The following is a 72,089-nucleotide window of genomic DNA, read 5'->3' as shown; positions in this document are numbered from 1 at the left end:
AGCAACGAATCTATATCCTATCCAATTTTGGTATTATATATTGAAGAATATACGAAGAGAATTGAACGACAAGATAGATCAATCACCTGAATATACGAAACAGTAAACAACAAGATGGATCAGTCTATTGTTCCAAGTAAGAAAAGCGTCGGAACCACATTTTAAACTGAAATACCCAATCATCAATAACAAGTTTAAATTGACGATGGAACAATTTAATGCATTTTATGTAACTTCATGTAAGAATAGATCGAAACAATGCGGCGAGAAAAAAAAGAGAGTTAATAAGCTAATTATATCTTCATATCTTAAATAAAAAATTAAAAAGTGAAAGATTAAAAGGCCTCATAAACGTATCGCAGGCTTAATTAATAAGTTATTGACTATAAATATTGATCTCGCAAAAAGAAATGACGGTTTTCATAAAAGAACGTAATTTTTCATTAAAAAAATGGTTTTTTTTAAATTAAATAATACGATATTTTCTCTGATATTTCTTCGAGATACGGATTGCGAGTCTCCAGCATTTGCCGAACGTGATAATTTCGTGTCACAATGCACGCGGCTTTTTGTGGGACGCGAGTATTGTATTCCCATTGTGTAACTAGGCGGATTTGATCCACATTTTTTTCTCGTTCTCCGAGCAGGAGGTAGAGGAAAGAGTGACGGAGATCCACTGAAAATCTACGCTTTAATGTCGATCGGTGCCGGGTGCGAGAGAAAGAAAAGGAAGCCAATATACTCGTGGAAAATGAAACACAATGCCTGCAAGCTGATACCAACGCACGGGATTGACCTAATAGCCAATGGAGTTTTCTATTGACCGTCGACACCCCCTCTATTTCTTCGTCGAGCGATTAGCTCAATTAAAAACCCCCGTGAAAAATTCGACAGTTCTGTCACATTCGCGTCAGATGCTTAAACTGCAGCGACTTGTCGCTATTTTATTATGTTGCTCTAATAGCGACATATACCATGGATGTAGAAATTTACTAGTTTATTACAAATGTAGGAAAAATATTAAAAAATTATGTATTACAGTTATATTACAATTATATTAAAATATATATTATAAAATATAAGTTATATAAAATATATTAAATATAAATATAACAAATATATTATTAAAATAAATAAAATAATAATTAAAAAATAATAATAAATAAAATAATAATTAAAATAAATAAAATAATTATTAAAATAATATTAAAATTATATTAAAATTATTAATTATATTAAAATATTCTTATTATATTAAAATAAAATAAATTCAAATTTTTATTTAAATTTCTTTATTTAAATTTTGATTTAAAAATCGATTATATGTAAATAGTACGACATCGACTATAGAATAAATATTTTCACAAAAAGTAATGCATTCTTTACGCTCGTCTGCCTAATTATCTAGCAGACGAACTAATCGTCAGGACGACATAAGGATACCGAGAAGCTAACGGATTCGCCGTAGAATTTCGGCATTATTTCCACCTTTTCGTAAACTCACGCTCGTGCAATTTCGAGGGACCCGGGACTATAGGTCTGAATAGGGATGACACGGTTAGGGGTAACGGGCTACCCCTAAAAATCCAACTAACCCTCTGCCTCGCAGCCGCGCGTGCACGGGATACCCGCTGTTTTATTTCTCGCTTTTTTTTCCTTCAATCTAACACGCCGCTTTTTTTTCTGTACCGCGCCGCCGACACACATGTGCGCCGACGAATGCCGCCGATTTCGCCGATCAGGGTAATGAGTCGAGCAAAAATTGCCACTACAAAACGCGCGCTGGCGTGACTCGTGATTTTGTGATCGGCGTAAATTCGGCCTCCCATATGATAATTTGTTTTCTCTTTTTCTCGAAAGATACCTTCTGAATTTTTTAAATACGTATGTAAGCTTTAATAATTGTCAATTTTTATCAATAAAGAAAGAGTAAGATTGTGTTGACCATTATTTTATTTTTATTAATTTTATTTTAGAATGTTTGTTTTTTCATCTATCACAAATTTATATTATTTAATATTATTGTTTTTAAATATAATTAATTAATATTTTAAGAAATTGTTATTTAATATAAATATAATTAATAATTTATAATTTATATTTAATTAATAATTTATATTATAAATATAATTAATAATTTTAAAAAATTTATGGAATTAGAATTTATTTTTTACATTGCTTGAAAATAAAATATATTTTAGCTTGTTATAATTTTGTAAAATGTTTTAAATTATTAATTAAATATTTAGTAAACCAAATACATATTTATTTTAATTATATTATACATATATTAATAAATTAAAGAGATTTATTTGATATAAATATAAATATATTTACTAAATATTTAGTTAATAAAATAAATATATTAATTAATAAAATAAAATTAATAAATTTGAAATATTCTATAAAATTATAGTGGACTAAAATATTACTTATTATTGTTACTCCACTTTTCAGATTTTAATTCGCATATTAAAATACGATATAACTTCCAATTTAATAATAAAATGTTTCATAACAAAAAAATAATTCGCTTTTATAAACTTGTCGATTTTAGAAGAAGTACGTCAGCCTGAATCACCTATGAATCACATTCGGGTTACATTACGTAAAACGACTTACCGGGCATGAATCAGCAACAAAATCATCCGAGCAAGGAATCGACTAGGATCATGAGATGAAGATCGTGGTAAGATCCTTCTCTCGTCTTTTCTTCTCCTCTCTGAGATCTCGAATTTACACGGCGGCGTGCACGATCGATTCTCTCCGTCGTGCAACGCTCGAACGAATCCGTACAACACTCACCGATGGAACAAATTACTATAGATATTACACGCCGCAGATCACTCGGACTTTTCTTACGGAATCTTCTTCGTTTCCTTTTTTCCCCGACAACGATGACGACGATTGCGGGCAATGACGTCCGTTAGGAACCGCAGAAGAACCGGAGCAGCGCGCGAAACGAAACGAGAAGTTTCATCGACTTTACGCCTCGGTCACTTTACCTCCGGTGCTTTCTCGGCGACCATTGTTCGAAAGGTCAGTGATGCCTCTTCTTTGATTTTTTGTCTTTCTGTGTGTGTGTGAGAGAGAGAGACTAAAGTTAAAATTCCTAATATATTCCATATGATGAGGAATGTCACGAGAAACAAAAGAGAAGTTGCTGCTTAAAGTTGATTTTCACGTAGATTTTGTACGAAAAATTTTATAAAAAATGTAAAATATTATTTTATTATATATATATTTATTATACTTTATTATATTTATTATATATTTATTAATGTGATTTTTTACTTTTAATTATGATTATATTTGTAAATATTTTAATATAATTCTTATTATATTAATATAATTTTATTTGTATTTATTAATATTAATATTATTTAATTATATTTATTTATATTAATATCAATATTAATAATAATATTATTTTTATTTTTAGTAATAGTAATATTATTTTTATTTATATTTAATATTACACTGTTTATAAATATTTGAATATAATCAATTTTGTTATAATATTTTTGTTATATAATTGTTATAAATATTTATCACACTGTGTACGAAATCGGATACATAAAATCACGTAACGCGAAAGAACACGTGGCTTTACCGGTAACATACTGAAGCTCGACGAGGATCGAGTTCGTCGTCCTGTATGTGATCGGGGTTGGGTTATTATTATTTAAAACAACCCTTCGAGCGATCGTGCAGGGGGTAAAAACTTCGAATCAGGGGCTGTAGACTGGAGAAAGGGGGAACTCTAAAAAGTTGGAAGGGTGAACGGTTTCAGGTCCAGGTGTCGGCAGCCTCCGGGGGGTTAAAAAAGGGGGTACGCGAAAGGGAGTTCTTCTTTCTTTTTCTTTTTTATTCTTCTATTCTGCGGTAAAGGGGAATCTAGAACTAGACATACGAAGTTTAAGGGATTTATTGGATTTAAAACGCGAATAAAATCCGAAATTGTTATATATAAATTGTTATATATAAATTGTTGCAGGAATATAACTAAAGTAAGAAAAAGATATCTCAGAAATATATATATTATTTATGAATATAATTTTTTCGAATGTATATATTTGTTTTTAAAGTTATGTTTTAAGAAAAAAATAATATAAACATTTCTATTTAAATGTATAATCTCTTGTAATTACAAATGCAATTTTTTTGTATTATGTTACAACAGATCTTTCCTATAAATATTAATATTAAAGCGATATATAATGTTGCATAAATTAGATCGCTCTAAAATCAGGCGTTTACAAGTGAACATTTCTTGCTCTTTTGTTCCCTCGAAATAATGATTCTCAACGGTAAGTTGGATAGATCTGATATAAACGGTCCGATTTATTTAAAGAGAAAGAATATTTTGTTTTAAAATACGTTAAGTACATGAGAAGCCTTCAAGCGTCCCAAAAATTAAAAAATAGATATAAAGTTAGTTGATAAATGCAACCTCGGTGCATTGAAGAGAAGAAATAGTAGAAGTAGACAATATTTAACTTCGCGAAACTGTTATAACATATATCCATCTGGTGTCAAAAAGCGGTACTTTTGACTTTCTTTCTCTTTCTTTTTTTTCTTGAACTATATACATATATTTTTCTTAACTTTCAACATTATATATGGAGCGTATTAGTATTGATTTAATAAATATTATTGAAAGAACAATTTTTAAATAAAAATTGTGAATAAAAAAAGAATATACTTGATTTATTGGCACATTAAACGAACTTCGTATTGTTATATCCTTTCTCTCTCTCTTGCCAATATACAATAGATTAAAACTATAAAGTTGATTGTATACAAAATCAATAATATAAAAATACCACTTGACAAAAGAGAGTTATTATGGAAACAAAAAGCATTAGAAGAATAATTGATAAATGGACGTATTGCGATGCTATTAAATTAAAGTCTTTAATTAAAATTTTCTTGGTTATATATATTTATATTATATTAATGTGAATCAAAACTGGTATTATAATGTTATAAATGTTATGAAATATACATAAACATACAGTATATATATATATATATATATATGTATATATATATATATATATATATATATATATATATATACACATACATATAATATGCTATTATATATATATATTTCTTTTTTTTTGAATACTTTTTTTTGAATGAATGCAAGTAATTAATGCCATAAGAAATTGTAACTGATTCATGGATACTGATGACAATTATTATTTGATTATTAATTACATAATACAAAATACAATTTTTTATGTATATATAATTTTTACGTAAAAAATATCTACACAAGATATATATCTTTAATTTCTCGCATCAAAAATTACATCAATAATTTATTTATTAAAATACTTCAATTATCGATTTATTTATATAAAGCAAGAATATTGTATTTAATTTTCATTACAGTATTGTAGTAGTGAAGTTGTTTTTATAATGGCTTTCCTTTTTTGTAATGATTATAAGAATTTGCTACTTTTATTGTCAACAGATTATAATTTTACTTTTATAATGGTTGCAGAAATTTTCCATTCCTATTGTAGGCACAAAAGAAAATACTGCTCAAAATTTAAAATCTAATCGATTCTTTCTGTTACTTCTGCTAAATACGTTATAAATAAATTATTTTTTCAAATATGTTTTTGTTCTCGCAATAAATTTTATTTAAAAAAAAGTAATGTATGAATATTTTTATATTATGTATAAACTGAACGATGATTATGTATTATATTTAAAGAAATGTGTAAAATTGTAATTGGGGGAAACTATTCTGATGCTTAGCCATCTATTAATAACTATTTAGAATTCAGATAGTCTATATAATTTTAAAGCTGCTAAAATCAATCGAGTTTTAAGATTTTTTCTCCCATTCCATTTTTTAAAATAAAACTACATAATTTTTATACATTATATTAATCTTTGAGAGAGAGACAGACTACCACGCGCTTGATTATTAAATTATATAGAAGAGTGATAGTCTTTATGCATTAGGCATTAGAATGCTTTAATTCATATTATAATGTAACACATCACATATATTTATAAATACATATCATTCATATACATATGTAAAAAATCAATTTAAATGTCCTTACAAAAATAAATGTAAAAAGATAAGTAATATTAACCAAAATTAAAACATTAAAAAGAATGCATATAAATTACTTATATAAATGGATTAAAAAAACGTTAAAGAATATTAAGTTCCAGAGAAAAATATCAAACAGGTATATTTTAACAGGTAGTCGTTTATACATGTCGTCTAACAGGAAAAAAATTTCATTTTAGATATCCATAAAAGTAAACCTTCTTTCAAAAAGAAGACGTTACAAAAAATGATGCGTTATGGATAAAGTTGTTAAACATGTCTAAATCGATTACATAGCGCAAACATATAGTAAATATATACAATCTTGAATGCGAGAACATATTGTAGTACTTGTCCATCTAGTGGCGGAAATCAAAGTTTTTGCCTAATTTGTTTCCCACAAGAGGTACAGAATATTTCCGTAATATATATCATTAAATCGGGTTGCTTACTGTCAGGGGCATGCTCTCTCCTCTCTCTCTCTTTACTGAACTCGCAGAATAATATCAAAATGTAAGTTCAGCAAGAAATAAGGAAAGAATAATCTGCTTTTATCACTCTATTATAGTGAACAGTTATGAAATTTAATAATATAAATAAAGTATTTATTTAATAATATAGTTTATAATGAAGGGGGTCTACATATCCGATTGCCAACTGCGCGCACAACATTTTGTCAAGATTCCAGATTGCCTATATGTATTGCTGCATACACGAAAAAAATGAAGATACGAAAGTACGATTACATACATGACATTATTGCACACATACACATTGCACACATCATATTATATAAGTCAAATACATAAAATGTATTCAAACTTATATGCAATAAATAAGTTTGGATATTTTTTATATATTTAATATGAGTATTTTGTTTTCTTTTTACAGTTGTTTGTATTTCAAAGATTATTTCATAAATTTAATTCTTTTCTGATTTTCATTTATTAAGCAAGTTATATGTTTTTATTATTTTTACTCATATATGTACGTTCTATTAATATCTAAAAGTAAATACTTATATTTGAAGTACATAAAGGACATTGTTTATATATTTAGCATTGAAGTTGTTCAAGCTTGATATATATTTATATAATAATTATATGTAGAAAATAACAGAGAAATTGATGAATAAAGCTGATGAATAAATGAAACATTTATCTATTAATTATATTGTAATTTATAAACGCAAAGGAACAATCAATTTTCTACAAAAACATTGAACGCGATCGGACCGGTGGCTAAGCAGGCCTATGATATAGGGATATATAATTGTGAAAGTCTTCGCGAACCCGATAATCAGTAAGAATAGATTAGATTAATAAATAGACACATTAATATTACTGTAATTAATATTTATAATTTATATTTGTTAACATTGAATTTAAACATTTAGACCAGGGTGGCAAAAAACTTGTTTTTTTTATTTTAAACAAAAAACATTGTTTTTTTTGTTTAGAACAATGTTTTTTGTTTTGTTGTGTTTTTTAAGTAAAATAAAAAAAACATGTTTTAAACAAAAAAAGCATGTTTTAAACAAGCAAAAAATACTTAATAGCTTTAATCTGTGTAAATATTTAAATTTTTCGCTAGCGTTAAACTATAAATAACGTTGCCAAAATTGACAACGCTATTAAAAATATGAATAATAAAATAAAAATAAAAATAAAATAAAAAATAATAAGATGGGTATTATTTTAGCAGAATATTTATTTTTGGATATTAAATAACAATCAATACAATAAAGATTACTTAGAAGATATTGACTGACTTTACATTTTACATTTTAGCATTTTAAATTAATAGTACATAACTCATAGCAGGTCAGTAGTTTTAAAAAAAAGTTCTAGTTAATAATATTTAATATATAATACTTTGGTTCCTTTCCTATTCTTATTAAGTAATCTCATGCTTAATTTTCAACATAAATTATAAATAAAAGAAAAATAAAAAACTTCAATTCTTTTTTTTAAAAGAAGACTTTTTTTTTAAAAGAAGACTTTTTTTAGAACTACTGACCTGCTATGAGTTATGTATACTATTAATTTAAAATGCTAAAATGTAAAATGTAAAGTCAGTCAATATATTTTCTAAGCAATCTTTATTGTATTGATTGTTATTTAATATCCAAAAATAAATATTCTGCTAAAATAAGACCCATCTTATTATTTTTATTTTATTATTTATATTTTTATATCTATATGTTACATAAATATAGATAAAAAACTAAAAACACTAAAACAAAAACTTTTTTGCAACATACACATTTTTGTTTTTGATTTTTTTTACAATTTTTTTCCAAATAATCATATGTTTTATTTGCGATATTTTAAACGGTTCTAAACAGTAGTTTAAAACAGTTTAAAACAGTATCCACTGTTTTAAACAAGTTTTAATCATACAGTTTTAAACACATTGTTTAAAACATGCCAACTTTGATTTAGACGGAAAATTTCAAATTCTTTAAATTTGTAAGAAAATTTTATACGATTGATTAATAGCATCCTCCTCTTTATTCCAATTTAGATACGTTACCTGCGTTACATACTAACGCGCATGCGCGAAAAACCCGGCCTATATCGTCATACACAACGGATATTTGGATCATAGACATAGTAATATGAAATCTAGCATAAGGCGCCAGGTTTGAAGCATGAGTAGAAAAAGACGGAAAGTAGATGCCATCTACCTTTCTTTTTCTATTGAGGAGAGTTTGGGGATAAGAAAAAGTGAGAGAAAAGCTGATTGCCCCTATTTCTTACCTCCACTTTGTCCTCGTTAGAGAGAGAAAAATAGACGGCATCTACTTTCCATTCTTTTCTACCTGAGCTTCAATGCTTACAAGAGAGCACACGCTCGGTTTAATACCATGTCTTTGCCATGGATAGTTACTTTATTTTAACACAAGACTCACACATCTTATTTTATTTTAGATTTTTCTAAGTAAAGCTTCCTTTGAAAAAAGGTCCCAAAAAATGTATGAAATGGATTTAAAATGTTTAATGAATCTAAATTTAATATACCGCAAAGATATAGCAAAAATATACAATATTGAATACGAAAAACGGCTGTAGTATTTGACCATCTAGTGGCAGAAAATAAAATTACTTTTTGATGCATTATTTCCTACACAAGCTGTGTGCTCATATTAAACATAATTTAAATCCTTAAAGATTTAAAAACTTGGAGAAACAAAGTTTTCGAGAAACTTACATAATTAATTTTTCTCTATATTGAAAAGTTAAAATCTGCATAGAAACATATGAATATTAGTAGAATAAACAATCATTATCGAAAGATATTGTTAAATATGTAATATTATTTGTTATGAAATTATTTGATATAACGCAAACATTAAAATAAATTTAAAAAGCGTTTAAGATCTGTCAATTTTTGTCTATAAAAATGATTACTTTTGCAGCAAAATGCTAGTTTTATTATTAGTAAAAAACATTTACATTAAGTGTCGATCTATTTACTTTATTTTAATGCCTTTTTTATTATTAAATTAATCTTTGAATTATAATATAACATTATATAATTAAAATTGCAAATTGTTTATGTAAGAAATAATTACATGGACACTCGTGATGTTGAATATTGCTTGTAAAGAAAGAATTGCTTGTAAAAATTTATAAAAAAAATTTAATTGCAAGAAACTATTAATTATTCAGAAATTGATTAATTTTCAAAAATAACGTCAATTTTAATGTTATTTAAAGTTTATATTTTTAATTGTTCGCAACAGTTAGAGAAAAAAATCATTTATCAAAATATATTTGTGTTCAAAAACATCGTATTAAAAAGGTATAGAATTTTCATATTATATCTATAATCGAATATTATATCTATAATCGATAATATAGACTTCAAGACATCGTCAACAAAAGTCTTACAGACGTGGGATAAAAACTTGCTGTGTGCTATTGTAGGTAACAAAATCTTTGCATGGTCGATAATAAAATAGATTTCGTGCAATAAAATGTCTATTCTGTTATTCTTGAGACAGCTATACATATAAAAAATTTATATATTTTCAATAAGATTTTTAATAAGATAATTCAATTCAATAATGAAAAAAAAATAAATTAAAATATATATGTATAATTCAATTCAATAATTAAAAAAAATAAAGTAAATTTATATATTTTCAACAATTTAATAAAAAAAATTATATATTTTCAATAATAAAATAATAGTTAAATGACCTAAACTATTTGCATGATTTAAATAACTCTTGTAATTGTCTCCAATGCAACTAAAACGGCCGATAATATCACCAACCTTCTATTATCTTCACTGGATCTACTTGCTGATCATGAAAATTTATCCAGAGCTATCGATCCTTGAGTATCTCATCGGTGCAAATTTTATGCATTATTTTAATATATATAAAATGCCGAATTGGTATTTTTAATTTAAAGCACTAACGAAGTGATATGTATGTCTATAATTAATATTACTATCGCATCTTATAAGTTGAGTGACGTGATTTGAATAAAAATCAAATTTATTAAAGAATAAAAATCAAGTTATTAAGGAATAAAAATCAAATTATTTATTAATTTTATAATTTCGATTATCATATGTCTATTGCAATATTTGCACTTATAATAAATGTCATAATGTAAATATGTTAATGTTACAAACTGTCGAATAATTTTTCTTCATAATCCTGTCAAAATTGTTTTTTATAATCCGCTGCACATTTAAATTGTAATATGTATTACAAATGCAAGTATGCAATATTATAAAATAATCACAAAAATATTTCCTTTCATTTATTGTTGCATAAAATATTTCGAAATATTTCATTTATATCTTTTTTTTGAAGCTATTTATTTTAAAAAAAAGGTAGAGAGAAAAAGAAGAGAAATTTGTCTAACGTAAGATGATTCAAACATTTTCTTTGTTTGTTCTCGCATTCAGTGAATGAAAAATCCTAGGATAAAGAACAAAACAAATAGGTAATCGAGATTTGATTTACAAAATCAATACAAAGAAGTAGACAAGAACAAGTAAATTTCTAAGTTTCTCGATGAAAGAGGGAGACAGAAAGAGATCTGTAGCAAGAGATGTGTCGTTGGAATACCTTAATTGAAGTTCTTTATGATTTCTCTCGAATTTCTTTCCTTTTAAAATCCTTTGGTGAATAATAATCATATTCTATTAATTTTGCCGAAATTCAAATGACTTTAAATTCTTTTTATTATAATAAGATTTTTTTTATATTTCAAGATTATAGTTCTCTCTCTCTCTCTCAGAGAATTTTTATTTTTATTTGGATTTTATTCAAAAGATTTAATTATTGAAATGGTTGATTTAATAAATTTAAATTTACTTTTATTAATTTTAATTTTATCATTAATATTAACCGTCCCTTATTCACATTTCGTTTATTTCATTGTATTTATTTTGCTGAACTAAAGGAGATTTTATTTTTCTGAAGTAAATAGATTAATGAATTTTTGTCTGATTATTTTGTTAAAATTAAGAATATTATAATAAGAATATATGATTCATTATATTAAATTAACTAAATATGTATCTTTGTGTGATAATGTGATGTTTGTTAAAAATTAATGTCAAAATAATTACATTTTCAATATTGATTTTTAAATAATGTTGTTAAAAAGTCCTTTAAATATATTTACAATCTTCGAAAATTTTTTAAATCCTAATTACATTAAAACTGCAATCATTTTGCTATCAATTCTCACATGAGAATGTTATATAAAACATCTTAAAAAAAAAGAAGTAATTAAAAACGATCACACTGGCAAATTTTATTAAAGTGAATCACGACGTTTCGACCATGGTTTTGATCCTTTTCGAGTGAACAAAAAAAATTATTTTTTGTAGTTCACTCGAAAAGGTATTAATTTTTTGTTCTCGTATTAATTTTTTGTAGTTCACTCGAAAAGAACCAAAACCATGGTCGAAACGTCGTGATTCACTTTAATAAAATTTGTCAGTGAGGTCGTTTTTAATTACTTCTTTTATTTTATTTACTGGCGACCTTCAAGAGTTTAATGTTATCTTAAAAAAATTCAACTCATAAAACAAAAAAATTCAATTCATAAAACATCTTAAAAATATTCAATTTAACAATAAATTATATAATATCTTAATCTTAATTGAACAAAATAGCTCTAGAAAAATTTATTAACTTATCTTTTTTAAAAAGATAAAAAAATCTCATCTTTGTTATTATATGTATATATGTATATTAAATCTGCATTTCTTCCACAGACTGTCGGAGAGATTCTATGCTTCTTTTTCCCGAAGATCTGTGCATATTTCCGTAACAGCAGGAGGTGCAACCGGAGCGGATACTTGGCATTTGTGATCCCTCTGTGTCTATTGTGTCTTTTAATACTGGATCCTACGCGTAATCCTTGAAAAAGTCGGGCAAAAGCGCAGCGATGCCTTCCCTTCCTATTTCTCTCTCTTTCTTTTCATTCCTCCCTCTCCCTCTCATTCATTTTTTTGTTCACCTTCGCTCAGATACCTGCTAATTTGGTGACATTAGATCACTACTTTCGCTGCTTTGGCAGTTTGACGTTTCTACGAATATCGTGGTCTCGATATCTGTAAAAACGTCAAATTGCTAAATAATTGAATTGTGTTCATTAATATTTATTATTTAATATAGTATATATTAATTAAGTAATTTATTAACACTGGGGAATGTCATGTGATATATAAGCATAGACGCATAAATACATAGACTTTGCGTTTGATTAGAAAGTTGAACAAATTTTAGAAAGAGACAACATGTTTTCGTGGTGTTAGTTTCTCTGTCTATCAATGACAAGAGTGATTGAACTGAAGATGGCGTGTAATTTCCTATGATATCGACTATACTATACTATACTATATACCATATGACATGATGTACCGACTGGATGGCGCTGCCATAGCCTTTGTATTTTCCAATAAAAAAAAATGGAAAAGTTCTTCGATTCAACACTAGGTGGCTAATTGTGAGAATAGTTTCTCTTAGTTGAAATTTACTTTTCTCTCTATATATAACGCATATAAAACATACGACGGTATAAGCAATACTAAATATCCATATTTATCATTTTTTGAAAGTAAACCTTCGTCTAAAAGACGTACATAAATTTATTTCAAAAATTAACTTATTTATAGTTTAATAATTAGCAAGTGTGACAGAAGAATTTGTACCTTGGACAGGATTGTCTCACTGTTTCGATGTGTTTCTTTAATGATAAAACTGGCAAGTGCAAAACGATATCATTAAAGATAATTAAAAAATTTGCTAATACAGTGTCTAATAAGAATTGTATCGCCCATTGGCAGATAGAGCGCAATAAAATGAAAAGAAAAAGTCCTTTACTATTTTGTAATTCGGGCAATAATAATTGAAATATTAATTAAAACGAATTGACCGCGCATTTCGCGGCTAAATCATAAGAAGAGCAAGAAAATTAATGAGACTGTCGTTTAAACTGGCAATTGATACAGCCATCGTGTACAAGCTTAAACTCTCGAAAGCTTCTCTAACAAAACATTATCTTCATCGACTATCTTCTTTTTACACTTTAAACTCTATTATTGTACAATCTATTAATAAATTACTTCTTATGTTTTTTTCTTTCATTTCTAACTTTTCCATCAGCACACAGAAAAAAATAAGTGTCAAATCAAAACTTATATACTTAAATTAACGCGTTCATTGTTTCGTATATACGCAACAATTTATAATCTTCTTAGAAGAATTTAATAATTTTAAATTTCAACAATATTATAGTCTTATTTTAATATTGTAATTGTCACCTCCAAGAATATATAATTATTTAATTCTACTTTAAGAAAATTATAATCTTTGATTTAAAAATGTTATTTTCTATTTAACATTGTTTCTTTTTCATTCGAGAAAATTAAATCTTAAATCATAAGAATATATTTTTCTCGATTGAACTATATAAAATGGCTTCATTCAAGTAAGCAATTATATTTTTCTTAAATTAACGCAATGTAATCTTATTTCAAGATTTCCTCGTTAAAACTAAATATATTTTCAAAACAAGAATGTCCTCTTTTTCTGAACAGTAAAAAATTTTGTGTTAAATTTAACATATTTCACATGTCCCAATTTATCACTCTAATTTTAATGTTAATTTAACAGAAGGCAAGTATATAAATAAATAACACAAGTAATATGTTTAAAAATTAACACAAAGTGTAACACTTAAGCTTTATCTGGAAATAAAATTTATGTTAAATTATCATATTTATAATGTTAAATTTAATGAAAAGAAAATGTTATTCTTACATTTTTATGATAAACAACAGAGGAAATATGTCGATTTAACATATGGAAACTGTTATAGAGAGAAAAATAGCACAATTTACCTGTTCATTTTAACATATAACATATTTTATCAAAAATTTGTGCATTTTCATTAATTGTGTTGTTTTAACTCTTAGAAACGGTGAATATTAACTCAACACAGAAATGTCAAAATAACGCAACGATAATATGTTACATTAACATAAGAGTGTGTTAAAAATTTAACACAAAAATTTTTACACGAGAAAATTTTAACAGAAATACAAAATGTTTTTTATCGTGTATACTATATTATTATAAATATAAACATTTTCTTTACATCTTAGAAGCAATATATTCGATTAAATATATATTTATTTATAGATATTTATCACGTCTTTAACGGTAAAAATCTAAAAAAATCTTTTAAAAACATTATATTTTAAAGATTAATTTATTTATAATATAATAGTTATACGCAGTAACATTTTACACTCAAATATGCTTTTAATGAATCTCACCCTGTGCAACACATTTTTAACAGTAATTTTAGATATTGGGAATTTTACCTGAATTCGAAACCTTCCTTGATCTTCCACTAGATGGCTAAATTTGAGAACAGTTTCTTGTAGTTGAATACGTTTAAGTTGCTTTTATATAGTTTCGCTTTACACAGATATTTCATATAAGCATACTCAATATAGATATTAATCATATTTGAATTTTTTGGAATGTAGTTCCGTACAAGAAACGTTAATCAATTAAAAAATAACCAATTACTATTATAAAATTGTGAACGCTGCAGTTTTAATATCTCACTAATTTTTTGAAGAGATATTGAGATGCGTTCGAGTTTACGTGAACATATTTCCACATGTGTGCGTCGTTGATCTAAACAAAATTTACTTTCTATTCTATCGTTGTAACCGGATAAACTAACACAACTCAGAATACTTGAATTCAAACGATTCAATCGTAAAACCTTACAAACTCTTTTGTACTTCAGTAATGATAAGATAGATTCTTTGAATTTTAAACAGTCGTCAAAATTCCGCAAAATCAGAAAGATAAATTTTGCATTGTTTTTTATTGTAAAAATGTAAAATTTGAAGAATTGAGAAAAAGTTGCTCATATATAAATTTACATAATAATTTTCTCCTAATTCTTTAAATTTTACTACTTCTAAGAAAACTATGTAAAAATTATCCCTAAAAAATTACTCTTTTAAAAAAAAGGTAAAAAAAGGTGCTAAGTCCGCGTAAAAAACAGTATATGTATTTGCAAAATAGTGTATTATTAACTGTAAAAAACTACTGTATTGTATATCCTACAAAAATAATGATATCAAAAAAATTGTGCTAAGTGAAAATAAAAACTTATAAAAATACTTTAACCAAAATAAGTTATACAAAATAGTTGTTTTAATTTTCTACATTATATCCTAGAAAAATAATGATATCCAAAAATTACGCTAATTGAAAATAAAAACTTAAAATATTTTAACTAAAAGAATTGTACAAAATAATTGTTTTAATTTTCTACAAATAATATAAAAGTTAGTATTAAAAAGTTGCGCCAACTGAATAAAAATTTTCACTATAAAATATTCATATTTCTTTTTTATTTTCAATATTAAAAAAAAATGATATTAAATGAATTGTAATATATCTATTATAAAAAATCGTTGAAAATATGAAGACTCATATACATTGCAATAATCATATGCATGTATCCTGAAAAGTTTAATTAAAAAAAAAAAGGAAATGATAATACAAAATACAAAATTAAAAATTATTAAAAAAATTAAAAATTAGAAATTAATAAAAAAAATAAAAATTTATATAAAAATTAAAAATTAATACATATAAAAAAATTTTAGTTAAAAAACTTAGCGCTGCTACGCTGAACAATGAAATTATCGTAATTTTTAGATATCATTATTTTTCTAGGATATAATGTAGAAAATTAAAACAACTATTTTGTATAACTTTTTTTAGTTAAAGAGTATTTTTATAAGTTTTTATTTTCACTTACCGCAATTTTTTTGATATCATTATTTTTGTAGGATATACAATACAGTAGTTTTTTACAGTTAATAATACACTATTTTGCAAATACATATATTGTTTTTTACGCGGACTTAGCACCTTTTTTTACCTTTTTTTTAAAAGGGTAATTTTTTAGTTTGATGAACGAGGGACAGAATCCAACCTTGGCAATGGCATCGACGCATATTCTGTGAAGAAAGCATTCACACATTTTTTAGCCCAACGAATAATTGCTAGAAAACAATATTCGCGGACTAGAAAAATATGTGAAGCGCAAATGGCTGGATTGAAAATCGAACCCAACTCTTTCGCTTTCCGGGCAACTGCTCTAGAACACTGAGGTATCCAGACCTCACACCTAATGCTGCTTTTCAACATAGCGATATGTGACTCCAAAGCGATGTTGATATTTTGCTCGATGGGCGCAATGCCGATTGTCATGGAGAATCCTTGAAAAGATCGCTCGCTGACCAATAACTAACATATAAAATAGCTAACAAATAAATATTATTTTACGCTACATACAAAGGAACTTATATATAGTAAAAATATATCGCAAATTAATCGATTAGAGCGACATTAAATATACGAACAATATGTTTGACTTATATTCTACAAATTTGAGTCCTCTTCATTATCGAGGCATCTCCTAAGAAAATTCTATTATCATAAATATGTCCAAGAATAAACATGAATTTGATAACATTTAAATTTAATATTATAGATTTAATAATATAATTCATATTTTTTTGTATTATTATCTTTTATTTCTTCGTTATTATTAATTTTTTATTTATAAAATTTGCAGATAAAATGTTGTTGTCTTCATAATGGTAGTTACCGTAATGGTATCAATTGTGTGAGTATATTATTGTATGTGGAAAATTAATTTCTTAATTCTTATAAAAAAATGCAAAATTTATTTTAAAATATCATTTTCATTAATATTCTTTTTCTTTTGTTAAAATTTGTCAAAATTTGATGAATAGAAGTACATAATATCTCTAGATCGTATATTCAATTTTTGTTCCAAAATCAGATTTTCTCTCCCCATTATCGGAGGATCTTTCTTTATCTGATACCAAAAATCAAAATAACTGATTTAAAAAACAACATTTTATTCCTCTTCTTTTACTTTTACTTCTTTAACACGAGACTAGTAAATTTTATAGGAAAATTACTCAAAGAAAGAACTAACCACAATACGGTTATAAGATAAGAGCTCATCATGTTCTTTAGAAAAACACTGTACTTCAAAATTATTCATTTCTTCATTTCGCGATTAACCTCTGAACTATACACGAACGTTTCTTTTCAACCTTTATCAAAACAATTTATAATAAATCGATTATTGCGGAAGATATCGCTTGCCATATGTGCATTCAAGTTTATTAAGTATCATTCAAGGACGAGACGATTATGCGCGCCCTCGATAAATATGTGCAAAGCTATTTTCTTATTGTATGTGTGCAATGTGTTCAATATGTGTGAATTAACACTACGTGTGCAATGTGCATATACACAATAATGTCATGTGCGCAATTTTTATGTATGCAATAATTATATGTGTGCAATGAGCATATGTGCAATAAAGTCGTGTGCAATGTACATATGTGTAATAATATAATGTGTGCAATAATGTCATGTGTGCATTGTGTATGTGCGCAATCGTACTTCCGCAATTTTATTTTTTTCATGTGTACAAAAATACATGTTTGGATGTGGCCACTGTTGCTTATCGGGCGATGCCATCCGTTCCAGGATGAATCTCGCTTATGCGATCAAGCATCCACTGTAAAAGTGAAAGGCCCTGTTGTTTGATCAGCACCATCCGTCCAGTCTCGATTTGTTCGCCTTTGCTAAATGCCTATTTTTGCCGCTGCTGCAATTGGTTTAAATACTCGCGGCACCAGCGACTCCAAAAATGTTGGAGTTGCTCGACTTTCTGCCAGCGTATCAATCTATCTTGCTTAATATCGGTGAAGTCGGGATAAGGAAAATCATTCAATGCGCAACCAATCAAAAAATTCCCTGGCATAAGATAAGCTAAATCATTTGTATCAGAACTCAGAGGTGTTAACGGATGCGAATTGAGCACAGCCTCTATTTCGCACAATACTGTTTGCAATTCTTCGAAAGTCAGGTGCGAACCGCCTACAATACGCTGCAAGTAATATTTTGCGGAGTAATATTTCGCCGATTCCCACTGCCCGCCGAAATACGGAATGCTAAGTGGAATAAAGTGCCACGCTATTCGCGACCCACAGCAAAATTGTTTTATTTTTTCTTAACTCTCGGCCGACCTATAAATCTCATAAAATTCTGATAATTTCTATCATGAGCTGGGTAAGCCGATGATTTTTTGGGAGCAAAATAGGATGACGAGCATTGTATGATAACTACGAATTCTCAAGCCTCCCTCCGACGCGAATCAATCTCGATCATCTAAAAAGAGCGACAAATATATTAAAGCGCTAGCGGATGTAAGAAGATTTTTTCTCCTCGGCTGCTCGACTTCACTAGAAAAAATATTCTCCTGTACGAATTTGCAAAGATTATTCAGTGCGGCTGAAATTTCCTCATGCGAAACACGAGTGTCCAGCCTCTCACCTGATTGTCGGCGTGATATGAGAAATCATCTGCAATAAGCAACGATTCGGCATAGCTTCACTTCCTGGAGCACGAGGAAAGAATCCACTACAACGTTATTGTTGGGAATCGGACCATAAAAAATATCGCCTATTTCGATAGACGCCCGCACCTTATCCCATAATTGAGCCAATAATAGCGCGACACAGAGTTCAAGTCGAGGAATCGAAATAGCTCGGAGAGGAGCGACTCTCGTTTGACATAATAAATCGACGTGAAATTCATTGTCGTTGACTTGTCTCCGAATATATAAACAAGCATCGTATGCTCGCTGACTGGCGTCACAAAAACCATATATTTGAAAAGCATGCTTACTCCGACCCTCAATGTATTGCGGGATGCTTAAACTATTTAATTCTCTTATTTTTTTCTAAATGCCGTCCATTTTTCGTGCATATCTAACGGAATGGACTCGTCCCAATGCTGCAAAACTTCTTGCAACAACATTTTCGAAATGACAATAACCGATCCAATTAATCCCAAAGGATCGAATAATACTTTGAAATTTCCGACAGCATTATGCGCTTTGTTATTTCGTGTGAGCCAGCCTTTTGATATCAAAAATCAAAATAATTGATTTAAATAACATCAATTTATTCATCTTCTCTTACTTTTGTCCAAATACGCCTCTGTAGTAAATTTTACGGGAAAATTTCTCAAAGCAGGTATCAATCACAAGACAGTTATAAGACAATTGCTTATATCAAGCACGTTCTTCCAACGGAAGACACTGTACTTCGAAATTATTCATCTATCCGTTTTGCGATTAATTTATGAATTATATGCGAAAATTTCTTTTCAGCGTCTACCAAAATTGCATATAATGAGTCGATTATTGCGGGAAATACCGCTTATCGCAAAACGTTTAAGTTCATTAAGTGTCATTCAAGGACAAGCCGATTATGCATGCTAAGCATACCGCTGCCGCTCCTGTACATTCCCTTATGCCCAGCAGGTACGAGGAATAATCAGGGGGAAGCTGGCCGATAATTAAAAGAGAACAACGAAACCCCGAAACGGAGCCAGCTCCGAAATAAGTGCTACAGGACACCGGTAAAGAAAAGGCGAGCGGCTGCCGGAAAAATCCTCACCAGGCTGAGATTAAGAAGAACCAAGAAAATCGGGACCAAGCAACAAGGAAGCGACAGGCATAAATGCGGCCCTGAAGGCCGCAAGAGCGATAAGAATTCGCGCCGATCCTGAGGGTTGCGAAAGCGCCACGGGTGGCCTAGATAAGAATTAATTGCCGGCACGATTCCGAAGGACCTCCCGCTCGTCACTGTTCGGCGGATCGTTGTACGAGAACGACGGCATATATTGATCAGAGTATCGATTATCCGTGTGGATGCCGAGGGAGCGAAGGACGTCCAGGAGCCACCGGTGAGACAGGCGTCGACCTCCTCCGGCCGTTTATTGTGAATTGTCAGGTAGAATTAACTCGAAAAGAGTAACGCTGGATTGCTGCCGTCGAAGTCTCATTCTTCGAGACTGCTCCGAATTTCGATAACGGCGCAGTAGCACACGACGGCCGGCCGATACACTTTATTCGAGCTACGATAAAATTGAGTGCCCTCTCTCCCGGTTAAAGCGCCGACAGTCAAATTCATTGTATTTCTCGTGCGATTATTGTGCATGCAAAATTTTGTAGAAAGTAGTTAGTCCTACAACGAACTCACACACGAAGGCGATCGCGATAATTAATAGTCGGCACCTGCGTTGCGACATTGACTCGCGTATCCCCGCGACGTGAATCGTTCGACCTTTGTTGTAATTTATGGTTTACGTTTTTGAAATTCTATTCCCGTTAAGTCTTCGCGCATACAGGGTGTCCCAAAAGTCTGGACACAGTCGAATATCTCGTATAGAATGCATTTTAGAACAAAATGATTTAGACAGAAGTTGTAAGGATTAAAAAGATATATTTAACATTCATTATGTAACATCCATTTGACATTGAGTGACGTCGCCAAGCTTAGGGCAAAGTCAACTAGAATTTTTTTAATGGAACCCCCTATTTTTTATTGCATATTTTTGTAGCTTACCTCGAGAGCTTTCCAAAACACTATAATAAAGTATATTTCTTCATTGAATACTTTTCAAGTTACGAGGCTTGAAGTAATTTTTTAATTTTACATAAACCATAAAATATCTAGTAAAAAATTCATTTTTGGACTATTTTACCTTAATACTTTTATGTACAAAATAATGAGAGGAATCAATTGGTGTAAAGAAAACATACAGTTGTTTCGAAGAAAAAATATGGAATTGTTAATTGTAAATTACATATTTTTTTTTCGAAACAATTGTATGTTTTCTTTACACCAATTGATTCCTCTCATTATTTTGTACATAAAAGTATTAAGGTAAAATAATCCAAAAATGAATTTTTTACTAGATATTTTATGGTTTATGTAAAATTAAAAAATTACTTCAAGCCTCGTAACTTGAAAAGTATTCAATGAAGAAATACTTTATTATAGTGTTTTGGAAAGCTCTCGAGGTAAGCTACAAAAATATGCAATAAAAAATAGGGGGTTCCATTTAAAAAATTCAAGTTGACCTTGCCCTAAGCTTGGCGACGTCACTCAATGTCAAATGGATGTTACAGTTAAATATATCTTTTTAATCCTTACAACTTTTGTCTAAAGCGTTTTGTTCTAAAATGCATTCTATGTGAGATATTCGACTGTGTTCAGACTTTTGGGACACTGTATATTCGATCGTCTATCTTGTATAATTGTCGAGTCGTTTTGTTCTTCCGTTATTATCGTAATTTTGTATATTCGTCCGATCGACTCGCGTGTATAATCGATTCTACTAACATCGCGCTCGACGACGTTAACGACCGTCATTATTTAACATTTTCGGTTTATAACAGGCAAATATCATTATTAGAAGCATCATCGCGTTATTTAACATTAATAATCCGAGTGGAATTTGCAGTCGGCGAGGCCCTGTGACGCCTAGTCGACGCAACATTCCGAAACTTTCTTGCGCCGTTTTTTTTGGCGTAACACGTGATATCGCGGTGATCGCGTTCGAACGCCGGCCCGTCGCTGCCGGGAAATTTTACTATAATCAATTGTAACTTCTCGAGTAATACTCACGCGAATCTGTCTCGTCAAAAATTTGTCTATTTGTTAAACATATTTTACATTACTATTATAATCTTTTGTCTCAATTGCCGCAACCTTGTACTCTTGATCCTTCCTTATTGCTCATTAAACGGACCGTCCCCTCTGCCATTCTTTTGAGAAAGGGCTAGCCGAGCGTCCGTCGCGATTGTTTGAATAGCGTTTCCCGTGTTTTTTATCGTAATCAGATTGAGATATTGAGCTACATTTTTCTTAAAGTGGTGCGGATTACCGCACCTGGCGCCCACAACTTTTGGAGGAAAAATTGGATAGAGAATCGCGCCGAAGGTGTGCCGTGGGTCAACAACTCCGGCCAGATCTACATACCAGCCCTAATTAATTAAAGTCACGGTCACAATATATATACATATGTATATCTTATAATTCTTTTCTATTTTATATGTTAAATTATGTAATAATTATATTGATCAATTCTTATATGCTTTTCATATTATTTTGAATTAAACAATTATTAATAAAAACATATTCTTGTTTATACATTCTTTTTCAAGAATTTAAAATTATTTTTAAAACTCATATTAAGATATCATAAATGATACTTGAAAATTTAATTGCACAAACATAAAAAATCCATTATTTCCTAGTGTAAAAGTTGCAATTACTTAAAAATTTTAAGAATAAATTTCTTAATAAGAAAAGTTTTAAAACCATAAGAAGACATACTTTTCACGTTTTTATAAACGGAATAAAAATTAATTTTTAATTATATATACATAATTATATATACATATAATTATATATACATATATATACATAATTATATAGTATATATATATATATATATATATATATATATATATATGTACATCTTTATTGTTTAAATTTTAATATTATATCTATTCAAATTGTTATTATACGCTACATATGAAAGAATTTATACGTATATAATAAAAAATCGCAAATATCGTAAATACATATATATTATCGAATTAAGCAATGTCAAATATACGAACAATACGTTATCTGTTATATTCGATAAATTTGAGCCTTAATACTTCTTTATTATCCAATTATCTCCTGAAAGCAATCTATTATTATAAATATGTCCAAGAATAAACATAAATTTATTAATTCTTAAACTTAATATTAATAGATTTAATAATATAATTGATATTTTTTTTATTTTTTGTATTATTATCTCGTATTTCTTTTCGTTATTATTAATTTTTAATTTATAAAATTCGCAGATGGAACTTGCATTTGCATTCATGATAATGATGGCTATCGCAATGATATCGACTGTTTCAAGTCAGTCCAACAGCCCTTCAGATGGGCACACCCTTCAACAGAGTTTGGATGTATGCAGTATAGTAGGCCTAGTAATACCTGTTTTAAAGAACTTTTTTGCATGGATGGGTCTTTGCTAACTTCCTCCAAAGTTTTCGTCTAAATATGTTAGACATAATAAAAAAAGTAAACTTTAATAAATAAATGTTAAACAGCATGTCATATAAATTTCTTTTCTTCAGTTAAATAAAATTGACGACAAAAAAAATAATGTGTTGTAATTCTGTAGATATTGTATGATCACTCCATATGCAAACCTTTCACTTGAAAAAATTCTGTTTTTTTTGCAAAAATGCGCAGAAAATTTTCTTCCTAGATTTTCAGAACTTTCCTATAAATCATCTTCTTGTATTTTTTCTTTGTTTTATCTTAAAAATTTAAAATTTTTTTGTATTTCTAATGATTTCATAATCGAATATATGTGTGATGTCAATTAAAAAAAGCAAGAATGAAAGTAAGATGGGAGAGTGTGCCAAATAATCCGCTTAGCTTTTTAGAAAATTTAAAATTTTCTATGATATCTCATGAGATATTAAATCGAATATTTATTCGCTGATGTATCAGTATGTAGCGAATAAATTAATTTCTTAATTGTTATATTTCTTAATTGTTATAAAGAGAAATTATTTCTCAATAACACGTTCATTAATCTTCTTTTCTTTTTATTGAAAATTCTCTTAAAATTTGTCAAAATTTAATGAATATAAGTATATATCTATAAAGAAAATAATTGATATTAGATACTAGGTATTTTTTATGGGCATTAAGGATATCCACGAATGTGTAAGAAACAGCTATTAGAGATGCTATAGATATCCAAATGTTCGCAATTCGAAATTTCATAAATACCTACAGGATATGTAAATATTCCAGTGGGTATCTATACAATATTCAGTGGGTATCTATATAACAATCAATAGATATTTACATAGATACATCTATTACATATATATTGATATTTATTAGATTTTTGTTGGGCATTTATTTAATGTTCTATAATACATATATAAATAACAGAATTTGCAACCGTCATTCACCGTAAATCATTTTATATTCTTGCCTTCGTAAGAGAAAGTGTTACAGAAGAAATTTTTTTAAGAAACGTTAACGTATTTGTTCATCTGATGATTCTCTTAACATATATACATATGCAACTGTGTTCCTCATAACAATATTTTCTAAGGAACCATACTCAACTTTGGGCCAATTAATCCAAACGAGAGTGGTTTCACTTATGGAAACAATTGGAAGCCGTTTACGATTAACTATGAACAACTGTTGCGTCTGGAGGTACATCTCCTTTAAGATTAGTAAGTTGTGTGTACTATCAACTATGAACAACCGTTGCGATTGGAGTTGTATCTCCTGTAAAATTAATATTAGTTTATATTTTTTCTGCATTTAATAATCACCGCTTTCTTTCTCTGCGAACCGTTTTATAAAATGCTCTAACTTCGTTACTAAAATTGCGCTGAAGATGACTTAAAAAGAAGTCGAAACGTCCGCACACATCATTAATTCTTATATATATTATATCGGTTATGTTTTTGGAGCTTGTATTATGAATTATTAATATATATTTTGATTAATTACCTACATTATTAAATTGATCTTTAGCTCTTTACGCCTAATTGCCCACTTTAATTTTGAATTTACAGAGAGCTTTACCTCTTTTTGTTATTAATAGACTAAGTTTTAGTAATAATATTTAAAAAGCCAGTGCACGTAAAGATGCTATTCTTCCATTCATCTTTATTATTTTATTAAATTTTAATACTATACTTATTTAAAATGTTATTTTACGTTATATATAAGCTCTGTAATAATATTAAGAAAATATCGCAAATTAATTGAATTAAATGTAATTAAAATTTCAAATATACAAAGAATATAAAATCTATCTTAAATTCTTTAAATGTTAATATTTCTTTATCATCAAATCATCTCCTGAAATAAAAAATAGGGATTTAACAATATTTGGATTTAATATTAATATATTTATTAATAAAACTGATATTTTTAAACTTATATGTTATTATTTTACATTTCTTCGTTATTATAATTTTTTTATTTATAAAATTCCCATATTAAATATTGTTGCCTCATGATGAAGGTCGTATCATAATCGTAAATTTCAAGTCAATCAACTAAGAAACAAAATCAAACAAATGAATCATATAACAAAAATTCATCAAAATCAAAGGAATAAGAGAACCAGCAAAATATATATTCAACAGACTATTGTTTGTGACATATATAATTATATAAACATATAAGTATATAGAAGTTAATTAATATACATAAGTATAAAAGTATACAAGCATATAAGTATATGAAAGTTAAAGGTAAGAGATTTAAATTGTAAAATTTTAGACTTATATTGTAAAGTCAATAATTACAATAATGCATATTTTATGTAAATTTTGCTCTTAAATTCTTCGTCAATTAAATGAATATTAAAAACGATGTAATAAATATTTTGAAAGATTGTGTATAAAATATTCCGACGTTTTTTTATATTTATATTATAATTTTATACAAAATTATTTTTACGTTGTTTAATCTTATTATATTCGATAGTTACACATATATAATATTATTTACATTTTACTTATTTATGTATTATGTACAGTTTAACGTCGCATTTAATATAAGTTTTTTTATATAATATGGAAGAAAGAAAGAAAAAAGTTTATAACATGTCATTAGAGCGTTTCAACTATACCATTTTATCGTATGGTAAGTATTGGCTCCATTATATGTTAGTCATGTTTGATAGTTTCATGGGTGCCATTATGGTTATTGTAATAATGTTGCTAAAAAGTGTTTTAACTACATCATTTTATCGCGCGATAAGTATTGGCTCCATTATATGTTAGTCATGTTTGATAATTTCATGATAATGGGTGTCATTATGGTTATTATGATGATAATATGCGTTTTAATATCATTTTATCGAGCTGAAAGTATCGTTGAAGTTTGAAACGTTCCTAGATCAAATTTTAGGAAGTACATATAAATAACAAAATACATCATATATATGTAAAGTAGTACAATATAGCACAGTATAAAACATAATATTTCAACACGCTTTACGAAAGACACCCTTATTATCGAAAAACCATCCTTCAGATAATTAAAAAAATTTTAGCTTCGCCAAAAATAATTTCTCCCATTTCTACTATCACATACGGTGACTTCCAAGTGCCACGCACAAAATTGGACCGACATTGGTCCGATATATCCTGTGAAAAATATTCTTATTATCGAAAAACCACCTTTCCAATAATTAAAAAAATTTTAGCTTCGCCAAAAATAATTTCTTCCATTTCTGCTGTCAAATTCGGCGACTTCCAAAGGCAACGCACAAAATGGGACCGACATTGATCCGATATACCCTGCGGAAGACACCCTTATTATCGAAAAACTACCCTTCAGATAACTAAAAAAATTCTACCTTCGTCAAAAATAATTTCTCCCATTTCTACTGTCACACACTTCCAAGTGCCACGCACAAAATGGGACCGGCATTGGTCCGATATATCCTGCGGAAAATATTCTTATTATCGAGAAACCACCCTTCCAATTATTAAAAAAATTCTAGCTGTCCAATTTTATACGTGTCACTTATAGTAAGGGTGTCTTCCGCAAAGTGTGTCGGTTTGATATCAGTCTTAATATCGACTAGTACTAAATATACATTATTTACTTAAAATTTCTGACATAAATTATGAAAAAAGTTTATAAATATTTACGGCGTACAACAGTGTCTTTATATGAATTGATATCGGTACACAAATTTCTCTCTTAATCTTTATCTTTCTCAAAAAAATATTTATTCAAAATTTTGTAAGTGTTATTGCTTAAATCATTAATGTATTTAAATACAATGTTCTCGTATTTGATGCAATTGTATACCTCAGTTTATGCATATATAGTAATTCTTTTTCATTTTATATGTTAAATTATGTAATAATTATATTGATCAGTTCTAATATACTTTTTATATTATTTTGAATTAAACAATTACTAATAAAAAATATTTTCTTTATATATTTTTTATAAGAATTTAAAATTTTTTAAACTTACAATATCTTATCATAAATGATATTTTAAAATTTAATTGCACCAAGATAAAAAATTCATTACTTGCAGATAATTTGTTGTAAAAGTTGCAATTAGTTGGAAATTACTTTGTTGCAAAAGAATTTAATAACTTATGCAATTTTATATAATTATTATTTATATAAATATTATTTTACTGTTTTATAAATACAGAAGTACAGAGTATTGGTACGTCATTGTATAGCAAAACTTAACGTGCAAAATTTCATTGCAATTTAACTTGAAATTTGCGTTACAAGTTTCTCGAAGAAGGATTAAAAGTGAGTATCAGATATATAAATTATATACGTTAAATTCTATTAGATGACTTAAATGTGCACTTTTTTAAAACAAAATAATCATTTATTTTCAATAAACTAATTCTAATATAAATAATTCTTTTTAAAAAGAATATAGAAAATAGGAACAAAGGCATTCCGAATCATAAAAATAACAAATCACAAAATATCTATCACATTACTTATCAATAAACCATCTATTAAAATATCTTATTCTTTATATGTATCTCTTTTTTACATATATATTTACACATATTTTTACATATTTTTTACATCTCTTATATATATATATATATATATATATATATATATATATATACTTATATGTATACATATACACAGTGTATCAGAATTCGTAGTTACGGAATGTATAACGTAATAGTTCGTGACAAAAGAAACAACTTTTTCCTTTGGCAAAATTGCGCCTGAATATTGATTTTTTAATGAGAGCAACGTTAAGTTAACGAATAAGCTTTTTACACATAAATCATGAGCGACGCGCTAACAGTTTACGCAGCGTTTCAGCATATATGCTACTTTATTATATATTTGCTAAAGGTTTTACAAGAATTATGTAATAACTAAATATAACTTATTTTGAAACAATTTACTTAATGAAAGAATTTTTCTTTGAATTTGATATCCAAAGCAATGATTAAAATTAAAATAAGTAGATTAGATAACACGTAAATTTTGATCCAAAATTTACTACATCCTGTATATTTTTATCAATATTAGTGAAATAAAAACAAGTAAAGATTTATTTCAATGCACAATTAAATTGGACTGATGATATTAATAGATAAATTAATCAAGAAAAAAAAGGATCAAATTTTTAGAATTATATTTAAAATAATTTTTAAGAAAGAATAACAAGAGGGAAAGAGAAAAAATTAAAACTTTTAATAAAATTAGAATCTATTATTTTCAGATATTATTTGAGATATTTAAATAATATATCTAAATTACAAAACACGAATTATTAATTATTATTATATGAGTCATCGAAGTTTTAAAATTTACACTCATACTCAAAATATTTGCGAGCTTATTTTACATCTCATTATTGTAAATAAATTGAATAATATTTCTCAAATTCTTATGCATAAAATCTTTCAAATTAAAACACATTTTCGTTAATATTTCGTTACTATTGGTTTTGTTCTTATATTGAAAAGGAAATAATTATGAACTATTTCCCAGATAACACACGTTTGTTTCATATATTATACGTTTCTTAAACATATCCAATGTTTTTAACCTGAAAGCATTAATAAGAAAAGTTTTAAAATCATAAGAAGACATACTTTTCACGTTTTTATAAACGGAATAAAAATTAATTTTTAGTTATATATACATAATTATATATACATATAATTATATATACATATATATACATAATTATATAGTATATATATATATATATATATATATGTGTGTGTGTATGTATATATATATATACAGTGTACCTCCTAGAAGTGGCCACCCCCTTTTATCTTTTAAACGAAAAGAGATAGACCATAACAAATATATATGAAATTAAATGGCTTTAACTGAACTTTATTGTGAGCATAGTGGTTGATTACAAAATTTATCTGTATTAAAGAACGGAGAGATATGTATAATTTTTTTATAATAATGTAGATATTTTAATATAATAAAAATTGTAGCGCTATTTGAAACGAATATAACGATGTATGATTTAATGTAAATATTTTACATATTATACGAGATTTTCCGACTTGAAATATCGCGGGTGACGTCCACCATTTCATTTTCGGCCCTGCGATATAGCCAACTTCTGACTGAGTATCATGATTAAATGGCAACATGACATATGTCAACCTCTAATGCACGAGTCAGAAGTTAGCTATATATATATGTACATCTTTATTGTTTTGTTAAATTTTAATATTATATCTATTCAAATTGTTATTATACGCTACATATGAAAGAATTTATATGTATATAATAAAAAATCGCAAATATCGTAAATACATATATATTATCGAATTAAGCAATGTCAAATATACGAACAATCCGTTATCTGTTATATTCGATAAATTTGAGCCTTAATACTTCTTTATTATCCAATCATCTCCTAAAAGCAATCTATTATTATAAATATGTCCAAGAATAAACATAAATTTATTAATTCTTAAACTTAATATTAATAGATTTAATAATATAATTGATATTTTTTTTATTTTTTGTATTATTATCTCGTATTTCTTTTCGTTATTATTAATTTTTAATTTATAAAATTCGCAGATGGAACTTGCATTTGCATTCATGATAATGATGACTATCGCAATGATATCGACTGTTTCAAGTCAGTTTTCCACCAGCCCTCCAGATGGGCAACAGAGTTTAGTATGCAGTATAGTAGGCGTAGTACCTATTGTGAACTACATTGTTGCATGGATAGGTTTTTGCTAACTTTCTCCAAAGTTTTCGTCTAAATATGTTAGACATAATAAAAAAAGTAAACTTCAATAAATAAATGTTAAACAGCATGTCATATAAATTTCTTTTCTTCAGTTAAATAAAATTGTCGACAAAAAAAATAATGTGTTGTAATTCTGTAGATATTATATATTATATGATCACTCCACACGCAAATCTTTCGCTTGAAAAAATTCTATTTTTTTGCAAAAGTGCTCAGAAAATTTTCTTCCTAGTTTTTCAGAACTTTCTTATAAATCGTCTTCTTCTATTTTTTCTTTGTTTATCTTAAAAATTTCAAATTTTATTGTATTTCTAATGATTTCATAATCGAACATATGTGTGATGTCAATTAAAAAAAGCAAGAATGGAAGAAAGATGGGTGACTGTGCTAAATAATCCGTTTAGCTTTTTAGAAATTTTAAAATTTTCTATGATATCTCATGAGATACTAAATCGAATATTTATTCGCTGATGTATCAGTATGTAGCGTGCGAATAAATCAATTTCTTAATTGTTATAAAGAGAAATTATTTCTCAATATCACGTTCATTAATCTTCTTTTCTTTTTATTGAAAATTCTCTTAAAATTTTATTGATAATTCTCTTAAAATTCTTTTAAAATTCTCTCAAAATTTAATGAATATAAGTATATATCCATAAAGAAAAGAATTGATATTAGATATTAGGTATTTTTATGGACATTAAGAATATCCACGAATATGTAAGAAACAGCTATTAGAGATGCTATAGATATCCAAATGTTCGCAATTCGAAATTTCATAAATACCTACAGGATATGTAAACCAATAGTCAGTGAGTATCTGTACAACAATCAGTAGATATTTGTATAGATACATCTATTATATTGATATTTATTAGATTTTTGCTGCACATTTATTCAATGTTTTATGATACTTATATAAATAACAGAATTTGCAACGGTCTGCGATTAATTTTTGGAGCTCTGGAGCTCATCGCAAAAGATAGAAAAGATACGACTAATACCCATACAGCACAGAGCATTGTTGTTACATTGCAGCAATATTGCAGAAATATATAACAACAATATAACAAGAATAGTCTGTGCAATATGGATAGTGTCTGCGGAACGATATATAGCGAACTCGCGCACTCGTATATAACAACGAGATTTTAAAGGAACAAAGAAAATTTAATGAATCATAACGATATAAACAAGAACATAGATTATTCGCCAAATAAGCCACGCATAGACGCGCATCTGCATAGCTTGACAGTTGACGCTAGACTCCCAGCTGATCCTTATTGTTTATCAACGTCATTGTTTAATAACGTCTTAATGACGCGTTCGAAGACGATCCTGCATCGTCGAAATATTTCCCGCTAAAGGAATACAACGGGTAGCGAATACATCCGCAGGAAGAGACGCGGCGATGCAATAATAGCCTTCGAGCTAACACAATCTTTGATCGATGAATCTGATTCGCGAATCCTAGACCGTGCACGGCCTTATGGATACTTCTAGGCGCAAAGCTCGTGGCTATGCAGTGGATATCTTTGGTAGCTACTTGGTGGAATAACTCACACGCGAAAAAACGGGCCACTAAATTTTAACATCTTTTAATAATGAAATCAGTAAATAATCACCTTGAGATGAAACAAAGCTCAAATTAAAGCTAGAATATTGCTCTTAAAAACTAAAAGAACCAAAGTTTGAGTTACAAGAAATGTTTTACGGAATAACGAATGCTGACATTGATACACTTCACTTTGCATAGAAAGTTTTATATCTATATGGAATTATGCAATAATTGACTTTTTTTGCGATAAATGTATTAGTGAACTTATGAAACTTCTTTTGTTTATGTCTTTTTAATAAACAATGACCGCCGACTAAAACCTCACAACATTACTCAGAGTGATGATCTTGATGACATGTGAGAATTATTGAAATCGGGAGGTGGTCCGTATAAGTAAATAATTACCGCATGTTGCATATAATTCGAAAATTCTTTTATTAATAATTTTTTAATAAACAACGAGCGACTAAAATCTTTTGAATGTTACTCAGGACAGTGACTTTGACAACATATATCAAGATCAAGACAATTTAATTCCCCGGTGTCTTTTTCTAAAGTTTTACCACAAAAACATTACTCTCAATCTTATTTTATTTTTGTCTAAACGAGTGTCCGAGTAAATTTTATGGAAAAATTTTTAAAATAAATAATCGCATTAGTTATAAGAAAACAACTTATCATTAGTGCAATCTTAGAACCAGAAGACGTTGTACTTTGAAATTATTCATCTATCCATTTTGCGATTAATCTATGAATTATATGCGAACGTTTCTTATGAACCTCTACCAAAACAGCATACAATGAATCGATTATTGTGGAAGATATCGCTTGCTATAAGGTGTTCAATTTCATTAAGTATTATTCAAGAATGAGCCGATTATGCACGTCCTCGGTAGATGTGTGTAATTCCTTTTTAGAGACGTGCGATCCGATCGATTCATGCACAATAGTTTGAGATTACTCTCGTAATATTTTGTTGCTTATGTCTAAAATTTAAAAGTTTTGTTTCTTAGAATAAAACGTGAACGAAAATCTTAATTTATAGAGTATCATAGAGTAAGGTAATTAATAATAGGTTACAGTAATAAAGATGTACGATGATAATCAAAAAATAAAGAAAATTTAATATAAAATTATTTATTTACTTATTTTTATTTTTTCTATTCAAGTGTATGTAAGATAGTCACATATTTATATTTAATAAAAAAACAAAGGTTTTATAAACATAAACTGTTAATAAATCTTTAAATAAATATTTCATAGAGATCTAATTTAAAGAACATGAAAACCTCTAATCAAAATTTTGTTTGTATCAACTAATCTATCTTTTTGATTAAGAAGTTGTTATCTTTTCAACATGATTTACTGGATTACATTTTGTAATTTCGTTATTATAATTATATAAAAAATCTACACAAATTAATTATAATTAATTATATCGTAATTATATCGTGTTTTTTACAATAATATGTCTAATTTCTTATTATTTTTTTTTATGTAAAGATATTATGCTCATATGAATATACACAAAGTATTATCACATATATACTATATTGCTGCAATGTTACATTGTAATATTTCCGTAAGCCGACATTTTACTGTTGCTGCAATACTGCAGCAATATTGTAGCAACATTTCACAAACATTTCTGCAATGATGCAATCTTGCAGAAAAATATTATTGCGATGTTATTGCAATCTTACGATGATGCATGGTAATGATTTCTCACGTATAAGTAAGTATTTAAATTAATAAAATTTAATCCATATTTTAAAAATATTTTTTACATTATAGTATATTAATATATATATATATATATATATATATATATATATATTAATATATATATATATATATTAATATATACATTATAATATATTAATATATACATTATTTGCGAATTTTTGTGTGGTACAGTTCTCCATATCTGATGCCCAATAATCTTGAAATTATTACGATTATCTTCCGAATAGAGATCGCGGATCGCATCAAAGATACATATGTCATGTGGCCTCCGTATAATTGAAGAAGATAATCTGATATTAAACATAATTAAATGCAATGTTTTTTTTTTAGATCAAATCAGCTGTTTTATAACGTTATTGTTTTTTTATATCGCCAATAATCTCTGCTATAATAATCACATGCTGTAATAATACACATCATATCTTATTAAATAATTTTGATATTAAAAAAGACTGAAACACTTTATAACCGAGTAGTTTATGAAAAATTGAGTAATATTGTATTTGATGTTATATTTGAAAGTAATGAAAATTTTTATTTACTTACGTTTATATAGAAGTAAAGTTATTTACACAATTATATATTTTTTTATTATTATGGTTGAGTACATAATTATGAGAACATGATAATAATATAAGAAAATATAATATAAGAAAATAGAAGATAGAAGAAAAAATAGAAGAAAATAATGTGTTATTTATAGTTTTCCTGTTGAAAAAATATTTTTATGATAGTCATATACTAGAAAGATATATTTATAAATATAAAGATAAATAAAAATATTTTAAAAATATTTTAAAGAGAGCTTTAGCAAATGACAATGTACACGTTTATTACATTGTTTCAGTGGTGATTTTATATAATTAATAGAAATAATTAAAAAAATACTGCACAGTGGTTCGGCAAGTTTTTTCTGGTCCTATGATTCATGCAGATGAAAATGGAAAAGTGATTTTTAAGAAGTGGGTTGCAATTCTTGTCGAAGATGGCAAGGTATTTAACGTATTTAACGTATTTATTATACGTAAAAGTATTTATTCCATATATTACCTTTACTACTTTTTCTTTTATTAATAATTCATCTAATATATATAAAATATATAAAACAATAACAATATCTTTATTAACATCTGTATCATACGATATACAGATTATTGATGTTATGGAAAATCCAACAACAGATCGACAAAAGATAGATGATTTTCATGCAGACCAAGTTAATAATTTATCACAATTTATAATATCTGGATTTATCGATTGCCATATTCATGCAGTGCAGTTTCCGAATCTTGGATTGGGTTACGAAAAAACTCTCTTAGACTGGCTGGAGATCTATACTTATCCATTGGAGAGGCAGTTTACTGATGAAAAATTGGTAAAACAAGTATTTGAGGTGGTTGTGGTATGTAAAAGAAAATCTTAAAACATAATATATTATCAAAGAACAATATTTATATAGCAATATAAAATAATGCTATGTAAATAATACAAAATAATACTATAATATGTAAAATAATACTATAAAATAATACTATAAATAATATATATAGTACATTATTATAAAATAATAATTGTATCTGACCTAAAATATTCTTATTTTTTGATTATTATTTTAATTGTTATTACACAGAAACGAACTATACAAACTGGTACAACAACAGCATGTTATTTTTCATCTTTGTATACTGAGGTATCTACAATCCACGGGATAATGGATATTACGAAAGCATGGAAAAATCAATCGAGATTACTAAGGCCTTTATAAAAACTGTCAAAGAAATAGGAGTAAATGCAAATTTATTATATCTTATTTCCTGCACATTGTGACAAGATAATATATTATAATTTTCTAATTTGATTTATATATATATGTAGATAGAAAATTTTACATAATCTCACGTAAACAAAAAATACGTCATATTACTCAAAATTTCTTGTAGAATCCCCTTGTGAGACCAATTATCACGCCAAGACATGCATTGAGCTGCAGCATGGAATTATTGCAAGCTCTAGCAAAGATTGCTAAAGAAAAAGATTTACATATACAGGTATATTACACTCGCGTAATATTTATTATATATTGATATCAATTTAACATGTTTTTCATATTCTGTAGAGTCACATTGCTGAAATTAAAAACCAGACAAAAGGAATAAAAAGAGCATTCGGAGAAACCACATGTACAGCTATTTTTGAATCCGCTGGTCTTCTTATCAACAAGGTAAGACTTAACTTTATTTTGTCAATCTATTAAATAGGTGAAAGAAAGATCATTGAAAAAAAGTGTAATCGACCAAACTAGCCAGAAATTTTGTTTATTAATACGACGCTTCGACCATATGGTTGTGGTCCTTATCAAGTATATACGATGTAATAATAATCAGGGGGCAGGCATAGACGATAATCTTGCATATATATATATATAATATATATATATATATATACAGGGTCTACCAAAAGTGTGGAAACCCCTAAATATCTCGGAAAATATACGTTTTACAGAAAAGTGTTTCCAACAAAAGTTGTAGGGTTTAAGAAGATCTATATACTGATTCTATCAGTTTGACCTTGGATGGCGTCGTCAAGGTCAGGTCAAGGTCACATTGACTTTTTTAAATGACACCCCCTACATTTGATTGCATATTCTTATAGCTTAATTCAAGAGCTTTCCAAAACACTATAATAATGTTCATTTTTATTAAGTACTTTGCGAGTTATGAGGGTTGAAATAATTTCTTAATTTTACATAAACCATAAAATATCTAGTAAACCATTCATTTTTCGATTATCTTACCTTCATACTTTTATGTACAAAATAATGAAAGGAATCAATTGGTGTAAAGAAAACATACAGTTGTTTTTAAGAAAAAATATGGAATTGTTAATTGCAAATTACATATTTTTTCTTAGAAACAACTATGTGTTTTCTTTACACCAATTGATTCCTCTCATTAATTTGTACATAAAAGTATGAAGGTAAGATAATCGAAAAATGAATGGTTTACTAGATATTTTATGGTTTATGTAAAATTAAGAAATTATTTCAACCCTCATAACTCGCAAAGTACTTAATAAAAATGAACATTATTATAGTGTTTTGGAAAGCTCTTGAATTAAGCTATAAGAATATGCAATCAAATGTAGGGGGTGTCATTTAAAAAAGTCAATGTGACCTTGACCTGACCTTGACGACGCCATCCAAGGTCAAACTGATAGAATCAGTATATAGATCTTCTTAAACCCTACAACTTTTGTTGGAAACACTTTTCTGTAAAACGTATATTTTCCGAGATATTTAGGGGTTTCCACACTTTTGGTAGACCCTGTATATATATATATATATAGATTGCACAACATTTTGACGACAGCCTCTTTTGCGACATTCTCGGTTGCCTACATGTATTTTTACATATATATATATATATATATATATATATATCATAATTTTTTTTCATTTTATATATTAATGAAATATGAAATAATTATATTGGTCAATTCTTATATGCTTTTTATATTATTTTGAATTAAACAATTACTAATAAAAAATATTTTCTCTATATATTCTTTATAAGCTTAAAATTATTTTTTAAACTTGCAATATAGTATTATGTAAATGATATTTTAAAATTTAATTGCACCGAGATAAAAAATGCATTATTTGCAGATAGTCTATTGTAAAAGTTGCAATTATTTGAAAATTAGTTTGTTGCGAAAGAATTTAATAACATATGCAATTTTATATTATTACTTGACTGTTTTATAAATACAGAACTGAATATTGGTACGTCATTGTATAGCAAAATTTAACGTGCAACTTTTCATTGCAATTTAACTTGAAATTTGCGTTATCAATTTCTCGAAGAAGATTAAAAGTGAGTAGCAAATAGATCAATTATATGTGCGTTGAGTATTATAAATAATTCTAATATAAATAACGCTCTTTAAAAATAAAAATGAAAAATAAGAACAAAAATACTCCGAATCATGAACTATCTCTATCACAATATCCTATCTAATCCATAAACTATCTATTAAAATATCTTATTCCTTATATGTATATGTATACTTTAATATATATTTTTATTGATATTAGTGAAATAAAAACACGGGAATGTATTTCAGTGCACAATTGGACTAATAATAAATAGGTAAATTAATCACGAAAAAACAGATCAAATTTTTAGAATTATATTTAAAATATTTTTTAAGAAAGAATAACAAGAAAGAAAGAGAAAAGGAAAAAATTAAAATTTTTAATAAGATTATAAACTATTATTTTCTTAAATATTTAAATAATATATCTAAATTTAAAAAACACGAATTATTATTTATTATTATATGTGCTATTGAAATTTTAAAATTTGCAAACATACTCAAAATATTTGCAACTTTATTTACATCTTATTAATGTAAATTAATTGAATATTTCTCAAATTCTTATGCTCAAGATATTTCAAATCAAAACACGTTCATTAATATTTTGTTACTATTATTTTTATTTTTATATTAAAAAGAAAATAATAAGCTATTTTGAAATTATGTGTTTAAAAATAAATGAAATAGATCTAGAAAGTAAAAATTTTTGAATCTATGTCATTTATATCTATGAAAATTATTCAATAGCTCTTATTTTTAGGACAGTAGACAAAGTATTTAAAACTTTTTAATGGACTTTATTTTATATCTTTAATTACTTAAGATTAAAAATATTTAATAGACTTAGCTTTAATAAAAGTATATAAGAAGACAGTATACTTCTTTTTTTTTCATCTTTATTATTTTATTAAATTTTAATATTATATCTATTCAAATTATTATTTTATGCTACATTCAAAAGAAATTATAGTAAAAAAAATATCGTAAATTAATCGATTTAAGCAACATTAAATATACGAACAATATGTTATCTGTCTTATATTCTATAAATTTGAGTCTTCTTCATTATCAAGTCACCTCCTAAGAGTACTCTATTATCATAAATATGTTCAGGAATAAACATGAATTTAATAATACTTAAATTTAATATTATAGATTTAATAATATAATTATATATTTTTTTTTAGTTTTTGCATTATTATCTTGTATGTTTTCGTTATTATTATTTTTTGATTTATAAAATTTGTAGATGAAACTTGCATTTGCTTTCATGATTATGATGGCTATTGCAATGATATCGACTGTATCAAGTCAATCCGACTCTGGTTCATCAGGAGGAAACAAAACAAAAACAAATAAGAATTTTCTTGATATTATAGTATGCAATTTTAAATGGATGTTTGGGAAAGGCTTTATCCCTGGGGATCCAGTAATCCTGGGAAAGATTTTTCCATCAAAGATTTTGCATAAATATATTTATCCTGATGAAAATTTATAATAAATATTAATAAATGTTAAACAGCATGTTATAACATTCGCAGATGAAACTTGCATTTGCTTTCATGATAATGATGGTTATCGCAATGATATCAAATCAGTCCGACTCTGATTCATCAGGAGGAAACATATCAGAAGGAGACAAATCAGGAGGAAATGGCGGTAATCGATAGTTCAAACAAATCAGGAGGAAATGACGGTCAATCGATAGTTCAAACAAAAGTTCGATCTTAGCATATATTATAAAAAGTTTAAGAGCTGCGCTTCACTTCACTGTCACGCCTAACCAATTTTATGTGGAAAAGTTCATCAAAAGATTTTATCTATAAATATGTTAAATATAATAAAATAAGTGAACTTCAGTAAATAAATGTTAAACAGCGTGTCATATAAATTTTTTTGATCAGTTAAATAAAACTGATTGTCAATAAAGGAAAATAATGTGTTGTAATTCTGTAGATTATATGATCATTCTACATATAAACCTTTCACTTGAAATAATTCCATTTTTTTTTTTTTACAAAAGTGTTTAGAGAATTTTCTTCCTAGATTTTTTGAGTTTTCCTATAATCTTTTTTTATTTCATTTTTTTTTATTTTATCTCAAAAATTGCAAATTTTATTGTATGTTTTTGATGTAATGATTTCATAATTGGATGATATCAAATTAAAAAAAAAAAGAAAGAAAGAAAGATGGGAGACAAATAATTTGTTTATGAAATTTTAAAATTTTCTATGATATTTTATTAGATACACTAAATCGCATATTTATTCGCAGATGTATGAAGCTATAGTGTGTGAATAAATTAATTATAATAAATTAATAAAGAAAAGTTATTTTCCAATATTCCGTCCATTAATCTTCTTCTCTTTCTATTAAAATTTGTTGGAATTTGATGAATATAAGTACATAATATCTCCATATCATATAATTTTTTACGATTGTAGATTCGCAAATTATCTGTCATCTTCGAGCAAATTTCAAATTTTATTTGATGCTAAAAATTAAAATAACTGACTTAATATATAGTTTTCGTAATAATTATATATATATATATATATATATATATATATATATATATGTATGTGTGTATGTTTATATGTATATATAATTTGATATTAATTAAAAATCAGTTGTTATTCTGTTTATAGAAACGTGAAAAATACGTTTTCTTAATTATAATTTTAAAAACGTTTTTCTCGAAACGTTTTTAATTAATGCTTTACGATTAAAAAACATTAGATACGTTTAAGAAACGTATATAAAATGAACGTGTGCTACCTGCTAAAGGTAAAATTCAAATATTACATATTAGAAATAATATAATTATCGTCTATAAATATGTCCTTTTATGTAATAATATGTACCATAATTTAATTATGTGTATATTGAATGTGTTTTAGTGCTTTCGATTCAAGACAAAGTCGGTAACTTGATGCAAAGCAAAGACTTTGAGACTCTCATTATAAATTTGAACACAAAATACAGCTTGTTGGATAAGTTTAGAGAAAATGATTTATAAATTATTTATAAAATATATACACTTGAGAAAAAAACTCCAAAGATTTATATATTCCAGCAATAAAATTCATAATACAGTATCAGTTTATATAAAAGGCAGAAAAATTAAATAAGAAAAATTTGATTTTATAATATGTTACTGTTACAATTATAAAATATCATTCCGCAATAAAAATAAGCTGAATGATTGAATGAATTATAAAATGCCCCTTTTTTATAAAAATGTCCAAATTTACAAATAATATTCTCTAATAATATTTTAAACATTAAAAATAAATGATTCATTAATTCTTCGCTTTTCTTTTAATCATTTTATTCATTTTATTAATATTAATTTTAAATATTAATTTTATTAATAAGTATCGCAATAGTTCTTAATTAATAGTATAATATATTAAATATCTCTTATGATTAAAATTGCATGCTTATTTATTATGTTAACGATCGAGTTTGTTCATTTATCTTTAAAATCTATGTAATATTCTTTGAAAGATGTCCTCACTGTTAACAAAATAAAGAAAAAATACGCGCTATTTTTTGAAATACCGGACATGACATTTGCATAAAAAGCGCCATCTGGACGATCGATTACAATCTTCTTCCGTGATTCACGTGTAAAGCGTCGTCTACAATAAGTGGAGTAAGCTTGGCGTAAGAAGTTAGAGTAGGAGTAACGTTTTCGGCGTAAGCTGTTTACGCTGACTCAATCTCGACAGTCAAACGTTAAATAATTATTAATAACAATTATTAATAAAGTAATTACAATAGCAAAACACATTTGCAATTAACAACGTTTTTGAGCGATCTTCCGTTTTCATGTTCTAACCTTCTTGGGTTTTCTTCCTGCGTTCTGATTGGTCGAGTGTAAGCGTAAGAGTAAGAGTAGGCGTAAGAAATAAAAATAATTCATTTTGCTTACGCCCTTACTCCAGCTCTCTCAAACCGGAAATAGCTCTTTTACTTCTACTCTTACTTCTTACGCCACGCTTACTCCACCTATTGTAGACGACGCTTTAGAAAGAGGTTGAAAAAAATAACGTAAGTATATATGTTTGAGAAATTTTTCGTCCTTTCACGTTTTATATCATAACAAAATAATACTCGCATATTTTTCGGCCAATCATGCCAATCATCCATATGAGATGTTTAGAAAATAAGTATTCTTACACATAAGAAATTCTGTCAAAATGCCTTGTCAAATTCCTTAACACGTGTTGATGAATCGCGTGTTCACGCTTTATCATTAAAAATAAAGAATAATGTAACTATCAAAAAATGTCAATTGTAGTTTCAAGTTCTATTTCACTAGAATATAATTTCTGTTTCGTTTATATTGTCAGTAACGATTATAAAATCAGATTTTATAATCCCTAACAAATTGGGTTATAATCAAATACTTGAGAATATAATTGATATTTAGATTATAATTAATTATTACATATTCTTGATTTTTAATCATGAAGCGTGACTCTCCAACATGTGGAATTTGACAAGACCTTTTGAAACATGACAGAATTTCTTATAAAAATATAGTGATAAGGCTATATCTGGCATAACAATTATCAATAATACTTTCAAGGAATTCCAATGTTTCAGGATAAATATTATCTATGATTTGAAAAAGCATTTTTTTAATAATATATTACTCAATCACAGAATGGCGGACGCTGCTCCAGCCACACGTGGAGGTTTTCGTGGAGGTTTTAGCTCTCGTGGAGCAGGAGGCGATCGGGGAAGCCTCAGAGTGGTCGTGGCAGAGGCAGAGGACGTGGACGTGGACGTGGGAAAGAAGATAGCAAGGAATGGGTCCCTATCACGAAGCTAGATCGTCTGGTCAGAGATGGCAAAATCCAATCACTCGAGCACATCTATCTATTCTCCTTACCCATCAAGGAATACGAAATCATTGGCAAGTTTCTCGGTCCAGACCTGAAGGATGAAGTTCTGAAAATCATGCCTGTACAGAAGCAGACTCGAGCCGGTCAACGCACGCGTTTTAAGGTAAAACTAAAAGTGTCTTCTTTTTTCAGATATCTCTAGCGATTAAATTTAATAAAAACATAAAATATAAAAATTTAGAAACATTGACAAGAATATTGAATCAAAAAAAATTACGTAAAAAGCCAAGGACCAGGCTTTGATCCTTAGCCTTCTATATAATTTTTTCTAATTTATCATTCGTACCTTTATTTGCTTATATTATTAAGAATATTAAAAACGCCAATATTCTATAGGCTTTTGTTGCCATCGGAGACAGCAACGGACACATTGGATTGGATTGATGGTGAAGTGTTCCAAGGAAGTAGCCACTGCCATTCGTGGTGCTATTATTCTCGCTAAGCTCTCGGTCGTCCCGGTTCGTCGCGGTTACTGGGGCAACAAGATTGGCAAGCCGCATACCATACCATGCAAAGTAACTGGCAAGTGCGGTTCCGTGCAAGTGCGTCTGATACCTGCGCCCAAAGGTACTGGTATCGTGTCTGCTCCAGTTCCCAAAAAGCTGCTTCAAATGGCGGGTATCGAGGATTGCTACACCTCAGCCAGAGGATCCACCTGCACACTTGGCAACTTCGCCAAGGCCACTTATGTCGCGATCGCCAAAACTTACGCGTATCTGACGCCCGACTTATGGAAGGAACAAGCTTTGGCTAAAGCACCGTATCAAGAATTTGCTGATTTTCTGTCAAAAACTCACAAAGGTGGTGTGAGAGCTGCTGAAGTTGTTTAAATAAACATCCAATCTCCATGGTATGTCTTTGAAAAAATGGATTTTGTTATTTTCCTCTCCAATCCTTTGATTTCTTTCTTTACTATTATTTAGTGTACTGCATATCTTATAATTAGTTTGTACTTATCTTTTATAAGAATTTATTTAATTAATAGATATCCAAATTTGTATATATTTTATATAATCCATTATTTCAAAATCTATTATTAAATTTATTATTAAAAAGAGCCAAGGCTATATCTGAATATATGAAATTTAGTAGTATATTTTTATTTATAATTGGAAAACTTATCTATGATACATAAATCTAAAAAAGAATGACAATGTTACGTAGTGTCCATAGGAGTGTCATTTGATTTGAAATTTTTGTAAGCTGTGTCAAATGTTTCAATGGTATGATCACATATTCTTTCAAGATCTTGTAGACCTCGCTTCAACACTTCAATGGCACTTTCTCCAGTTGTTTGAATATTGAAGTGTATCTTGTTCTCTGCCGGATGAGGCACAGTATAAGCGCATATTTTTATGCCAGGACTGCAAAGAAAATGGATTAAAAGAAGTTATTATTAATAAAATTTAATATATGTTATTTTATTCATAAAATCTAACTAATACGTACTATTGATTTATCACGTAAGGAAGTGCATTTCCCAAAGTATGTCCCTCGTCGACGAAGACGAAGGTCCCGTACGTGATTCCTTGATTTCCTGGTATCTGTATTTACAATTAATCATCGAATAATTTCCATTTTTGTAACTTTAAATTCTTACAATCGATCGAAACATATTTAATTGCCAATTAATATTATACAATAAAATGAAAATTCGTGAAATCAATTACCCTTGAAAGACGCTTTTCCATTGTATATAATCTTCACACAAATACCTTTAGCTTCTAATATTTCTCGTACTAATCCACGTGGTACAGAGCTGCGTGGTATACAAGATCTATTCTTTTTGACTGAACTGACTGCATTAGAGAGAAAAACAATTGTATGGTGCAGTTAGGCCCGGTTCCACAATTTTCAGTTTAATCCGAGTTTAGCTAAACGGCCGTCAAAGTTAACGCTTACGTTAAACTGCGTTAAACCTGTATTCCGTTCCACAACTCATTTTTAATCATAGGTTACATAAACCTATACTCTTTTCATTGAAACTCAGAAACATGAACTGTGATTGGTTGGCTGAGATTTTGTAAAGAAGAGGGAAAAATGTCACGGTAAAGAGATCAGCTGTCTATTATTGTTGTGCAATAAATAGAAATATAATTTTGTGCAAGATTAAATATAATTGTGTAATGTCGAATAAAAAAGAATTGTCCGTGAAGGATAATCCTAAAAAATGATTACCAAATTTTTCGACAGACGAAAAAATAACATTAATTGAAATTATCGAAAAGAAAAAAGACATAATTGAAAACAAGCAAACTGATGGTGTAACTATCAAAGAAAAAGAAAAATGCTGGTTAGACATAAGCCGTGAATTTAATAGCAGATGCATAAAAGCAAACCGAAATGTGATGTCGCTAAAAAATTGCTGGGATAATTTAAAAAAGAAGACTCGGAAACATTTTGCAGAAATACGTAAACAAGTTTTTGCAACAGGTATATGTTGTATATAAGCATATTGTCTATAAACATATACAATTATTAATTAATAATGTGTAGGTGGTGAAAAGATGACTATCCCTGATGACCCGATAGCTGAAAAAGTAAAAAGTGTTATTGAACCATCAATCGAAGGTTTACGGAATCCATTCGACAGCGATTGTGTAGCAGGTATATTTATTTTTTATATACTTTGAGAGAATATTATATATAGATAGATTATATACATCGTATAATGTATAAATATCTTGGCATCTATTTTTCGAAATAGAACCAGAATCTCAAAAATATGAAATAATCGTAAACTTTTTTTTATAGGCGGAGATGACATCAATGTGGATGAGGATACAAACGACAATGACGATGTGTATATGGATGTTGAAGTATGTATTGCAAATAGTTTCTGTATTTTAATCTTGGGGGAGGGGTATTATTTTATGTACTCGCTTATTGATAATGCTTATTGGTGTTAGTAGATCGATATTTCATGCGTTTTGATTAAATACATTTCTTTTTTTTTTTTAGTATCACTTTATCAATGATGATTGTTAGTCAATATTTTCAAAATGACTTTCTTGATGTTCCAAATATATTACTACAATAGCAATACTAATTATGATATGTTTATTAATCATAGACACTCAACGAAACAGATGATTTAACAACAAATTGGACTGATTGGACGCCGGCAATGCTACAATCGGAGAAGAGTACTGAATTACAGGTACAATCGGAGAAGAGTACTGAATTACAGGTTCCAATGATGGTTTCATGCGTCGATGAAAGATATACGAATCTTACATATAGTGAAGTAGAGGCAATTATGGGAACATCGTCCAAGGAAAATCAAAATGTAAATCCTGCAAGTTTGAATGTAAAAAAAAACTGTAAAACGAGGAAAACAGACAAGAATTGCCTGTAATAAGCGCTGTAAGACGCAATCAATGTTTTTACGATTTAGCTCAATCTAAAGCCGAATTAGTCGAGCTAATGAAAAAGGATCTGCGTGCAAAATCTGAAATAGAAATAAAAATTTTAAACACACAATTGTAAAAAGAACAACTTGAAATTGAACTTTTAGGAAAGCAACTCCAATCATATGAGCAATAAAACGTTTATTTTTTTCTTACTAATCTTCCCCAGTAAACACAAAATAACAGTAACACAACATCAATGTTATAATTTCTCACTCAACAATGGAACTATTATGTACAGGGTGCTTCCGCAACATACAAATCGTTAAATCGGGTTGCCTATCTGATGATCGGTCTTCTTTTACCGACCTCACATAATTGAAAAATAATAAAATCAAAGGATCGATCATGTAATTTTTTTTCGTGAAAAGTGAAAAAATTCCTTGATTGATACCTTGAATGCAAATCCGTAGGGAATGAGGAAAGTGAAATCAGCTTTTAACATTGATATAGTGTAATTGTAATATTTAATAACATGAATAACATTATATTTAATAACATAAATAACTTAAATAACATTAATAACATAAAATGACACAATTGAGCTTCTAATTAAGTAAGAGATAGAGTCTGCTGCCGTTCTGCCATGTGCGTAATATTCGTCACGTTGTTCTTTGTAAAATTAAAAGAGAAATTTTTTTCTGTTCGCGTTATAAAGGCAGGAGACATCAAAACTGTTTTTCTTTTATACATTGAATTGTTCATGTGTCAAATATATATATTCTATTAACATAGTTCATGTGGTGACTATATTATTTCGCACGCAATAACCACCGCCCAACATTATCAATTGTATTACTTATAGATGCAATTTTACTAATAATTTATAATGTTTAATTATATACTATGAACTTGCAGAGATGACGAGATACATGCAAAAATGATGAACATGGAAGAATGGACAAAACAGTTAAAAGCTAAAATCGCTAAGAAGGAAGATGAGCTACAGGCTGCGAGAAAGCGCAAGCAACGTTTGGTAGAGGAACTCAGGAGACACTTTGGCTTCAAAATTTCACCTCATGATGAAAGATTCAAAGAGATGTTACAGAAGAAAGAAAAGGAAGAGAAGAAGAAGAAGGAAGTTAAGAAGCAGGCGAGAATGGAGAAGTTGGGTATGATCCCTAAAGAGGCCGAAAGTGAGGGTCAGGAAGAAGTAACCGATTCAACAAAATCTGTAGAATAATATTTTCATTCATGAAAAATAAAATGTAAAAACTTTAATTGTAGCTAATAGATTGATAATTCTTAACTCCTCTCAATTAGTTTTAATTCTTAGTTAAGTTTGAATGTTTATAGCAGACTAACATAAACCCTGTAACTCAACTTATTGTTAATTGCAAATTACATATTTTTTTTCGAAACAACTATGAGTTTTCTTTACACCAATTGATTCTTCTCATTATTTTATACATAAAATTATTAAGGTAAAATAATCGAAAAATGAATATTTTACAAAATATTTTACGGTTTATGTAAAATTCAAAAATGATTTCAAGCCTCATAACTTGGAAAGTACTTAATGAAAACTAATTTAATTATAGTGTTTTGGAAAGCTCTTGAGATGAGCTACAAGAATATGCAAAAGTATATAGGGTATCCCATTTAAAAAGTTGGAGCTGACCTTCGCGTGTTCTTCAGGTGGCTCTTCAAGATCAAACTAATGACACCACCTTATGTCCCCTTGAAACCATACAACTTTTGTCTGAAACATTTTTTCGTATCTTTTGAACTTTACGAGATATTCAGGTGCGTCGATTAAAATGGGCCACAGTGTATATACAGGGTGTTCAAAAAGTCCCGGTACGGGGGAATAACTCAAAAAGTAAGGGTCGGACAAAGAAACATTTTGGACAAAAGTTGTAGGGCTTACTCCAAGCTTTTATCTCGTGACCCTGAATTTGACCTTGGATAGTCATTTGAAGGTCACATAAAGATTACCTTCAATTTCTTAAATGGAACCCCCTATTTTTCATTGCATATTCTTGTAGCTTATCTCGAGAGCTTTCCAAAACACTATAATTAAGTACCTTTTTATTAAGTACTTTTTGAGTTATAAAACATACAGTTGTTTTTAAGAAAAAATATGGAATTGTTAATTGCAAATTACATATTTTTTCTTAGAAACAACTATGTGTTTTCTTTACACCAATTGATTCCTCTCATTATTTTGTACATAAAAGTATGAAGGTAAGATAATCGAAAAATGAATGGTTTACTAGATATTTTATGGTTTATATAAAATTAAGAAATTATTTTAAGCCTTATAACTCAGAAAGTACTTAATAAAAAGGTACTTAATTATAGTTGTTTTGGAAAGCTCTCGAGATAAGCTACAAGAATATGCAATGAAAAATAGGGGGTTCCATTTAAGAAATTGAAGGTAATCTTTATGTGACCTTCAAATGACTATCCAAGGTCAAATTCAGGGTCACGAGATAAAAGCTTGGAGTAAGCCCTACAACTTTTGTCCGAAAAGTTTCTTTGTCCGACCCTTACTTTTCGAGTTATTCCCCCGTACCGGGACTTTTTGAACACCCTGTATATATATATATATATATATATATATATATATATATATATAATCAATATATATATATATTATATATATATTATATATATATATATATATATATATATATATATTATAAATAAATATATATTAATAAACGTATTATTTATTATTTTTATTATTACATTGTTGTTTTGTAAAAATGTAAAATTGGAAGAATTGAGAAAAAGTTGCTTATACATAAATAAATATAATAATTTTTTCCTAATTTTTTAAATTTTACTTTTTCAAGAAGGCAATGTAAAAATTATTTTTCACATTATTTTTTAAATATTCTTCTTATTTCCTACATTATATATATATATATATATATATATATATATATATATATGTATATATATTATAATATAAATAAATATATATTAATATACGTATTATTTATAATTCTTATTTTTGCAATGTTTTTTTTTTGGTAAAAATGCAAAATTTGAAGAATTGAGAAAAAGTTGCTCATATATAAATTTATATAATAATTTTCTTCTAATTCCTTAAATTTTACTTTTTCTAAAAAAGCAATGTAAAAATTATTTTTTACATTATTTTTTAATTATTCTTCTTATTTTCTGCACTATATATATATTATAAATAAATATATATTAATATACGTATTATTTATTAATCTTATTTTTGCATAAAAATTACCCTTCAGATAACTAAAAAAATTCTAGCTCCGTCAAAAATAATTTCATTCCTCTCTACTATCATATACCGCGAATTTTAAATACTATTCACAAAATGTGATCGATGTTAACTCGATGTATCCTGCAAAAAATATTCTTAGTATTGAAAAATCACTTTTTCGACCATTAAAAAGACTCTAGTTTCTTCAAAACTAATTTCTCTCACTTTTACTTGCCACACACGAAGACTTTTGAACGCCTCGCACAAAATGAGACCGATATTGGCCCGATAAATTCTAAGGAACATCTTCTTATGAGAGAAAAACAACTTTTTCGACCATTAAAATCGTTCCTTTTTTCTTGAAAACAATTTCCTTTCGATTCTTTTGGAAAAAAAGAAGACTTTTGAATATTATTCACAAAATGAGACCGATATTGGCCCGAGAAATTCTAAGGAACATCTTCTTATGAGAGTTAAAGCACTTTTTCGACCATTAAAATCGTTCCTTTTTTCTTGAAAACAATTTCCTTTCGATTCCACAGCAAAAAAAGAAGACTTTTGAATATTATTCACAAAATGAGACCGATATTGGCACGAAAATATATATTAAAGAATTTAATGAATGTGAGTAATAGTATTTTTCTTCGTAAAAGTATATTCTCTCTTTAACATGTCATATAAAAAAAAAAGTTTGTTACACACACACACACACACACACACACACACACACACACATTATGATGTATACATATATATGTTATGAGAATCGAACCTGAGTCTTTCTCTATCCGAGCAACTTAATAAGCTTTATTTCTTATTCTTTATTAGACAAAAAAGCAATAAAACATGCTTTAAAAACACTGTAGCAACTAATGTCGTTGATTTTATTAGAAATAATTCGAAGCGATATATTACTAAATAATTTATCTCCTAATACGAGTCTCTCTTTCTCTATTTCTCTTCTATTTATTGATGTAGCAAATTGATGAAACGTTAGAAGATTTGATATGAAAATTGATAAAGAAATGTAAAATGTTTTTCTTTATTTATTATTTATATTGATAATCATATCTGGATTTTGAAATAGATTCGTTTTAAGCGGAAACAATACTTATTTCAATTCAATGCTTTCAATCACAGAATTTTACTGACTTTCATAATTTCATAATCAAGCGACACGGTAGTGTCTTCAAATCGAGTCATCATTCAGGCGCAAGACACACCGTGTATTTTCTTTATTACGCGAATGGCTAAGTTGCGAGTAATGCATATTATCAGTTCTGAATAACCGCTGAACCGATCAAATTCTTATTAGGTTTAATCAAGTGATTGAGTTCGACTTGTATAAGGTGTCTTTATTTTTGCTCTATGTGCTCTATAAGCAAAAATATAACGATGCAAAACTCTCAATGTGAAATTTTTTTAATGTAAGATACGTCCCCGTCGTGACTATAATTTTTACATATTTTTCTTGTACGGTTCGCACGTTTGACGAAGCACTGTATTCTCGTGACGATCAGAGATGTATCATTTTTTCTATCTTGCAAGAAGTTTACCGACTGTAATTGGAATGAATTGATCGGTACATAGGATATTTTCTGATTCACGCATGATGCGCATGAAGTGACAGAAAATGTATAGATCATGTCACGCATATTATACATTTTCTGTCACTTCATGCGCATCGTGCGTGAATCGGAAAGTACTCATATATGTCAATTATTTTGATCGACCATGCATATCGATTGTAATATCCATCCAAATAATTGCCATCTATGTATCGATTAATTTATTGCAATTGCAATCGGTAATCTCTCGCATGACAAAAAAATTGGTACACGAGATAAAACTTATCCTATATGCAGTCTCTTGGACTACCACACTATCTAGTAACATTAATAACAGATTTCTAAAGTTATTTAGAGACAATTTTTCTTCATTGAAAATGTCGACGCTGCTGAATAATACACAAATAAATTTGGCAACGTGGATTTTTAATAATTAAAAGCTTTTTAATTTTAATTTTTTATTAATATTTAATTTTTAATATTTTTAAATAAATATTTAAATTTTTTCTTACAAGAAATTTAACCAATTGTTTTGTACAACAATTTGTTAAATGAAAATCTTTTTATAAAAAATTGCTTAAGTTTTTTCTTATACAATAGTTTTTCTTCAATTATAAATTCTTCTATTAAACATTACGTAAATTTTTTGGATGCGATTTCATTTTACGTTAGTAGACGTTGTCAGATATGAATTAACTTCTAGTAGCATTTTTCTGTGTGACAAATTTTGTCAAAACGATACGATGTAATTAATACAAATTCACATTAGTACATACAAGCTACAACAGCTATTCATCGTTGAAGAAATCGGGATTCTGACTTTTACGACAAAGATATAATAACTGTCGAAAATATAAACATAATCATCATATAACATAATCATATAAAAATTTTCTTCATCTGATTATTTATCAGCAGTCAATTACATCTAACACACACACACACACACACACACACACGTGCGCACGCACGCACGCACGCACGCACGCACGCACGCACGCACATACGCACACGCACAATTAAAATTTTGCTATTTCTATCGCGCTAAAATTATAATCCATTTTCTTTATTATTATTTATCTGTCTATAACATATTGAATAAAGATAATATTAAAAATAAAATCCAATCAGAACATTTGTATTGATGTTTATATAATATAAATAATTCAAATATAAAAGTAGAGGTTCCAAACTAATAATTTGTAATAGAAAAATTAATAATATAAAAGGACAAGGATTTAAGACTGAACACAGTAAACGGTGCGTAATGTTAAATTGTATTTATTATCGAGTTACGTGTAATTATCCTGATCAAATGTTTCGATCTTGTTGTGGATCCTTTCACTGATACAATATAAGAAAGAAAATAAATAAATAGTTACAGCTTAAAATGCTTAAATAATCAAAAGATACACATAAATTTAAGGTGATGAAAGCCATAGATAATAATAAAAAATTATAATCAAATATGCTCAAATTGTGTACCCAAAGAAAAAACGATAAAAATGATAGATTATGAGAAATTGATGTAATAGTATTATATTAATGTAATATATTTTAGAAAAATAATGCCATAAAATTAATAATTAATGTGTGAAAATTTTATTATAATTATATTTTCTGTAACTATACAGTTATAGCAAAGTATACAATATATTTTACCTCTAAAAAAACCTTACAAAGGTAAAAAAAGTACGCCAAGTACATAAAAAATATTCTACCATATGCAATAAATTTATATTTAATATATTTAATAAAAATATCCCTAAAAATAGTTTACAGAAATTTTCCCTAAAAAAATAGTTGTCCTAAAAGAAAAACAAAACTAAATATGAAATCAATAATTAACTAGCCAAGTACATTGAAGCAATTCATAGAGATTTGTAATTTAAAATATGAAATATAATGATATATAATGATATATAAAAATACATTATTATCCAAATTTAAATAAATATTTGTACAATATATGAAATAGCACTAATATATTGCGAATTTTATCATAAACATAAATAATAAGTCATAAAATTATTTAACCTTTACAATAACATTGATTACATTAATCGGCAATTTTGAATTTAGAAGTGTCTCGAAAAACTAATCGATTTGTTTCGAGATCATCAAGTTTTACCAAGTAAATCCGGAACTAAAGAAATTAAGAAAAGTTACATACAAAAACAGGAATATAATTTGTGAATCTTAATTTTAAATATTTACTAAAATAAAATTATGTGAATTATGGGATACGACGAGAGCACGCCAAGTTTTTTTTATTTTGCTTTTAACTTTTTCAATTGCAAGTTTACTTGGTAAAACTTAGAATTAATTTTAAAATTAAATATTTATTAATAATAAATATATTATAATGCTATCTGAATTAAGTTTTTGTATGTAACTTTTCTTAATTTCTTTAGTTCCGGATTTACTTGGTAAAACTTGATGATCTCGAAACAAATCGATTAGTTTTTCGAGACACTTCTAAATTCAAAATTGCCGATTAATGTAATCAATGTTATTGTAAAGGTTAAATAATTTTATGACTTATTATTTATGTTTATGATAAAATTCGCAATATATTAGTGCTATTTCATATATTGTACAAATATTTATTTAAATTTGGATAATAATGTATTTTTATATATCATTATATATCATTATATTTCATATTTTAAATTACAAATCTCTATGAATTGCTTCAATGTACTTGGCTAGTTAATTATTGATTTCATATTTAGTTTTGTTTTTCTTTTAGGACAACTATTTTTTTAGGGAAAATTTCTGTAAACTATTTTTAGGGATATTTTTATTAAATATATTAAATATAAATTTATTGCATATGGTAGAATATTTTTTATGTACTTGGCGTACTTTTTTTACCTTTGTAAGGTTTTTTTAGAGGGATATCACACCTTTTTGTAAAAATTATATTTTTTCTGCAAAAAGTATGTATGCATTTTTAATGGATATTTTTTATTACTGTCAGTGATTTTATGACAGCCAGTGATAGTTTCTATCTTTGTAATAGCTGCAATAATAACGGCTACTATAATAAGATAAAATTGTGATGTGCATATGCTCATCAAGTGCCTTAATAGATGAATTTATATATTTTTCACATATGTACATAGAACATACATATGCTCCGATATGTGCATAAATTTGTGTGTTAAGGCATTCTTATTGCCAAGCGCATAATATAATGCTATTTACCTATTGCTCAGAATCGTTGTTAATTAATATACGTGAAGCACGTATGTGAAGCACGTTTATAACCGTAACTAACGATTGTAACTCCGTGCAGTACATTAACCATGTAACATTTCTTGACTGAAGTAAGTTTTGATCTAAAAACAATAACATCATTCACCAATTACAACCATTCTATTCTTCAGAATAGCTGTAATTGACCAATAATAACATTAATTGTTTAAATTGTTCTCAAAGCAATATGGCGCTACCTATAAATTACAACCAATAAAAAACAAGCTTTTTTGCTAAAAGATACATATCTATAAAAATTTTCAATCGATGATTCAATCGATAATCAAACATGGCCGCAGAGAAAGAAGTAAGTATTATGACATCATCTTTAATATATTCTTATTTATTGAACAACTTATATAATTTTTTATATAATATTCATTTCACAACTTATATAATATTCATTTGATTTTAAATATATTCATTTAATTTAAAATTTTAGATGATCATAGAAGTTGACGATTTTATGAATGAGTTGTCGTTCGCATTCGGAAAAGAAATGGATTCCATAGCCGGTCCCGCCACTTCCGCTGGTCTCGCAGATAATTCTATTGTTAGACGTACGTCTAATTCTGCCGCAGCTGTCTCCGTCGTCAAACCCATTGCTGCTGAACGTAGAGTAGCTACGAATTCTACCGCCAAACCCGTCGTCGTTGGTTCTGTTACCAAACCCGTCGCTGTTGATTCTATCGCCAAACCTGTTGCTGCTGGTACCAACGCCAGCATTAATTCCGGCGTAAAATCTGCTGCTGCTCCCATCGCTGACTCAGACAATGCTGCCGCTAATATGATTGTGGCTGATCTCGATAATCCCGATCTCGCTAATTATGAAAATGAACGAGGTAATAATTATATTTTAGTTTATCTATTTATCTTAGTTATTATTTTCATACTTTTTATGTTTTTCATATCTTTTCTTTTCATACCTTATCTTTAGTTCGAAGATCAAGAGGAACAGCAGCAGGAGCACGTAGGCAGCAGGAGAGATTTATGAGATTCCTCTACCAACTATCGTCTGCTCACTATAATTGGGGCAGACGAGCAAGACCAAGAAAGTAATAAAAATTGTCATTACAAAATATTTAAAAAATTCTTTATTTTATAAATACAACAATATTAATGACATTATTTTTTTTAATTGATTTTAGCAGACAGTGGCACAATGAGAAAACTACCAAACGAGGACTACACGATAATGATTAAATTTAAAGTTTGTGTTTATTTCTTATAATTTTTGCTTGCATAATTACATTTAAAAACTATGTTTACTTTCACTATTTCTGTTTATTAGTATTAGGGCCGGTTGTTCCAACTTCTTGGTAAATTTTACCCGATAGATAGTCTATCTTCGTCTCTTTTTTAGAACTTATCTGTAAAGAGACGAAAATATGCTACCTGTCGAGTAAAACTTACCAAGAAGTTGGAAAAATCGGTCCTTAATGATTAATAATCAAAAAAATTGTATTCATATATTCTGCTTATTTTGTGCTTATATATTATTAAATTATAATAATAATAATAATAGAATAACAATAATAATAATAATCATCATTAATAATAAAATATTATATATTATATCACAGTAATTATATCATTAATGAATAGAAATTATAATGATTATAATCATTATAATTTCTATTCATTAATGATATAATTACTGTGATATAATATATAATATCTTATTATCAGTATTAATGTTGAGGTTTAATGTATTAAAAGAATTTTGTACGATTCAAAATAAATATCTTTAAATGATTACAATTATTATTGTTATTCTATTATTGTTATTCATTATAATTAACAATGAATAGAAATTATAATGATTATAATCATTATAATTTCTATTCATTAATGATATAATTACTGTGATATAATATCTTATTATCAGTATTAATGTTGAGGTTTAATGTATTAAAAGAATTTTGTACAATTCAAAATAAATATCTTTAAATGATTACAATTATTATTGTTATTCTATTATTATTATTCATTATAATTAACAATGATAATTATTGTTTTTTATACATAATGATATAATGATCAGATAATGCATGAAGTTGTATCCATGTAGTTCAATATAATTTTTTGTGAATGCTAGTATTTTAATTTATGAGATGAGATCAAACTTAGCGAGATAAAGATTTATTGTATACTGGATATACTAAGTTATATAATGATACTGATATACTAAGATATATTATCTTATCTTAGTAGTAAGATAATATACCATTATATAACTTAGTATATCCAGCTAAAAATGGGAAAAATATATATAAATAGGATTAAAAATATAAATAGGATATAAATATATTAGGATATAAATAGGATTAAAAATAATTTTTTAAACAAAACATTCTGTATATGTTTCTCTTAGTTTTCATCAATTGCAAAAAAGGAAAGATTTATACCTGTAAAATCGATTGCCTTTATCATCTCTCCATCAACCTTCTCTGTTGTAAAATTTCTCATAACCATTTTCTTTAGTATCATTGATGGTTGGTGATAAAATCCAAAAACTATAAACAATAAATAATTATTAATAACCAAGAATCTCGATATGTAAAATTAATTGAATAAATTACTTTGTAATGAAATAATTGACTTACACTGCTGCGGAATCATTCAACTAAATGCAGATGTATTTGTAAAAGTATTGCATAAAACTAAAGATACTACTGGAAGGCGAACTATATACATGTCCAAGAACACCGTCGATCACGTAATTAATGCCGTCTCCAGGGTCTGACTCGGAAGACGGCATTAATTACGTGATCGACGGTGTTCTTGGATACGTGTATAGTTCGCACCGTCATTATTTCTCGGGTCACCCGATCTCCAGCCTCACACTAACCTCTCTCTTCCTATCCTGGGGCCCGGAGTACCACGTGGTACTCCGGCCACCAATCACGCGCCAGATCTGCGCTGAGATATTTACGCATTGTCCGACTTAACCAAGGACCAATTGTCGGCCAAAGAGTCGTAATGCGCGCTTCCTGCCAAGATACGCGCTCTATCTTGACGAGAATACTACTTGTATTACGTTTTAATATATTATTGCGCTTTAATATAATATGATAAAATAAAAAATTAACGCACAATGTTACGCATATCCACACATAATTTTGTTTCTCAAGGCGTATTTGCACACTCGAACGAATAATCGTACATGAGCGTTGCAAACGCGCCTTGAGGGACAAACTTGCTTTGCGTGTATACGTGCGAGCATATGTACGTGAATCTGAACCTGGAAATGAAGGAAAATGATAAAATGTCACATTTCTGATATGCGGTCATTATTTCTCGGGATTGACTGCACCAATCTTATTCAAACTGGTCGCAATCAAAAGCTTGTATACATATTATGTTATAAAAGTATCGTTAGATTTATGATTACGGCTTTAGTTTTTGAAATATTTTAATTGAAAATTTCTTAGACCTAAAATTCCAGATAAGGTACTTGGTAGCGCCGCGTTAAAAACAGTGACTCTCAATGCTCGGATCTATTTTTTATGTACTTGTTTTTTATGTACTTGGCGTCGCGACGCTACCGCGTCGCTTGATCGACATTTTTAAAATATTGTTCTTTAATAGAAATTTTTCTAAAAATTTCTATTATAAGAAAATAGTATTGTTACCTGTGCGGTTATTTAATAATAATATGAAAATTAAATATAATAATAATATAATAATATAAAAATAATATAAAAGTATATAATAATATAATAATAATATAAAAAATAATATAATAATATAAATTTATAATAATATAAAAAAAAACAATATGCCTTGATAGAAAATAAACACTTTGATATACATGTACTATGAAATATACTATGAAAATGACATATACTATGAAAATTTTACAGAGAACAACTTTGTCTCTTGACATAAACGGATTCTGATGATCTAATCTTGTCTGGAATTGTTCATCGTAGGCAATACGTCGTATATATGTAAGAAAATTATGTCGATTGAAATTAATTACATTTATATAACTTTATTCATTTGTAAGATATTTTTAATTTTAATATATTCAAATGATTCAAATGATTAGTTTTATACACAAAAAAATAAAGATATACATCAATATTCATTTTTATTGCACAACAATTTTTTTGAACAACTTTTTCATAAACAGATATCTTATTTTTCGGATTTTTTCATAAAATGATACTTTAATCTCACATTACTTTTAATATCAATCATTATTACACAACGTAATCGACTTATTAGATTAATGATATATAAATGCAAATATAAAAATAAATGCAATATAAACAAAAAAAGTTTTATAAATAGAACATATTTTTCTTGATACTATGTATATATATTATTATATGTACATATAGTATGGGTTTATAACTTTCTATGCAAAGCGAGGTATAATCCATATCACGGACATGGGTTAGGTTTGACATTAGGTTTGACATGGGTTGGGTTTTATCTTTCGAAAGTGGAGCTCTCCGCAGGGATATACTGAAAGGATGCTGTAGCATAAATCAAAGGCAATAAAAGAAGCTGTTTAATCGGTGATGTTGGAAGACCTCTTCTTGATGATTTAAGAAGAGACCTTTCAATTCGAGGGAGAATATAATACAGATTTTTTTCAAAATCTGTATCTCTTAATAAATTCCTCTGCAAACCACCATTCGAAGAAATTTCGTACATCTTTAATATAACATTTTAGTATACGTTCGCGTAATTCCTCATATATATCATATTAATCATAATTTTCATAAATATCATATTGTTCATAATTTTCAATCGAATTCATTTTAATTAACCTGTACATTGTCAAAAAATTTTGTAATAAATATATTTTCACTATTAAGTATAATACTTTTTTACTATAAAGTAAAATTATTATTCATATTACTTATATTAATGATATATTAATTAATTATTTCATATTATTCATATTATATTAATTATATTACAGATTACTTATTATTTATATTATTATTTATTACTTTTTTGTTATTAAGTAGACGTATATATTATTAAATTGCAAAACATAAACATACTTCTATACATATATCATTTGATGATTAATCTGTAAATTATTCTATTAAATCTGTCACATTTTCCTCAAGTCATCTTTGAACTTGATTGATACGCAATTTTTTTCGACTCAAATCTTAGCTGATACGAAATTCAAAGACTATTAATATGTAAATGTGTGATTTTTTCTCAAGCTGCGATTATTGAAATGCATTCAACACAGCTCAAGCTACATATCAAGACAAACTTCCTCTGAGTATTTCTATTGAATCGAGATTATAAATGAATGCCATATTGATTCTTAAGATTCATTTATTAAACCGTACACATCTCAAAATTAGTTTCAGATGAATGTCTTAGCAGAATCGTGATTATAAATACGGGCCTAAATAATAATCTATATTTGTCATCTAATATTTATGAGTCATTACAAAGAAAACACGCAAAAAAACTAACAATGAATCAAAACCGATTCCTTTAACAAATAATTATCTGAAGATAAAAAAATATCGGATGGGAAACAGACAAATATATCTATGATAGAACAATATAGATCTCCCTCTAAATAGAAAGAGTAACAATCTAAAGCTTATCAGAGAGGAGAACAAGAAATTGATGGCGAATTTAGCCGATCCAAATCTAACAATAGCCGGATAAATCTTACAAAAATTCGAAACCTTAATAAAAAACTGGCGATAAATAGACATCTTTTGACCGTTTTAGACAAACAAATTTTTTAAGGGGTTATGCCTACTTGGATAGGTCGAAAAAATCGATTTTTTTTTATTGCATTTTCTTAATGTACATCATCTTAAATAGGTATTTAGAGAAGCTAGTGGCTTTGTGCTACCTGAATCATGAGTTACAGCCCGTAGCTGTCGGTTAGAACATGAGCGGCGGACCGGTTAGGGAAGGGAACGTCCCTTTTCCTCTCCGAGTAACGTTTTATTGTGTCGCTCGAGATTCAAGGGCAGGTATATATTCAAGTACATTTGTAGTAGTGTGTTTGTTGTTTGTGTGTGTTGTTTTGAAGCAGTGAAAATTGACCGGAAAAATGATTAATAAATTGGCAGTATATTATGGCTTAGCGATTCGTCATCACGCAGATTCGGCCGAAGCAATGGAAAGTGCGATTTGGGCAACATATAATCATTACAGCTCTACCGATGAAGCTCCGCATCACGAAAAATGCCCGCCCGGAAGTGACTCGTGGTGTGAGTGGCAGAGAGCTTACGCAGCGCTGCCCAAAGATAAAAAGAACGAGATCGCAGATTTCAAGCACACGTATGAGCCTCTTCCTCCAGATGTTTTGGAAGCTATCAAGCCCACCTACGTGGATCTTTCATAAAGAGAATTGCTTGATAGATGTGTTGGCGGATTCACGCAGAACAATAACGAAAGTTATAATCAACTCATCTGGAAAATCAGCCCGAAGAGTCTTCCGGGCGGTGCACTGCCTGTTAAAATTGCAGCATACACATCTGCCTGTATTTTTAACGAGGGTAACATAGCCCTTCTGAAGATTTTTGAGACATTAGGCGTGCCCTGTGGCCGAAATGCCCACGAATATGTTACAAAAGAAGATGAGATCCGTGTTATGATTGCCGAGCAGCGCGCACATGCAGCTACTAGAGAGCAAAGGATGGCTCGAAGACAACATCAACTCAACGTTCTGGAGGTGGCTGAAGATGCAGAAGGGACCCTTTATGGCCCTGGAATAGATGACTCTACGTAAGTTAAAAAAAATTAGTTTTAACTATGAAAAACATAGACTTGAAACTTTAAACGCGATTATCTCGAAACTATGTTTTTTTAAAAATACGGTTGCGGTGACCAAAGTTTCTTAAAAACTATTGCACCGATTGAATTCAAATTTTATGGGCTTATTTGTTATTACAATAGGCAGGGCCTGGACGAAGGATTTTTTATTTCGATTAAAAATTTTTTTTTTATTGCAAAAAAACCAAAATCAATTCACCTCGAAAAATGGACTTTTTCGTAAAATTGTTGTTATTTTTGTAAAAATCAAAATTTTACCAAACCCTTCGTACCAGGCCCTTCGTAATGCAATATACTAACGCAATATTCTCTTATTTTGATTTCAGATAAGCCGTTCCGAAGATATCGTGGTCACCGCAAGTGATGTAAAAAAACAGACGTTGTAGGTGAAGAGTCATATTTCCTTTATTTTTTAATATTTTTTTATAAAAAAATTTGGACATGTACCACAAAATATGTACTTTCTGATAGTGTTTTATAAATTTTAATAAATACTTATTAAAACGGTAAAAAAAATTCTTGAAAATCACGTAATTTTCCCGATCCCAAGTAGGCATAACCCCTTAAATCTAAAACGTAATTGAGGGAGAAGATAAGAAAAAATAAATCGAATCGAATTTTAAAAGCTGTTGACTTTTAATGGAATCCTCCTTCTCCTCCTCCTCTTCTACACACACACGCATACAATTAAAATTTTGTTATTTCTATCGCGCTAAAGTTATAATCCATTTTCTTTATTATTATTTATCTGTCTGTAACATATTTGAATAAAGATAACATTAAAAACAAAATCCAATCAGAACATTCGTGTATTCATTTTTATATAATATAAATAATTAAAATATAAAAGTAGAGGTTCCAAACTAATAATTTATAATAGAAAAGTTAATAATAAAACAGGACCAATTTGAGCCTGAACGCAGTAAACGGTGTGTAATGTTAAATTGTATTTATTATCGTGTAATTAACTTGACCATATGTTTCGATCCTTTTGTGGATTTTTTTACTGGTACAATATAAGAAAGAAAATAAATAAATCGTTACAGATTAAATGATTGAGCGATACACATAAATTTAAGGTGATGAGAGCCGTAGATAATAATAAAAAATTATAATCAAATATGATCAAACTATGAATCCAAAAAAAAAACGGACGATAGAAATGATATGTTATGAGAAATTGATGTAATAGTATTTATGTAAGATATTTTATGAAAATAATGTCATAAAAATAATAATTAATCCGTGAAAATTTTAATATAATTATATTTTCTGTAACTATACAGTTATAGCAAAGTGTACGACATATATTCGACATTTTAAAAATATTTACTTGTTTTATAATAGAAATTTTTCTAAAAAATTATATTATAAGAAAATAGTATTGTTCCTACGGTTATTTAATATAATAATATAAAAACAATACGCCTTGATAGACAATATACACTTTGATATTCCCTATGAAAATTTTACATAGAGCAACTTTGTCTCTTGATATAAACGGATTCTGATGACCTAATCTTATCTGGAATTGTTTATCGTAGGCAATACATCGTATATAAGTATGTAAGAAAATTATGTCGATTGAAAATAAATACATTTATATACATTATATAACTTTATTTTGTTTTTAACATGTTTTCAGTTTTAATATATTCAAAAAGATTCAAATGATTAGTATTATGCACTGTTACGTCCGGACCCTGAAAGGATGGGCTGTATGGAAGAACGTAACTTACTTACCCCGTGACACACTTTATTCGGGCGTGTGTATGGATCGGGTCGAACGAATGTGAAGGGCCTGATACAGGTCAGCGACCGAAGGTCTCTTTAACTCTGCGTTTTTACGCCTATTCGTTCGGTGGTCCCTTTTCGGTAAAGGAATCTAATCCTTGTTACGCGGGATAGGACCTAGTGCGATCTCGGGATTTAGGGAAGAGAACGGGTTAAATAATTAAATTCTACATTAAATTAAAAAATACATATATTATAAAAAAAAAAATTTAAGAAAAGAAAAATACATCTTAACAGTTATAATTATGCATGTGTGCGTGTATGAATATATTCTCGAGTATGTTATAATTAAAATTAAAATTTTCTAAATTCGGCGAGACACAGGTCCAAATTAAAATACAATAATAAAATTAAGATAAACGATTCGCCATGTCTAAGTTCGAAAATTATTCATCTATTTCAATGATTTCTCCCAAAGTAGTGATAATACATAGGAAATAATATAAAGGGGAAGAAAGAAAAAAAAAAAAGGATAAATAATAATAATAATGGAAGGAATGGGAAATTAAAAGAAAATGAAAGGGAGTAAAGAAAAATAGAAATGAAGAGTTAAATATATATAAAGAAGGGCTTAAACGAAATATAAAGATAGAAAACAATACGAATTGTTGATAAATAAATCAGAAAAGGCAATTAAAAGGAAATGAAAATTAAGGAATCGTTCGCGAACCGCCTTGCGAAGATTCTCAACGGACAAGGAAATGTTCGTGAATCGCCTTGCGGAGATTCTCAACGAACAGGGAAATTATTCGTGAATTCCAATGCTGAAATCCTGAACAAATGGATAAAGATCTTAGGAGATTTATTCGCGAATTCCAATGCTGAAATCCAGAGCGAATAAATAAAGGAAATATTCGTGAATTCCAATGCTGAAATCCTGAACGAATGGATAAGGATCATAGGAGATTTATTCGCGAATTCCAATGCTGAAATCCAGAGCGAATAAATAAAGGAAATATTCGTGAATTCCAATGCTGAAATCCTGAACGAATAGATAAAGATCGTAGGAGATTTATACGCGAATCGCCTTTCGGAGATTCTAGGCGAATTAGGAAGAACAAGGAATGAGGCTGGAGGAGAGGTGAAACAAGGATTGATTGATTGATTGATAGTAATTAGTAAAGATTTAATGATTATTAAACTGTTTAAAATTATTTGTTAGACATAGATGTTTAAATTATGAGATAGTAAGATATGGAAAAGGGAGAAAAGTTGCCCAAATTTACTCACAATTCGTTGGAATCACAAAAATAAATGCGTTGATAAAATTACAATGGCTGAAGTCGGAGGTTGATAACATGAAGAGCCGAGTAATAAAGATGTTCATCAGAAATTTCACATGATGCACGATTAAATGTTAACAAAATCATTTTCACTGTGATATAAAACAAATTAATAACTTAACTGCATAATGCAAGAAAAGGATCCCCGAGGCTATATAATTTTAAAATTGAATAACTGAATCTTGATTGGAGCTATCAACTGTACTGCTTATAGTGCTAGTTAGTACTTATTAGTGAACGCAAGTGAACTAATGAACTTGAGAACTTAATGAACTAATAAACTAGAGACCAAGTGAGCGCTCGCGCCTTGCGCTTGCATTTTTTGAAGTAGTTGCTCCTCCTCCTTACTGGATGGTGGGAATCTTTGAAAATCGAATCAAATGATTTCTATTACTCCCTTCTTAGGGCCAAGGAGTTAGATTTTTAGAAAGAGAGGGTGTCTTAGACCTCTAATTCGTTAAGCCCTTTTTCTTAAGGTTTGGCTTCACCATCCAGTAGAGAGTGGGAGCGACCTGATTTCTTTATCTCCTACGATTTGATTGAGAATGGCCTATTGATCCAGCGCACGTGCGATATTAATTTTATGGCTCTGCTCGTATTTACTTTTTTGGTCAATTTCCCGATGACCAAGGCTCTTATTTCAAAGTCTCTGAGACGATCCATTGATACGCATGGATTGAATTTCTTATATTTCTGAGACTCGTAAATTAAAATTTTATTTAAATTTTCGTAGCGCTATCTCGACTGGCCACTTTGCTTGTTTATCCGAGATGGGTTTTCCTTAATTTAAATTCAACCCAATCGTTGATTACTTCTAAGAAATGTTTCGATGAAAGAACAGAATCGTGAAGTCCACCGGACGTAACACACAAAAAAGCAGACTTACGCACTAAAGATATACTTCTTCAATATTTATTTCTCTTGCATAACAATTTTTTTGAACAATATTTTATAAACGGAATCTTATTTACGGATTTTTTATGAATGAACATCTTATTCTCACATTGCTTTCGATGTCAGTCATTATTACACAACGTAGTCGACTCATTAGATTAGAATGATATATGTAAATGCAAAACTTGCTATTATATAGCTTTCGAGAGACATCGCGGATAACCTTAGTCATGACAAATTGTGAAGGTGATGATCTTGAGTAATATTCAAAAGTTTTAAGCGCGCTGTTTATATAAAAGTTATGAACAAAAAAAGTTTTATAAATAGAACATTTTGTTTCTGATACGATGTATATACTGGGTTAAAAAAGTCTGGACACGGTCGAATGTCATGATAAGGAAGAGTTTTACTAGAAAGTGTTTCAGACGAAAGTTGTATAACTTTGAGGGGGACATAATATGGTGCCATTGGTTTGACTTTGAAGAGTTATTTGAAGGTCACATAAAGGTCATCTTCAATTTCTTAAACGCAACCTATTCTTTCTTATTACATATTCATGTAGCTTGTCTCAAGAGCTTTCCAAAACATTATAATTAAGTTAGTTTTTAAGTACTTTCCGAGTTATGAGGCTTGAATCATTTAACACTTTATCACTTAATTTTACATAAAACATAAAATATTTTGTAAAATATTTATTTCTCGATTATCTTACCTTAATATTTTCATATACAAACTAATAAGAGGAATCACATGATGTAACGAAAACACATAGTTGTTTTGAAGAAAAAATATGTAATTGTTAATTGCAAATTATTTTATTTTTCGTATTTTTATTTCTTTCGTGTGTGCAATAATATTTGTAGATAATCATGATATAGACAAAAGAAGCTGTCCGCATAATATTGTGCGCAAATGAAGCAGTTGGCAAACAGGATCCCCACCCATTAAGAATAATATCTGATTATTATTACGATCTTGAATTGAATAACGGTTATAAATATGAGCGTCACATTTATCTTATTAGTTCGCGTAAATTTATTGCATTGAATTATGAATTTCCATAACGCAATTTGTGATTTCATTTTAATGATTTGAGTTGTGTTTCGATCGTCGCATCATATAATCTATCAGGTAATCTTTCTAATATTTGTACAAAATAAAATTTTATAACATTTTTTTGCAAAATTTCAGTGTTTAATACTGATTAATTAGCGAAAACGTAGTGTTAACAGAAATTATTTCAAATACCATGAGTTCCTAGTTTTGTCTGATATTGCAAAAATTTTATTAATTAATATTATATATTAATTATTAATAATAATATAATATTAATGTATAATAATATTTAAACAGAAAAAAATTTCAAAATATTTATTTGTTTATGACAGAATTTGCAAATACTTTAAATACTTTATAACTTTGGTTTATTACAACTTTGTATCATTGCATACCAATAAAAATATTTTCATTGATTTAAGATATTTATAAATAAGTACAGAAATGAGCTTTAATCGGATATTATGATATGACCTTAAGAACATGTTTTACAATTATAGAATAAATAAAATTATAAAAATACTTATAAATTATAAAATTATAAAATTATAGAAATAATTAATGTTAAATATTTGACATATAATAGATTTATGATGTTAACACCGCCTTAATATTATAATACTATTAAATACAGTTAAGATGTTGCAGTAGAATCTGGCGAAATTTTATATTATACAATAGAGAAACAATTGCAAAATGGCAGATTAAACATTTTTTTATTTGATTAACAAATGTATTGCATATGTAATATTTTTTCCTGGAATGAATAAATTTATCATATCTTTTATATCTTGATTAAATTATTAACTACAAAAAATATGCGATTAATGTATTACAATGATATTTTATTTTCCCTCTCTCTCACTTTCTTTAGCATTAATATTCTTTAGAATATCAAGATACTTGCCCAGTTTGTCGAAAATCAAATATCTCCTTTCATATGTATCAAAAAATATTTATGTAATACATATGATCCAAGAATAAAAAAAACCAATAAACAGAAGAAGGTTCAGATTACTTAGATGGTCAAGAATATCAGATTAAGAAACGATGTTTACTATATCGATATTATGTATGTTTATTTTATTGATATATTATTTATATAATAAGTATTACATAAAGTATAAAAGAAACTGGCAACTCATTAAATTTATACCGCAACCACCGGGTATGCCAATTGCTGGCAACGCGTTCCAAACGCATATTTCAGAAGGTGAATACAAAATTTTTAATTTATTCATATTAATTAACAAATGATCTGTTATTTATAAAAATTAAATTTATAAATCATGTACTTTGAAACATATACTTATCAGAATACATACAAATTTCTTATCTGAGCACTTTTCTCTACAACAATTACTTGTTTAATTAAAAAATACAATTTTCTTTATTATTATATTTTCAACGTATTTGAAAGATGGAATAATGTTGAAAATAAAATTAATCCCATCAAAATTTTTGTACATTAATATTTATAATATAATTTTCAGAAGAAAAATGGAAGCTCCTCTGTGCATTTTCTAATGTATATTATCCCATCTTTAAAATTTCGATTTTTTCCATTTTTATAGTTTTTATTCGTCATCCAGATGATTTAGAGGTAATAAAAGAAGTTCAATTTTCCATAGACATTACGAATTAACAAGCTTTTAAAAATTTGCGATTCATAAGAAGATTTTTACTCAGAAGAATATGTTTCTTAAAATAATAAGAAAAAATATTCCTAATTAATGAGACTAAATACAAATTTAAGATACAATTATTATTTATGTATATATTCAATTCAATGAGATATAAGGAACAGTTTCTCTTTTTTAACATGTTTTCCGTGATTTTAGACGATATTAAGTAGCACAAATCATATCGAAAAAGGTTTTTTCTATGACGCATTGCATTCTTGGCTCGGCACAGGACTTCTCACTAGCAAAGGTAAGTAATTAAAAGATTACAAAGTAATATCGTGCGATATAAAAAAAATAAATGTAGGATAATAATATTATTTACTGTCTTTCTGACAATAATATTACATAATATTATTTGTATTTTGTTGTAGTATCTTGTTTTTGTTATAGGAGTTAAATGGCACACGCGGCGAAAAATATTAACACCTACATTTCATTTTAATATATTGAACCAATTTGTTGATATCTTAATGAAAGAGGGCGATTGCATGACTAAATCTTTGATAGGTGTTGGAGGGACAGTAGTAAAGGATTTATTGCCATTTATTAGTGAACATACGCTAAACGCGATATGCGGTAAAGCTATTGTAAAATTCTCATTGTACATTATGAGCAGGAATTTCATTTTGAACGGGATCGTTTTTCAAGATTATAAGATAATAAAAAAGATAACTTCTTCTTATACATACATGTATCGATAGATGGACAGATAAGTAATATCTGTTTTTTATACTTAAAATTATCTATTAAATATTCAGCTGTAATAATCTTTGACTGACTTTATTTATATCTTATAAAATAAATGTATTTGTAGAAACCGCCATGGGTGTCTCTTTACGAACTCTCGGCGAATTCCAGCAAAAATATCGAAATGCAATTTACGACATGATCGAATTGGCATTTTATAGGTAATTTATATGGATGCAGTAAATATACATAATTATGTAATATGTTTATCATCTTTCAAGATATGATTTTGATACATATACACAGTAAAACATAAAATTTTAATTATAATAATATTTTTCACATGTCCACTCTAAATTTTAGGTTAAAATATCTCATTCGTCGTATGTTACTTATTGATAAATTAAAAATGTTAATTGACACAATGCTTTACATTTATTTTTGTTATTGTGACTTTAAGTGTAATGTAAAAATAACATACAAATTAAATAAAAATTACATGAAAAGAAAGTTACAATAACTCGTAATAATTGTTATAGGACATTAACATATGATAGTAATTATTTTACTTTAAATTATTTGTAATAGAAGCATTTGATTTTAAGAAATTTAATTTTTTTGTATTCTAAAGTTTAGGATTATTTGAAGATTTACTTTAACTTTTCTTGGAATGTTAAACTGACTTTGAGACATGTTGATTCTTTAAAATGATTATGTTAAAAATACTCAGAATAATATTTCATTCCTAAAAGACATGTACAAAATGTTAAGTTATAAAGTTGACGTAAATGTAACATATTGAAACGTTATAAAAATAATACCATATCAGTTGTATGTTAATTTTACATTAAAGTACTAATCAAAACGTGGTAATACAAGAAAATTTTAATCTGGACGCACAATTTTTTACTGTTTATATATATGTATATATATATATATATATATATATATATCAAAATTATTTTAATAATATCTTAAAAGTTTTCTTATAAATATGTTACACATTAATTATAAGAAGATAAATAATTAATAAGGATGTCAATTCGTTTAAACGGGCAAATTACAATGAAAATATATTATTCATTGCTAAATATTTATCATTATAAAATAAACATTATTTTGAAATGATAAAAAAATGGGTAATGTTAGGACATGAAAAATTAAACAAAATAAACTGTATAACGACATCTAAGGAGAAATTATTTTTAATCTAAAAATTATAACTGAAACAAGAGTACAATGTTTTGAAAGTTCCTATCGTTTTCGTAACAAATATAATTTAAAATTTTTAATTTCTTGTACATGATTATTTAAAGATTACTTTGACATATTAGGACAGGTTTAAATAACATTTTAAAAGTAAGGCTTTTATAAAATTACATTGTTATTGTAATTATAAGACTTTATTGAATTACTGTTCAGAGCATTCAGGCCTTGGTTTCGCAACAATATGATATTCTCATTGTCATCACAAGGAAGAAAGCAAAAAAAAATTCTAAAAATATTGCATGGATTTACGGAAAAAGTGGGTAATATAAAAAATTTTAATTTAAAATTCTTTAAATATTTACTTTTAAAATTACACTATTATTAATATAAAAAAATCACTGTAAAAGTTTGTATCTATGTACGTAGATTATTGCGGAAAGAAAACTTTATCACGAACGTACCAATGGTCAATACTTAAAAAACCTTGAAAGTGATAAAGAAGCGACGACAAATGATGTCGAAGCGTTTGGAAGTACGTACTATTAGAGTTCCTAATTTTTTGATTGCTCAATCTAATATTATAAATTATATTTATAGTATTTATACTAAACATAATCACATGTTGAAGTACAGTATATATTTGCTGTAAAATTAAATCATTATTTGTAATAGAATTTAAATTTTAATCAAAAAGTGTTTAAAAATTAAAGAACAACGCGCAAAAATGAATTTGTTTCTAATATGCTTTTTTTAGTTAAAAAAAAGCGGTTAGCCATGTTGGATCTTTTATTAGCGGCATCTCAAGAATATTCTTTAACTGATTTGGACATCAGAGAGGAAGTTGATTCCTTTATGTTCGCAGTACGTATCTGTAATCTTTTTTCATTAATCTTTTTTTGTACATATTATCTAAGCACATATAATATATGATGATTACAGGGTCATGATACCACAGCGACGGGTATAATGTTTACTTTATTACTATTAGCTGAACATAAGGATATTCAGGTATGTATTTCTAAATATATTGCGATACATTATTTAAATTACAATTTTTAAATGGCAAGTTCTTTTATGTTACAATATATTTTTTCAATATTAGTAAATATGTATATCACTTTATTTTTATATTTTGATTTTTAAGAATTTACTTACATTTATGTAAATAGTAAGTAGAATATTAAGAAATATATTTAAATTATTATGGATGACATAGAAGCGTGTGAGGCTTGAAGTCGATGATGTGATGCAAGAGAATGGAGGGAAACTTAACATGAGATCACTGCAAAATTTATCATATTTAGAAAGATGTTTAAAGGAAGCGTTACGTTTGTATCCCAGCGTGCCTACACTAACACGATACACTGGAAATGATGTAAAATTACGTAATTAATCACTTTTTTCCTATATACATCTTTGAATATGTTACGTAGCACAGAATATATTATGGAATGTAAAATGATATTAATGTATTAATATTTTAAGAATACATTATGAACATTTCGTTTTTCTCAAAATATCCTTTTTTGTAAATTTTAATATTTTTTTAATTTTATAACATGCTTTCCAGAATCATATGTCGTACCCGCTGGAACGTTCGTAGCGCTTAATATCTACGCAGTTCACAGAGATTCTAATTTTTGGCCAAATCCAGATGTATTTGATCCGGACAGATTCTTACCCGAAAAGATAAAGAATCGTCATCCTTATTCTTATATACCTTTTAGTGCAGGGTCAAGGAATTGCATAGGTAAATTGGTTGCAATTATTGTTTCTCTTTATGTCGATCAATTTTAATAAATTTGATATTGTAGGTCAACGATTTGGTCTCTTGGAGATGAAAGCTATAGTAGCTCCTTTGGTGCATAATTTTTATTTGGAACCCGTTGAGTATTTGAAAAATATTCAGTTCAAAACGGATGTAATTATTCGTCTTACTCATCCAGTTCATGTGAGATTCATCCCAATCACATGCAAACGAAAATCGTTTAAAACTAACGCGGATGCTACATAAGTGTAATAAATTCAGTGTACCGCATTGCATTGGAAAAATTGAAGAAAATAGTTAAGGATATTACATGTTCTATTTTATAATTAAAATGTTACATATATATATATATATATATATATATATATATATACTATATATATATATATAGACATTATATTTGATCAAAATATCCACACAGAATGTCTTATGAATCAAATCCTTCTAAATCGATCGAAATGATCAATAAAGTTTTTTTATATTAAGGTAATATATATGTATGAATTTTATGATAAATAACGATAAATAATACAATAATCTAATATAAAATGTACATATTTTGTATAATTTATAATAATTTTGTATATATATATATATATATATATATATATATATATACTCCTGGACAAAATTAACGTATAATTTTTTTTCACTTGTTCTTTAATATTTTTCGTTAAAATTTAAATATCAGCTTTTAAAAAAAAGTGAAAAAAAATTATGCGTTAATTTTGTTTAGGAGTATATATATTAGCAGAACATTCTTTTGCACAATATGTTTTGTGAGATGAATTTGATACTTTGATTTATTATCGTTTTGTTTTCAATATTAATTTTTTTTACTAATACTCAGTGTATTATTTCTAATCACGGGTCGATTTTGATCATGCTTTTAATTGGGAGGATGTACAGATTTTAGATCGGGAACCATTTTTGAGTAAGAGATTAATTTCTGAAATGCTATATGTAAAAAGGCAAAATATATGGTTTAAATTTGCAAACGGACACTTAACGTTTACCAGAAATTTATTTAAATAT

The 72,089-nt window shown here is 27.7% G+C and overlaps 2 protein-coding genes, 2 long non-coding RNA genes and 2 pseudogenes across 5 annotated transcripts; 4 read left to right on the top strand and 2 right to left on the bottom strand.

Moving 5' to 3' along the window:
* The first annotated feature begins 33,635 nt into the window (after positions 1–33,635).
* LOC109610236 lies at positions 33,636–35,961 on the top strand (annotated as a pseudogene).
* Positions 35,962–37,418: 1,457 nt separating this feature from the next.
* LOC112637292 lies at positions 37,419–39,373 on the top strand. The gene is made up of 3 exons (XR_003122494.1): positions 37,419–37,549; positions 38,803–38,931; positions 39,095–39,373. It is a non-coding gene; the product is annotated as an uncharacterized LOC112637292 (long non-coding RNA).
* Positions 39,374–41,593: 2,220 nt separating this feature from the next.
* Positions 41,594–43,319, top strand: LOC112637291 (annotated as a pseudogene).
* A 306-nt stretch (positions 43,320–43,625) lies between these two features.
* Positions 43,626–44,160, bottom strand: LOC105254136 (probable DNA-directed RNA polymerases I and III subunit RPAC2). The gene is made up of 3 exons (XM_011262633.3): positions 44,140–44,160; positions 43,919–44,013; positions 43,626–43,833 (listed from the first exon to the last, which is right to left on the bottom strand). The coding sequence occupies exons 1-3, from the start codon at positions 44,158–44,160 to the stop codon at positions 43,626–43,628; spliced, it is 324 nt and encodes a 107-aa protein (XP_011260935.2).
* Positions 44,161–54,449: 10,289 nt separating this feature from the next.
* On the bottom strand, positions 54,450–56,751 carry LOC112637295. The gene is made up of 4 exons (XR_003122496.1): positions 56,505–56,751; positions 56,307–56,414; positions 54,825–54,920; positions 54,450–54,719 (listed from the first exon to the last, which is right to left on the bottom strand). It is a non-coding gene; the product is annotated as an uncharacterized LOC112637295 (long non-coding RNA).
* Positions 56,752–65,683: 8,932 nt separating this feature from the next.
* LOC105254263 (cytochrome P450 4C1-like) lies at positions 65,684–71,369 on the top strand. 2 transcript variants are annotated; one of them, XM_025406684.1, is made up of 13 exons: positions 65,684–65,780; positions 66,580–66,918; positions 67,199–67,308; positions 67,547–67,637; positions 67,781–67,966; positions 68,205–68,298; positions 69,500–69,602; positions 69,713–69,818; positions 70,041–70,147; positions 70,226–70,294; positions 70,503–70,671; positions 70,857–71,036; positions 71,101–71,369. In XM_025406684.1, the coding sequence occupies exons 2-13, from the start codon at positions 66,756–66,758 to the stop codon at positions 71,298–71,300; spliced, it is 1,578 nt and encodes a 525-aa protein (XP_025262469.1). In that variant the 5' UTR covers positions 65,684–65,780; positions 66,580–66,755; the 3' UTR covers positions 71,301–71,369. The 2 variants fall into 2 exon arrangements, with proteins under 2 accessions (XP_025262469.1, XP_025262470.1); XM_025406685.1 differs by having other exon boundaries at positions 67,762–67,966.
* Positions 71,370–72,089: the final 720 nt, after the last annotated feature.

Source organism: Camponotus floridanus, unplaced genomic scaffold (assembly GCF_003227725.1).
Source record: "Camponotus floridanus strain SB8 unplaced genomic scaffold, Cflo_v7.5 scaffold151, whole genome shotgun sequence".
In the NCBI taxonomy this organism is placed as follows: Eukaryota; Metazoa; Arthropoda; class Insecta; order Hymenoptera; family Formicidae; genus Camponotus; species Camponotus floridanus.
This window is presented reverse-complemented; position numbering and strand designations above follow the sequence as displayed.

Excerpts from the sequence above, each read along its gene's own strand:
- LOC105254263 (XM_025406684.1), top strand. The coding sequence starts at position 66,756 with ATGTTTACTATATCGATATTATGTATGTTTATTTTATTGATATATTAT. Across the intron at positions 70,295-70,502 it reads CTGAACATAAGGATATTCAG|AAGCGTGTGAGGCTTGAAGT; the intron begins GTATGTATTTCT and ends TGGATGACATAG. Across the intron at positions 71,037-71,100 it reads AGGGTCAAGGAATTGCATAG|GTCAACGATTTGGTCTCTTG; the intron begins GTAAATTGGTTG and ends TTGATATTGTAG.
- LOC105254136 (XM_011262633.3), bottom strand. The coding sequence starts at position 44,160 with ATGGAAAAGCGTCTTTCAAGG. Across the intron at positions 44,014-44,139 it reads TGGAAAAGCGTCTTTCAAGG|ATACCAGGAAATCAAGGAAT; the intron begins GTAATTGATTTC and ends TTGTAAATACAG. Across the intron at positions 43,834-43,918 it reads CCTTACGTGATAAATCAATA|TCCTGGCATAAAAATATGCG; the intron begins GTACGTATTAGT and ends TTTTCTTTGCAG.